Source organism: Neovison vison, chromosome 6 (assembly GCF_020171115.1).
Source record: "Neovison vison isolate M4711 chromosome 6, ASM_NN_V1, whole genome shotgun sequence".
In the NCBI taxonomy this organism is placed as follows: domain Eukaryota; kingdom Metazoa; phylum Chordata; class Mammalia; order Carnivora; family Mustelidae; genus Neogale; species Neogale vison.
Genome location: NC_058096.1, coordinates 222,334,871 through 222,390,056, shown reverse-complemented (window position 1 = coordinate 222,390,056; position 55,186 = coordinate 222,334,871). Strand labels below are relative to the sequence as shown.

Genomic DNA, 55,186 nt, shown 5'->3' with positions numbered 1-55,186 from the left:
GTCTGGGTTCCCCACCAGGACGTGGCCCAGCACGTGGGCAGGGACAAGACTGAGCGAGACCCTCCATGTCCGGGCAGAGCAGTCCTTCCACTGCCGTGCGGCTCCAAGACGGGAGGGAAGTGGGGCCCAGCCCTGGCTGGCTGCCCATCTCCAGGCCTCGGAAGGAGGCACCTGCATCTTTGGAGGAAAAGAAGGTCCTTTCAAGGAAGGAGGGGTTGATTTTGCCCTCACCTGTGACCGGCAACCGTCCATCTCCTGCGTTCCCTCCGTGCGGAAGCACAAGGCGCTGTGCGGGCAGGGCCCGGGGACGGGCAGGGAGAGGGGGTCCCAGGCCCCCCTAGCCCTCAAGGCCACCACACTCAGGGCTTGCACAGCCCATGAAGGGATCACAACGTCCCCATTTGGCAGATTAGCTCAGAGTGAACTGGCTGCTGACTAGGCCAGGAGGCCAATGAACTCAGGAGTGGGGCTCTGGGATTGCCCCCCCCCCCGAAAAATAACTCCCTCCGCATGTCAGACACCAGCCAGCGGGGCCCTGGGGCTTTCGTCCAGCCAGCCTGACGTGACCACGAAGCACCCCCCACCCCGTGCCGGGACGATGCCTACACGCCCACACCACCAAGCCCAGGGACCCGCTCTGGGCACCCATCTGGGGACGTCAGCAGCCGGATCGCTGCAGGGCTGGACAGTGGCGACGCCGGGATGTCCCCATCGTCCTGCGGCCCCTCTGGGGCGTGTGCTTTCTGGAGTTCTGTGTGTAACACTGATCTACCGGCCGCCAATCAGACCCAACCTCAGAGCCGTCCCCAGCCCGGGGAAGCAGGTTTAATGTGAAAAGTGGAGCCCAGGCTTGTAATGAGGCACCTCGCGGAGCGGCCGTGAGGCCACGGGGTGGCAACCGGGCACGGGCGGGCACCTTCAACTTCCGTAATAAGCCAGTACAAGTGGTCAGCCTGGGCCACCAACACAGAATCCCATGGACAGAACAACTTCAACAGCAGACACGTGTCATGGTTCTGGAGGCCCGGAGTCCAAGGTGTGGACGGGGCTGGTTTTCCGGAGGTCCCCACTGGCTGGCAGACGGCCCCTCCCATGCCTCTGTGCACCCCTGCCCTGGGAGTCAAGGTGTACCCTAACCTCTTTGTCTCCTAAGGACACCGGTCCGATCAGATGAGAGCCCACAGGAACTGCCTCGTTGTACTGTAATCTCTCTCTACAGACCCCTTCTCCAAGTAAGGCCACACTCCAGGGTCCTGGGGGGTGAGGGCTTCCACATAGGAATTGTGGGGGACACAACTGAGCCCGTACGCCCTGCAAAGGGGAGACTAGGATTTGGGTTCAAGAGCAAGCGGCACAGCCCAGGTGGGGGCGCAAGGTGGGGGCGCAAGTCCAGGTCCATCCGGCCACCGGGCTCAGCTCTGCCTCCTGCAGCAGCTCCACGTGGGGCAGACGAGCACACGGACTTTCCCCATCGGAGAGGTGGGTCCTGTCTCAGTCCTCTCCGGCCACTATCACAGAATGCTGCAGACGGGGGGCTTCGGACAGACTGTTGGGAGGTTGGGAGTCCGAGATCAAGGCTCGGGTGGCCTCGTCTGCTGAGGGTCCGCTTCCTAGTTGATGCCCATGGCCGTGCGGTGGCCGGTGAGGGAGCTCTCTGGGATCGCTTACCAGGTGTTAATGCCCTTCCTGGGGCCCCACCCTCCCGACACCGTCCCCCTGGGGGTCACAATTCAACACGGGGATCTGGGGGGACACAGACCTTCGGGCCACAGCAGTTACCAAGTGTGGGTATGACAGGATCAAAGCGACGAGAGCTTCAGGTTGCAAAAGGCCAGAGAGAAGAATAAATTCCATCGGGACCACACACTGGGTCAACGCAGCGCGGCCAATCAGGGAGTCCACACGCACGCATGGGATCCTGATTCGTAAGAAACAGGCGTTGTGGGATGCCTGGTGGCTCAGTTGGGGAAGCATCTGCCTTCAGCTCAGGTCATGGTCCTGGGGTCCTGAGTTCAAGCACCACAATGGGTATAGAGAGAACTTAAATAAAATAAATACACTTAAAAATACATATATATGGGGCGCCTGGGTGGCTCAGTGGATTAAGCCACTGCCTTCGGCTCAGGTCAAGATCTCAGGGTCCTGGGATCGAGTCGCACATCCGGCTCTCTGCTCAGCAGAGAGCCTGCTTCCTCCTCTCTCTCTCTCTGCCTGCCTCTCTGCCTCCTTGTGATCTTTCTCTGTCAAATAAATAAATTAAAAAAAAATACATATATATGCATTTTATTCGTCAGGGGACCAAAACATACCCCTCATATATATGTGGTCTTGTCCGTGGCCGGTGGCCCACAGCTCCTAAAGCCCTTGGAATTTCCTAGAAGTTTGACGGTGTTGTCTTGTTACGCTAATGAGCTGCTTTTTTGGAAAGCCCCTCTGTCACCTGAGGATGGGGTCGGCTGCCAGAACTTTCCTCAACCTGGAGGGGGCCAGGGTGGGAGTCGTGAGGCCACCAAAGCCCTGAGACTTAGTCAATCAGGACTATGCAACGAAGCCTCCAGGAAAAGCCGGGATGACGGGTTTTTGGCATTTCTATTTCGACAGCTTTCCCCCATGGGAGCCAGGATGCTCCCCCCTGCTGCCAAGCCACCTCCGCGGGGACAGAAGTGCCATTGTGTGGGACCTCGCCCTACGCAGCTCATCTCGTCACGCGGCTGCTGATTCACAGCCTTGAGCTGACTGGGAAACGTGCTTCTCTGAGTTCGGGATAAATTAATGGAACCTGGGGAAGAGGACACGGACCCGTGCGGGCTGAGAGCTGCTCGCCTCAAACGTGGGAATTGGGCCCAGGCCCCCTAAGTGACTGTGGGAGAGCCCTGATGGGAGGACAAAGGGAGGAGACCGAGGAGGGGCTTCAACGCCACCCCCACCTCCAGCCTCCATTCCGGGGACCCTCACCTGCCTCAGGTCTGCCAGGAGCACAAGGCCGCCACCCTCGGGGCTCAGGAGACCTGGTCCTGACCCATCGGCAAAGTCTCCCCCAACCCTGCTTCTGCTGCTCTCCTGGAGCAGCCCCTCCCGGCTGCCTGACCCACTTCCTGTCTGTCCTCTGTCACATACCCTCCCCGTCCCCTCCACTCCTCCCTCTGGCCCGGAATCCCACCCCCAAACCTGCAACATCCAGGGTCCCACCGTCCCCGACAGGGAGGGCCCCGTGCTCCGTCCTCCATGCCTGCCCCCCTCGTCATCACCGGCAAGGGTCTCCCCTCCGCGGTGTGAAACGGGAGGTGCACCTGCTAAGCTTCTGCTGTGTGAGCCCGTGACCTTCCCCGGAACCAGAGTCTCTGCAGAGGTCACCGGTAAGGAGGACATCACCCTGGAGAGGGCGGGTCTCTATCTGGTGCCCCCTGTCCTTATCAGACCCAGGAGCGAGGAGGGGCAGGAAGGACCCCCCTGGAGCTTCAGAGGGAGTGTGGCCCCGGGAGCCCTGGATCCGAGGGAGGGCTGAGCTCCCCTTGCTGCACGCCACCCCGGTCCGTGGGCCTTCCCGTGCTCAGACCCTGCGTCTGCCGACCCAGAACCCCTAGCTGACTCCCTTGCCCCTCCAGCCTGCCCTGCCTTCCCCACTTACACAGACCCCCTGAAAAGCCGACTGCCAGCTGCGCCCCCAGTGCGATCCAAGCCCTGCCCCCGCCCCAGCAGCCCAGCCGGGCCTCCTGCACCTGCCCCCGCCCCCACGGTCCAGGAGACAGAACTGAAGGCCCGAATTCACTCAAAACCTCCAGGTCTGTGGGATGGGCACTGGTGGAGAGAGGAAAGGCAGGCCGGAGGCTGGAGGGAATGCACACCAGATGTACCTGCTGATACGGGACGCGGACTAAAAACACACGGAGAATCCTTAAGGGTCAGCAACAGGAAAACGGACTCCATCAGCAGGCAGAGGATCCGAACAGACTCCTCCCCCAAGACGCAGGAAGGCGAAAGACACACAGAGAGATGCCCCCCCTCCCATGCCGTCAGGGACGGGGATGAAAGCAACAAAGAGCCACCAGCCCCCCATCCAGATGCCAGCGTCCCCAAGCGCCAGCGAGGAGGAGGAGACAAGCCTAAGCTGGTCAGCCACTCCGCAGTCACTCCCATGACTTCCCAGAGGACCCGACAGGCTCTTCCCCCGAGACCCTGCCCTCGTGCTCCTCACCAAAGGAGCGGAGCGCGTGTCCGCACAGAAGCCTCGCACAGGGCCGCAGACCGCAGCTTTGTGCCTCGCTGCCAAACCCTGGAACGGTCGAGACGCCCCTTGCTAGGTGCATGGATAAAGAACTGTGGGACGGGCGGGTCGGGGAATATTATTCGGCCCCGAAAAGGAACAAACTACCAAGCCATGAAAAGACACGCAGGAATCTGAAGCGCATGCGACTAAGAAAGGCCAATCCTACGATCCCAGCTCTGCGAAACTAGGGAGACCGCACGAAGATTGGTGGCCGTGGGGCTCATGGGAAGGAAGGGACACGTGGACAGGCGGAGGGCGGGGACGTGGAGGGCAAACCACTCGGATACAGCAGTGGTGGAGACACGTCACCCATCTGCCCGAACCCAAACGTCCACAGGGCTTCAGTTAATAACCTATCGGTATCGGCTCGGCACCCCTGGGAACGAGCTACCGGGAGTGCGGATGTTCACGACAGAGGGAAGGCAGGGGAGGGCGGGTGGGAAAGCAGTACTTTCTGATCGAATTTTCTAGAAATCTAAAACCACTCTAAAAAATAAAGTCTATTGAGGGGCCTGGCGGGCTCAGTCGGTTCAGCATCTGCCTTCTCCCAGGGTCCCGGGATCGGGATCGAGTCCCGCATCAGGCTCCCTGCCTAACCGAGAGCCTCCACGCCGGGGTCGCACGGCGCGCCCCGCGGGCTCCGCGCTATGCCTCGTCTCCCCCACAGCGTTCGGGCTCGGCCAGGCCCATAGGACACGGGGCCCCGAGCGCGTCCCCAGCCCCGGACCCTCGCCCCGCACCGGCCTCCGCGGGGCTCGGCTGAGCACGCCCCGGAAACGGCCCCGCTCCCGCTGCTCCCCTCCCGTCTGAAGCGCTTTCCGGTTCCGGCGGAGGCGCCTGCGGGTCGCCGGGACTTCGGCGGCCGCCACGTCTTCTCCGCGGTCCCCTGCGCCCGGGCCGGTACGCGGACGCGCAAGGGACGCACCCGCCCGGGCCGAGAGCCCCCGGCCTCCCGCGCCTCCTCCGCGGGGCTGCGCCGGGCTCGCCGCCAAAAAGACCCGTCCCGGTGCCATGAAAGCCCGCCCCAGCCTCCGACCGGGCTCTGCCGGGACCGCCCGCGCGCCCGAGCCCGTGGCCGCGGGACACCGGAGCCTCGAGCGGCCGCCGTCACTTCCGGCTCCGGGGTCCAAAGGAGAGAGGCTTCCGGGGATCGGGATAGGCAGAACCTCAGAGCTGGGCGGGGCGGGCCGGGCCGCGTCCTCCAATCACGGGCGGAAACACTCTACTCCCCGCCCACCAGGAACGCTGAGGGGCTCAGGACCGAATCCTGACATCTAGGTCTGGGTAAACAAACAGCCCGTGGGCGCGGCTAGACCACGCTGTGGGCGTAGCTTGTGGCCTGGCTCCTCCCCAGGCGTGGCTATGGGCGTGTCTCAGGAATAGGTGACTCGTCTTGAGAACTATTCCCGTGGCCTTTTGATTGTTTTTAAATGCAAGTGAGATTATTTCATACACACTATTTCTGCAATTAACTTTTCCTCTTTATTTTTTTTACTTTTTAAAAGAAAGATTTTATTTATTGATTAGAGAGAGAGAGATCACAAGTAGGCAGAGAGGCAGGCAGAGTGGGAGGGGGAAGCTGAGCAGAGAGCCCAATGCGGGGATCAATCCCAGGACCCTGGGATCATAACCTGAGCTGAAGGCAGAGGCTTAACCCGCTGAGCCACCCAGGCGCCCCTGCAATTAACTTTTCTTAATAAATAGTACAATACGCCAATCTGCCCAAACCACCACGGAGGTATCCTTTTAGAGTTAATGGATTTTGGGGTGGCAATCCATTGCCAATAAAAAGTCCCTCTCGGGCACCTGGGTGGCTCAGTGGTTAAGCCGCTGCCTTCAGCTCAGGTCATGATCTCAGGGTCCTGGGATCGAGGCCCGCATCGGGCTCTCTGCTCAGCAGGGAGCCTGCGAGCAGGGAGCCTGCTTCCTCCTCTCTCTGCCTGCCTCTCTGCCTGCTTGTGATCTCTCTCTGTCAAATAAATAAATAAATAATCTTTAAAAAAAAAAAAAAAAAAAGTCCCTCTCAATCCGAATACCCGCAGAACCATTCCTAACGACGCTGTTACTGAAAATGTTACTCAAAAATGAGTATACAGGGGCACCTGGGTGGCTCGGTGGGTTAAGCCTCTGCCTTCAGCTCAGGTCATGATCTCAGGGTCCTGGGATCCAGCCCCGCATCAGGCTCTCTGCTCAGCGGGGAGCCTGCTTCCCCCTCTCTCTCTGCTTGCCTCTCTACCTCCTTGTCAAATAAATAAATAAAATCTTTAAAAAAATTGAGTATACATATTCCTTTAGTAAATACACTTGACCCTTGAGCAACATGGGGGTTAGGGGCTCTGACGTCCTGCCCAGTTGAAAATGTGTCATTTTTGGCTTCCCCAAAATTTAACTAATTATGGCCCACTGTTGACCAGAAACCTTACTGATAACAGAAAAGGCCGATGAACACATATTTGGTATGCTATATGATTATAAACCGTATCCTTACAATAAAGTAAGATAGAGAAAAAACATTAATATCATAAGGAAAATACATTTTTACTTCCGCACAATGTTTATTTAAAAAATCTGCATATAAGCGGACCTACACAGTTCAAACCCAGGTTGTTCAAGGGTCAACTGTTCTCATTAAGCATTTTCTATGACCCAGACTGTTCTCTGCACTGGGGCACAGAGTAAATGGCCACAGAAATCCTTGCCTTCATCCTTCTTAGATTCCAGTGGGGAGCAACAACCACCAAAAAACCGTATTAAGAAATAGCATATGTAATAAATAATATATCCCAATGTGAACAGGCAGGGACTGTGAGGGCCCATCCCTTCGGCGGCCTCCCCCTGGTCTCACACAGCTGTGAGTCCCTTCACTCCCAGGGAAGCCCCTACCATAGCCTCCCTCCCCCTACACATTCCCCACTTCCCCCTCTGAGGACCAGCCCCAGCCTCTTCCTGGTTCTAGGCAGGATGCGTCTGGTGCCTGGGGGGCTGGCGCACAGTGCTGGAGGAGAGGCTGGGGGCAGGCCTGGGGATAGGTTTACATATTCAAGAAAGCGAAAAGACAATCCACAGACCAGAAGCAAATATTTGCAAATTATATTCCTGACAAGGGAATTATTTCTAATATACATAAAGAACTCCCACAATTAGTAATAGAAAGATAAGTCATCCAATCAGAAGAGGCAAAGGATGTGAATGACATTTCTCCCAGGATATACAGAGGGCCCATCAGCACATGAAAAGATGCTGTACATCATCAGCCACCAGGAAAACCACAAAGAGAGGACACCTGGGTGGCTCAGACAGTTGGTCCTCTGCCTTCAGCTCAGGTCATGATCTCAGGGTCCTAGGATCAAGCCCCACAATGGGCTCCCTGCTCAAATGGGAGTTGGCTTCTCCCTCTCCCTCTGTGATCTCTCTCTTCTCTCTCAAGTAAGTAAATAAAATCTTTAAAAAAGAAACCCACACGTAGATATATCACTTTGCCATCCATTAGGATGGTTAGAATAAAAAAGTAACAAGTATCCACAATGATATGGAAAATCAGAATCTTCACTGTTAGTGCGAATGAGAAACAGTACAGCTCTGGGAAACAGGGACCTGCGGCTCCTCATACAAAGAAACAGTTTCCAGATGACCCAGACATTCCACTCCTAGGTATTGTTGAAAAACACAAGTTATCTGTGTAAGTTTTAAAGCTTTTATTGGCCTTATTTAATGACTCCTGAATGAGGCAACCTGTCATCTTAGCAAATAGAAAGGGGCTCTGGAGAGCTGTACAAAATGGGAGGTTTTCATGGAAAAGGGAAGAGACACAAGAAGTTACTAGCAGAGTGGATCTGGTTTCAGGTAAGGTCGCCTTCCAGGGCCTATCAGAAAGTTCACTCAGCCAGGAGACTCCCAGCTGCCGGGTGGAGCTTGCGTTCCTGGGTGAGGCTGAACTGTGGTTCTGTCAGCTGTTACGCCCGTTTGATGACGTGGGCTTGGCACAAGCGACTCCATTCCGGTCCTGCTGCTTCGTCAACAGCATCTAACAAAGGAACTGAAAGCTCAGAAGGATACTTGTACACAAATGTTCGCAGTAGCATTGCTCACAACAGCCAAAAGGTAGCAGTCAGCATGTCCACTGGCAGGTGAGGGCATGAAAAAAATATGGTCCAACCATGCCCTGGAATATCATCCAGTATTTTTTTTTTAATACTTTATTTATTTCTTTGAGAGAGACAGCGAGAGAAGCCTGAGCAGGGAGGGGAGCACAAGCGGGGAGGGCAGAGGGAAAGGGAGCAGCAGATTTCCCACTGAGCAGGGAGGCTGACGCAGGACTCGAGCCCAGGACCTGAGCCGAAGGCAGATGCTTCACCGACTGAGCCACCCAGGCGCCCTGTCATGCAGTCTAAAAAAGAAAAAAAAAAAAAAAACACTGATCCATGCTACAGTGTGGATAAACCTTGAAAAGCTTATGAAAGAAGCCGATCACAGAAGATCACGTATTGTATGACTCTTCACACAAAATATCCCAAAGAGGGAAATCTCTGCACAGAAAATAGATGCGTAGTCGCTTAGGGCTGGGGTTGGGGGACAGGGAGAGAGGGTGGAAGTAGCTAAAGGGTACAGAGCTTCTTTTGGAAGTGATGAAAATATTCTAAAGTTGTGGCCATGGTTGTGGAATTCTGTGAATGCTAAAAGCCACTGAATGTTACACTTCATATTTCAGTAAAGCCGTTAAAAAAAAAAATACACTGAACTCTTGAAATAAAAATGCCATTTTTTGAAATGGCCTCCTGTGGCTACCACGTGGGACAGCACACACTGCTGAAAGAAAACACCACAAAAATCACAGCTTGCAGGGAACACAGAGACTTGCAAGAATGAATTCTGAGAAATCACTGGAAAAAATAAGCGTGCCCAAAAATGACAGAAGCAGCAAATCTTGACAAGTGAGTTCTGCAAAACCCGGCCAGGGAATCTTGCCAAAGAAGGCAGCTTCCAAAGAGACAGGGGCTTCAGTGAATAATTCAAACAGCCACCCCAGTGACCACTGAGTCAACCCTTCCAGGTGACCATGAAGTCGAGAGTGACGGTACTTCCAAGTCTTGGCCAACATCGGGTAAAACAGCTCTTCCCAGGCCCTGCAGGCCGCTCCAAGGACAGTCTGGCAGTTGACACTGAATTTACAATGTACACACTAATCGTGTCCTAGGGCTGAAAGAACACGGAGTCGTGTGTGCCACACTCTGAAAATCCATACAAACAACTGGGGGTTTGAGTGGCTTTGCAGGGGCCCGACTGGTGGATAAGGAGTCCTGGTTTTCACACGACACCATGTGGGGCTGCACTTTGCCCCACTGTTCTCAAGAGGAATATTCTCAAACGGCTACTCAAGTCACGTGAGCGTTCCAGAGAAATCGAGACTTGTAAGCATGCAGCTTCCCAATTAGAGTCGCCAAACTGGTCCGTTCCTTGCCTGGACCCCTCTGGCAGGATTCCGGAGCAAGGACGGGCAGTTATGAGCAAAAGCAAAATGCTGAAAAAACAGACTGAAACACCACCACCAAGACAACAGTTAAATAAGTCATGTCGTGCATAGGGCAGGGGTAAGGACCTAACCACACCTCCGTGCACGGCTGGGACTCGACCTCGTGTGAGTTTGCCCTCCAGGGACACTGGCAACATCTGGAGACAATTCTGGTTGTCACCAGTGGGACTGCTACTGGTATCTGGAGGGCGGGGGCCAGAGAGGCAATGAGTTTGAGAAACCCTGATGTATTATCAACACTAAATCGGATGGACATTAAGGAGGGCTCACTGGGTATTGTAGGAGACGGAAGAATCCTTGACCTCCACCTCTGAAACTAGTCATACACTATCTGTTAACTAACTGAATTTAAACTAAAAAACAAAAAACACTAAATCCGAAAAATCCCATTGAAGGAAATGAAAAAAAGCTGATGATGGATATAGGATTCCATTATAGTAGTTAAGAAAAATAAAAAAAAAAAATTACCCTGTATAGGGGCACATACACACACGCAGGGAAAAAAATGACCCTACACAAACATGGACTAAAAGGGTGGGTACATGCCGAATTAGAATGGCTCCCTCCCGGCGCGCCTGGCTGGCTCAGAGGGTTAAGCCTCCGCCTTCGGCTCAGGATCCAGGCCCGCGTCCAGCTCTGCTCAGCGCCGAGCCTGCTTCCCCTCTCTCTCTGCCTGCCTCTCTGCCTACTTGTGATCTCTCTTTCAAGTAAATAAATATTTAAAAATACATAAATATAAAAATATAAATATATATTTAATATAATTTAATAGAATATAAATATAAATAAAATATTAAAAAGAAAAAAAATAGGAATGGTTCCCGGCAGGGAGGCCGGGGAACACCAGTACTGTTCCTGGTTTGCTTTCTATGCAGGTTATCTGTACAAACACCTGTAGCAAACACAGTACCTGTTAAAACCACGTACCACCTCCGCACTTGTGTTTGAAAATTATTTCGTGGAACAGCGACTGCACTAACAGTCTGGCTGCCTCCTTGAGACCCAGGAAATGACCCGGATCTGCACAACCCTTTCTCCAGGAGACACAGTACTCCCACCAACAGGACGCGCGCACACAGCGTCTCCGGGGACCGCGCTGAGCCCCAGCCCGCACCCCCCCGCGCCAGCAGCACCCCTGTAAGCCAGGGGTCAGCCCCGCAGTGTCTTCCCACGCTGTCAAACGTCGCCGGGGGTGGCGTCGTCCTCGGGTGGGAGGCCCTGGCTCGTCCGACCTTCACTTGGCCGAAGCCCCGGTCACGAGCGCGCGTCCCCCCGCTACCGAAGTCAGGGCTCCAGGACTGGAACACGACGATGCCCGCGATCGCGCGCGGACGTACCGACAGCAACCGGCGCCTGACGCAGCACTCGTCAGCCTGCCGGACGCAGGGACCGCTGCGAACCCCCGAGGCCGGGCTGCAGCCCCCGTACCCGCCCTTCCCGCAGCCTGGCCGGGCCCCAGCGTCCCGGGGGCCGGGGAGCGCCCCGCCCCGTCCCAGGGCCCTCCAACCGGGCTGGGCTCGCCCTTTTACCCAGCCTCGGCTGTCGAGCAGGCACGGGGCCGGGCCCCGCCGTGGACCCCTGGGAAAGGCGGACGTCCCGGGCGAAGGGCAACAGCCACCCCTTCCCGCGGCCCGGCCGACGCTTCCGCTACCGGTTCCAAGGCTGCCGGGAGCGGAAAAGGAAGCAAGTGGGTATCGGGATTGGTGGAGCCTCAGTGATGGGCGGGGAGAGATGCATCCTCCAATCGGCGAGCAGAGAGATGGTAGTTCCCCCCGCCCTCTGGAACGCGACTGGGTCCAGTCCCTGGATCCGCCCCCTTCGGGCAGGTCTGAAGCCAGAATGACACTTGGGGCGTGGTTAAGACTGGGCCCGCCTCCCTCCCCCGGAACCCGGCCCAGGGGCGTGGTCGGGGCGTGGCCACTGAACCTTCCCGCAGTATCGTGAACGCTCGTTTCCCCGCACTTTCGGCTCCGGCGTGCGGCTGTGAGGATGCGTCGGCGCCGCTGCGCCTTTTCTCCGGGGGCGCCTCCGGTTTCCCCAGAGCTGGGTCCTGCTCTGTGCATTTCTCTGCGCGCCGATTTCTTCCCGGCGGGCGCGGCCTCGTCCCGCATGCGCCGCGGGTGTCGGGTCGTCGGGGCGGCCTCGAGGACAGCTCGCGGCTGCCCCAGCGGGTGCCGGGAGGCGTCCGTCCCGCCCCTGCGCCGGGGCAAGTGCAGAGCGGACACGACGATCCCTGCCCGCGCCCGTCTGAGGTCGCTGCTGGGGGACAGACACGGTGACCCCGTCCGAGGTCGCCGCGGGGGGAGGGGGAGAGATACAGTGACCGTGTCTGAGGTCGCCACTGAGGGGAGAGACACGGCAACCGCATCTGAGGTCGCTGCTGGGGGACAGACACGGTGACCCCCGTCTGAGGTCACCGCTGCGGGGACAGACACGGTAACCGCGTCCATGAAGAGCGCGGGTAATAAACACAAGAACATGCCCCAGTGCACATGGGAGGGAGGGCAGCGCCCACGCCTTCTGCTGCGCCTGGGCCCTGCGCCACTCTCCGGCTCCCACTGGGGTGGGAAACAAAGGCAGAACAACAATGACCAGATTCCTTGCTCTCTAAGCCCCTTGCCAAGCCCTTGAAACAGTGACACTCCTCCAGGGACACGACTGCCTCAACCTTGACACTCTGCTAAGAGCAGGCGGTAGTCCTAGCCTGACCCCAGGATCCCGCAAGTCTGCTTCCTCAGGGGCACAGGAGGGGCTGCCTTCAGCTCAGGTGATGATCCCAGGGCGACGGAACCCACACAGAGCTCCGTGCTGGGCGGGGAGCCCGCTTCTCCCTTTCCCTCTCCTCCCCCTGTTTGTGCTCTCTCTCGCTCTCGCTCTCTCTGTCAAATAAATGTTTTAATTTTTTTTCCTTTGGAAACTTCCTTTATCTTTAAATCCCCCGTATGTGTTGGCAATCACCCCCCAAGCGTATGGCCCATCCATACGCATCTGAAGGGTCTCATGACTAAGGTCTCACTAGACAGTAAATGACCCTTTCCCAACAACAGCCCCCTCAGGGACCTGGAAACCTGGCTTCCAAAATTCCTTAGAGACTGATGCTCTCCCTAACCCCCTCTCATGGGGCCCTCCTCATGACCCCTGTGCTGTGCTTTCTGCCCTCGGGTCGTGTCCTGTGCTTTAATAAAACCACCTTTTTACACCCAAAAGTCTCAAGAATTCTTTTGAGGCCCTTGGCTTCGAACCCTAATGTTGTTCCTACATCACCATCTCTCCCAGGGAAGCCCCCACCCTCCCCACACCCTCCCCACATTCCCAGCTCCCTCTTTTGGGGACCAGCCCCAGCCTTTTCCAGATTCCAGGCTGGATGCTTCTGCTGGGGGTTGGGGGCTGGGGCAGGCCTGGGGACTCTGTGGGCAGCTCCTGGCTGTGAGCCGCCATCTCAGGGACTGGAGAAGCTCCAATGGGCTACACTGGCAGCTGAGATGTGCGGGGGACAGCTGGTTACAACTGCGTTAAATTAACAGGCTCCATTTAAGGCGACTTGAAAATTCTTCCAGGGCTTCCTTTTAAGAACGGGCCTGTCTACTCACAATCGGTGAGTTCGCGGTAATACAGTGCGTGCAATCGCTTCTCAGCCAAGCGTAGACCTGAGAGCAGGAGTGGAAACTCAGGAACTCGAAACATCTCCAAGAAAACCCAGAAGGGAAATCCTCGTGATCTGGGGCCCGGCCGATACCTCTAAGGTAGTCCCCGAAATGTGACAAACACACACAAAGAAAAGATCAAGGGGGTCGTTAGCATTTTAAGTATTTGCGCTTTGAACAACGCTCCGAAGCAAACGAGGAGGCAAGCGGCAACAAGGAGAAAATACTGGCAAAACACAGACCGACAAAGTGATTGTATCTAGAACCCAGAAGAAAGTCTTTCTGCGGAGAAAAAGTGTGACCACAAGAGGGCGCCCCTCACCCTCAAAACTTCCCGCAGAAGCATTTCAGGATAAAGGGGCACAGGTTGCAATGTAAGCGCAGAGTTAAGAGGGGGCTGCCCCTAATTTGTGTGTGTATACACACGCACGTGCACACACACATGCACACACGCACAAGCATGTAGCTAGCCAGTGAACGGTCAGAGAAAAAGGGAGAAGCGATTCTAATTGTTTGCAACCGTTTTCTTCCATTTTTTGGCCTGTCCTTGGCTTCACTGCTGGTTTTCAAGAAAATAAAAGGTTTTCCTTCCAGGAATTTTAGAATGGTTTCTCTGCCGTTGAAAACCGCAGGTCCCGAAGAAAGCCATTTCTCCGAGTCACCTGGACCCACTCCTTTTTCTTTTTCATGCCCAATGCTAGCCTCACCTTTTTTTCTGTAGGGCTGGTAGGATGAGAGCAGGGAAAGTCATTCATTTCACTGCACAAGGTCGCTGCTCCGAAGCTGCAGCCCACAGCTCCAGCCTCTCCGGGGTATGGGCACGCCCATGGCGGCACCATGGATCCCCGTAGTGTGTCTCTTTTTGCCTGAAGGTTGTACGGGGAGAATGGCGATTCACCTGCAGTTGTACGGAAGCGTGTTCACTTTCTCTCTAGTGGTCACATTTTGCAAAAGTAGAGTTCAGCGTCCCAGCCAGGGTATTGACATTGATGCGACCCTTCCAGTGTGTGTGTGTGTGTGTGTGTGTGTGTGAGTGTGCGTGTGTGTGTGTGTGTAAGCTCCATACACTTACCGAACCAGGTAGCTTCATGCAGCCACAGCCAAGATCCAGAACACTCGGGACACCACAAGGGTCTCCCAGAACACCCTTTATATTCACTCCCCCTCCCTCCGGGCTCTCAGGCCACCCTCTCCCAGCAGGAAGCTTTCTAAAAAGACCCTCACTCTCCGAAGAATCCCTAATTTCCCCTGCTCCCCCATCTGCTGGGCTGGGGCTCAGAAATCTGTATGTTTACAGAGAGGGTCCCAGGGCTGGGGTGGCAGAGGAACAGGAGCCTGGACCCTCCAGTCCTGCCTGCCAGCCAGCAGGTGCTCAGAAGAATGCTGGGGTGTCGGAAAAGCAGAGAAACCCGCTTGAAATCCGGGCAACCCTTAGGCCATGGGACCATCCACAAAATGAAGAACGATGAATTAGAAGCCATTAAAAAAATGGGGGACACCTGGGTGGCTCAGTGGGTTAAGCCTCTGCTTTGGCTCAGGTCATGGTCTCAGGGTCCTGGGATCGAGCCCTGCATCGGGCTCTCTGCTCAGCGGGGAACCTGCTTCCCCCTCTCTCCGCCTGCCTCTCTGCCTGCTTGTGATCTCTGTCAAATAAATAAATAAAATCTTTAAAAAAGAAAAATGGCTGTTTCTTAAGACTATATTGTAAGGACGGGCGCCCGGGGGGCTCAGATGGCTAAGCCTCTGCCTTCAGCTCAGATCAAGATCCGGGGGTCCTGGGATTGAGCCCTGCATCAGGCTCTCGGCTCCGTGGATCTGCTTCTCCCCGTACCACTCCCCCTGCCTGTGTTCTCTCTCTCTCTCTCTCGCTGTCTCTCTCTGTCAAATAAATAAATAAAATCTTTTTTTTTAAAGGATTATATTGTCAGGAGAAGGAAAAAGGAAGAAAAAGGCAACTGAACCCTGAAGTGAGCCCCCACGTGTCTGTGAAGTGGTGAAGGAGAACGTCCCTGCCCAGGAGCAGGGGGAGGCCCCCGCGCGGCCCCGGGAGGGACCCCGAGCCCGCGACGCGCAGGGAGGGGACCAGACACAGGAGGCCACACGGGGTGTGAGTCCACACGTGTGACACGCCCAGACCAGGCTCCTCCGCGGGTGGGAGGGGCTTGTGGGGGCCGGGGCTCAGGGGGTTGGTGACTACTGATGGAGACAGGTTTCTTTTTGGGGTGAGGGAATGTTCTAGAGTGGATGGTGGTGTGGTGTGTTGCACAACCCTGCGAATGTACTAAAAAAAATACTGAATTTTAGGCTAACTAGGTCAATTGCACGGTGTGGGAATTACAGCTCAACGAGTTTCTTATGAAACCGATCATGAGCAAAACAGAGGAAGAGGAGGCTGGAAATCTGCCCCCTGGAGCAGCGGCGTCCCAGGAAAGTGCGCTGTGAGCTACACATGCAACGTAAAATCCCCTAGGGGTGCCTGGCTGGCTCTGGGTTCAGCACGTGGCTCTTGGTTTCGGCTCAGGTCAGGATCTCAGGGTCCCGGGATCGAGCCCATTGTGGGGCTCTGTGCTCAGTGCAAAGACCGCTTGTCTCTCTCCCCGCCTGCTCCTGCTCTCGCTCTCTCTCCATCTACCTCTAATGGGAATAAGGAAAATCTTTCAAAATTTTTTTCTAGACACACTTTTTTAAAAGAAAAAAGTAGGGGCGCCTGGGTGGCTCAGTGGGTTAAAGCCCCTGCCTTCAGCTCAGGTCACAATCCCAGAGTCCTGGGATCGAGCCCCGCATCAGGCTCTCTGCTCGGCAGGGAGCCTGCTTACCCCCCACCTCCCGCCTGCCTCTCTGCCTGCTTGTGATCTCTGTCTGTCAAATAAATAAATAAATAAAAATCTTTAAAAAAAAATTTTAAACAAAAAAAGAAAAGAGTAAAATTAACTTTAACAGTATATTTCACCCAATTGGTCTGAAATAGTTTCCTTTCAAACATAATCAGTATGAAAAAATACTCGTGAGTATTTTACCCTTTTTTTGGGTACAAAGTCTTTGAAATCCCCAGTGCATCACACACTCGATTCAGACACTTAATCGTCTCTACAAATCCTTGATCTGCGTTCAGATGTCATGAAACCCACCGGCAGACAGTTAGAATTGCATACCCGAACTGTTCCAAACGGAAACATTTTCCTATATGTTTGGGGTGACCGCCTGGTCCTGGTTGGCCCCGTACACCCTGCCGGGCATGCCGGGACCCTGAGCCACCCTAATTCAGGGTCCTTTTTAAAATCTAAACTTTTGGAGCGCCAGGGTGGCTCAGTGGGTTAAGCCTCTGCCTTCAGCTCAGGTCATGATCTCAGGGTCCTGGAATCGAGCCCTGCATCGGGCTCTCTGCTCAGCGGGGAGCCTGCTTCCTCCTCTCTCTCTCTGCCTGCCTCTCTGCCTGCTGGGGATCTCTCTCTGTCAAATAAAGAAATAAAATATTAAAAAAAAATAAAATATAAACTTTTAAAATTAATTTGTTTATTTATTTATTTTAGATTTTCTTTATTTGACAAACAGAGACAGTGAGAGAGGGAACACAAGCAAGGGGAGTGGGAGAGGGAGAAGCAGGCTTCCTGCTGGGCAGGGAGCCCCATGCAGGGCTCCATCCCAGGATCCTGAGATCATGACCTGAGGTGAAGGCAGACGCTTAAGGACTGAGCCACCCAGGCGCCCCTAAACTTTAATCAACTCAAAGAAAATGAGACGCCCATGTCCCCGGTTCCGTCAGCACATCGCTACAGCCCCCTGAACTGTAGAGCCCAAAACACGGCGGTGTTTACGGGTCACGGTGTTTATGGTCACGGGAACATCAGTGCCCATGGTCCACGGTCCACGTAACTAAACTCGATGGTAAGGGAGGGAGGCGGTCGGGGAGACAGGGTTCGGTGTGACGGAGCAAAGCCATCACCACGTGGAGCTCCTCGGGCCCTCGTGGCCAAGCCTCGGAGAGCGGGGCTCTCCACTGGTCTCTGCACCTGCCGCTCGGCGTCTCCAAGGAGCGTCCTAAAAATGTGGGTTCCTGGCCCTATGGCAGACCCCCTACATCAGGAGCTCTGGGGGCTGGAGCGCAGTGGTCTGTGCTTCAACAACCCCCCAGGCCATCGTGGTGCCCGCCAGCTGGAGAACCACGACTGTGGCATGAGCGGCTGAGGCCAGGGAGCCCCCCCGAGGACACAGAGGCCGGGACGGTCATTTTCCGTTTGAAATCTTTGGGTCTGTTTTGTGCTTAGAAGCAATGCATCCGTGCAGTTCTTTGGAGGGACTTTTTTTTTTTTTAAAGATTTTATTTATTTATTTGACAGACAGAGATCACAGGTAGGCAGAGAGGCAGGCAGAGAGAGAGGAAGGGAAGCAGGCTCCCCGCTGAGCAGAGAGCCCGATGTGGGGCTCGATCCCAGGACCCCGGGATCATGACCCGTGCCAAAGGCAGAGGCTTTAACCCACTGAGCCATCCAGGCGCCCCTGGAGGGACGTTTTAAAAAAAGTATCAGTAGACAGTGACACCGGAAAGATGGATAGGCAGAGGGAGCCCCGGGAAGGAGAGGTCCTCACCCACCGCAGGGACGCAGGGCCGGGACATCCCAAACCCACCGGCGTCCAGTGTCAGCGGACGGGCAGAAGCGAAGCTCCGGCTTGCAGCAGGGAGCCCGGGGCCCGGTGAGGACCAGCTGGCCACCAGGAGACGCTTCTGAGAAGGACGAGGGTCCTGCCACGGGGAATCCCCTCATTCAGAAGTTTCCCCAGTGAGAGCCGTGGAGCAAGTCACGCCTCATACACAGCTGGTGGGACGGCAACACGGTGCTGCCACTTTGGGGAAAAGCCTGGAAGCCCCAGAAGACAGTGGACAGACCCGCTGCCACACCACACCTCGCGGCTCCACGGCGAGGCATCGACCCCAGGGACACACAGGCATCCACCCCTTCCCACACACAGACCTGCGTGGACGTCCGCCACGGCTGTGTCCGCCGCCGCCCAAACTGCAAACAGGCAAACCTCCTCCCAGGGGAAGCCGGACACGAAAGACTCACACTTAGAAGCCTATGTGTGCGACGTTTCTAGAAAAAGAGATTATCCAGGGAGAGGAAGCTGGGGGGTGATTCATAACGGACCGGAGGGACACGTCCGAGGTGATGGGGATGTTCCAAGATTCGGCTGTGGTGATGGTTGTGCCACCGGACAAATTTACTAAAGATCCTGCGCCAGCGCAGGGCGCGTGGTGAAACAGGTGACCCCACGGTCGGGAAAGGACGCGGCGACGGCGCTGTAATTCAAGATGTCGCCAGCAGAGGGAGCCGGAGACCACAGGTTCGACCCCGAAGCGGCCTGGGCGCGGGTCGAGCGGGGGATCCGTCCTCCCCGCTGCCCACCTCCGGAGGCGATGCGCTGGACCCTCAGGATAGGCTTCTGCGGCCTCTCCCTGCCTTGGGGGCTCCCTTGGGGTCAAGGCCACTGCCTGCCTTGGGATGACATCGCTGGGATGAACACGGGCCGCTGCGAGTCCGCTGGGAAGCCAGCCGCAGCCCGGGGCCCCGGTCACTCCTGGTCCTGACCGGACCCGAACTGGCTGGATGGGCGACGGTCGGAAGCCGGGACGCTGGCGCCTCGTCCAGGGCACCTGTCTCTGCCCCGGGTCCCAGGGGAAGGCTCCCTTCGAGGCAAAGTGTGAATTGGAACACGGATAGGACAAAGAGCTACGTGCTCGCAGGTCAGAGGACACCCTGGTCACCACCCCCTGCCCAGCCCCGATGGGGAAGCGTGTCAGAAGTGTGCGGGTTCCGGGGAGCGGGGAGGCGAAAGCCGCGTTGGACCCCACAACTGAGACACAGACATTTGGGGAAAATAAGCAGGAGAAAGGCCCCTGAATGGGTGCGTGTGTCACCCACCCAGCAGCGACACGCACACGCGTGTGCGCACACACACACACACACACACAGGAGAAAGAAGAATCAAGTACAACAACAAAGCACCGGCTGGTGAGAAAAACAAAAACCCACTAGGTGGTGAGTACGGTCAGAGACGCCCCAGGAGACAGTGACCCTGGACAGGCTCTCACTGAGATTTTCAAATCCGCTTCTGGCTGGCAGAACGCATTCGCCGGGAAGGGGGACAGAGCAGCTGACGTGCAGACAGCAGCTGGTCAGCGCCCCCAGAAGTGACCCAGCAAAGCCACGCCCGGATTCCTGACCACCAGAAACCCTGGGAGACGGGATCAGGGCTTTTCCTTGAAGCCACTAACTTTGGGGACACTTTGTGATGCCACGGTGGCTACCTAATACATCTGGGCATCTCCAGAAGTGACAGCTGGGTCCGGGGATCCAAAAGGCCGCTTGCGGGACGGATGCACCTTCCTCCGAGCTTGGGTCCTCCGGGGTGGCGATCCCCCACCTCGTGCTGCGACGTGGGCCGTTCGATGGCAGGAACCTACTTAGATCTGGGCATTATGGCGTCAGGGTTACGAGGGTACATCCCACAGCCAGATGACCCGGGTTCAAATCCTAGCTTAGCCTCCTAGTCGCTCTGTGACCCCGGGAGGTGAGTTAAGCTGTCCAGATTCATGGCAGATGGGGGGGGGTGCATCTATTCCATTTTTCTTCTGAGCCTGTCGAGAGTAGAATGGTGCCCTTCAAAAAGGTCTGCTTGGGTCCTAATTTCCCAGTACGTGGGAATGTGACCTTACTTGGAAATAGGATGATTTCAGGTGAAATTGCTAGGGTTGAGGTGGTACTGGATGGAGCAAGGCGGCCCAAAGTCCGGGGACTGGTGTCCTACTTGCAGAAGGGACTTTGGACACCAGACACACACCGGGGGAAGACCCAGGACTGGAGGGACGTGTCTAGAGGCCGAGGGACACCAGGGATTGGTGCCCCCACCCCCAACCGGAGGAATCCTCCCGGGAGCCTGCGGAGGGAGCAGAGCCGGCGCTTGGGCTTCTGGCCTCCGGATCACAACAGAATAGATTTCCGCGCCGTTTGAAGCCACTGGCATGCGGTCATTTGTCAAAGCAGCCCCGGAAATGAACACGAGCCTCTCTCCACCAGATGGCAGAAGGCAAACTTCGGTCAATTCTGGGTAATTCAATAAATTCACTTTTCCTGGGGCCAAGTCTAAGTTCAAGGGCATTCCAGCGGCCTCTGAGGGCGGGGTGGCTGAGGGCCACCCCACCATCCAGTACCCATCACCCGGCGCGACCACGGTCTTTCCTCTCGGTCATTCACCCACTGACTGGACACCAGGGTCCTTCTGCTTACAGGCTTTCTGCACCTGCTGCTTCTCCTCTGTCACTTGTCTACCGGGGGCCGGGGGGCCACTGGCATGTCCTGGGGATGGGGGAGAGAACAGGGGTGTCAGGGGATGGAAAATGGTCACCCCTTCCCTGCTGCCACCACCACCCTGTGGTCACTGCATGGCCCCTTCTGTACCCCGGGGCTTTCCCTTGAGCCTTCGCCTGGCCTGCACCCAACCCAAGTAACCCTAGGCCTCCGGGGGCCTGGTCTGAGGTCGCCAGGGCCTGCCAGGGAATTCCACAGCTTTGGAAATGCAAACCCTTCTCTTCCAGACCTGGGGCCTCCAAGGCCACAACTCAAAAGCCAAGAAGGAAATCTTTGCTGCCTCCCCTCCTTTCGGCTGTGCCCTCAGCCCTTCCAGAGGGCTCAGGAAAATGCTTCTGACTTGTGCGCGGACCTAGACCTCAGACCTGTCCCGTCTGCTGGAACTTTCTGCCGGCGTGGGAATGTTCTAGATCTGCACTCTCCCGTGGGGATGGTCATCCCCAGCCCAAGGACCTGAGTTTTTAATTCTGTTTCCTTTTCATTTGTTTTAATTTAAATAGCCACAGGTACCCAGCGGATACTGGGTGAGGCCGCCGTGGATAAGCTGGTGTACCCAGCAACCACGGGAGGAAGAGAGCCAAGTGCACAGAGGGAGGCAATTAGCAGACCGTCTCATAAATAAAATACGCTTCAATTAAGGGCCAGTGGAGGGATCGTGGGTGAAAACCTTTCTTTCTTTCTTTTTTTTTTTTTTTTTTTTTTGTGGCTCACACACAGCAGCCCTCACTTTGCCCTCCATAGACTGGCCGCAAAACCCCAGTTGTGTGTTTATATGAGAACCTCTGGGGACTGCATCCCGAGACCTGAACCGGCCGTGCGCCCCTCCCCAGACAAAGCACAGAAGAGGGGCAAACAGAGCATCCTCTTCCTCCCGTGGCTCTCACCCCAGCCTCCCTCCCCAGGTGAATTCTGAACACAGCAGGACTTACAACAAGATTAGGGCCAACTCAAACCGTGTTTGGAGAAAAATTAAGTAAGGGAGAGGCGGGGTAGTGGAATTTCATTTTTAAAAGGGATGTGAGGGGAGGCCTTCAGAAGTGGTGACCTCTGAGCAGGGGGGAGCAAGCCAGTGGCTGTCAGGGGGAGACTATTCCTGGTAGAGGAGGGAATGGTTAGTGCAAAGGCCCTGCGGTGGGCAGGTAGGCATTGCAAGCCGGGGCAGAGCACAAGTCTAGAATCCCAGGACACCCTCCTACAACCCCAGCCCCTTCTCTTTCTATCCTCCCCAGGCCTGGAATACCCACCACCCCTTCCAACCCTGGCCTTGAGCCTGGATGAGCTGTGCCAGTTTCAAGGCCTCTGCAGTCCCTGCATTTGGTTCTGGGATCCTGGGCTTGGGGGACAGCTGGGAGAATTCACCTGACAGAAATCCAGAGCCCCAGGCTTGTTGTCGATGAAAGGGAGATGCTAAGTTTTCCCCACTACAGGGGCTTGAAGCTTCCTTTGAGCTTCCTGTGGAAGCACTGGAATGAGGGCTAAGGTTTCTGCCCAGAGGCCCAGCCCCACCCCTAGCTCTAAGCGGCTCCCACAACGTTAAAAAACGGTCCAGCTTTTCACTAAACAATGCAACTACACGCCGCCCAGCCCCTTCCCAGGTTGCACCCTCGGACCCCAAGCCCCAAGCCCTTCTCCATATCCTCGCCCCAGTCTGGACCCCAAAGTGCCTTTGGCTGTGCACGCTGCTCTTCCCCACAGCGGTACCGCAAGGGTTAAGCGCGGGCGTCGGGCGCCCTGATTGACAGCCCGGCCGGCGGCTGGGGAGAGACGACCAATCAGCGAAAGAGCCCGCGGTCCACGTGGGTAAGCGGCCTCGCGATTGGCCGGTGCCTGCAGCGGCCGCCCGCGGAGTCCGAGCCCACGTGCAGCTGCTGCTCTTTCATTGATCGTCCTCGTGGCGCAGGTGGCGGCGGGGCGGGGCGGGGCCGGGGCGGGCGAGGGCGGGGTCGGGGCTGGCCGGGGCGGGGCCCGACGGGTCAAAGGGTCCCCGGGAGGAGGGGAGGTGTGGAGGGGCTTTCGTTCTGGGCCTGAACTCCGCTGACCCTTCGCGGTTTCCTCCTCGCTGTCCTGGGCCTCCATTCTAAGGGAGGTGAGTAGGCAGGCGGGTCTCCTGGAGGACCCCAGCGTCCCCCCAGGCGCGGGAGGAGGCTGGAAGGCCGTGGAGGGGAGAAGCGAAGCAAAGAAGGGGCTTAGCGCAGGAGTGACGGGGTGGAGAGAGGTCTCTTTCCTCCTGTCTGGAAATTCCTCCTAAGTCACCTGGCCAACTCTTACTCATCCTTCAAAACCCTTCCCAGTGATCTTCATCCATGCTTTAGGAAATTGTCTCAAAACCAAGGTTGAGTTTTGGCGTCCTAACCTGGGGTCCCCCAGCGGTGACAGTTCCTGGCAGGGGGTGTGAGTCTTGTCACGTCTCCTTCCACATCATAGAATGACCTCCCCGGAGCCCACTACTAGCTGGGGCAGCCAGAGGCACCAGAGTTTGACAAAGGAACAGAGGGTATATAGGGCACCCAGTGGGGTGCTAGAGGTCAGGGAGGGGGTGGGCATCCGGGACTGGGTCCTGGAGGGGGACTGGGGGAGATTGGGGGGGGGGGGGATTGGGGGGGTGGGACTGATTCTGTCCCTGGCTGCCCAGATTTCTGCTCTCAGGACCTGCATCTCTTCTTGTTATTTTAGAGTCCTTGGGCCCCCTGCCTGAAAATGACCTCTTGGGGCCATCCTAGCCCCCAGAAGCACCCTCCAGGGATGATGGGGCCCCCAGGAACTCTGGTGAGGAGGTCATTAACCCCTGTGGTGGGGGGTATGAGCCTGGAAGCTGGGCTCAAACCTCGCTCTCCTGCTGATGGAAGGACGCAGGCAGGTGGCCAGGCCTTTGGCTGCAGGGCTCCAACCCACCACACCTACTGACAGGTGCCAGGGCACTTTCTTTTTAAATTAAACCTGCCTCTCATCACCCAGGTGTTAAAACACATGACCACATTGTCCTTGCTAGTATTTTGCAAGCAGAAGCCCCTCTCCTGCCCAGATGACCCTTTTCAATAGTTGGGGCCGGGCCGGGCCAGCTTCTTTCTCTCTAGGGCTCTCCAGAGAGTCCGGATTTGAGACTTGAGGCCAAGAGGCAAAACGGAGGCTACTCCTTGGGGACTTAAGTCCCTTCAGGTTTCAGGAGGTCCCAGCGCACCCCCTGGGGGGGCTGGTTGGAGGTGTGGCCGGAGGGTGGGAGTTGGGAGGCGGAGGTGGGGGGGTTGCGGATCGCCTCCCTCGTCACCTTCCCAGGCTCCTTCTGAGCTGAGCTGTCGGGCTGTCCTGGATCAGCTCTTGCACGAGTTCCCCAGGTGAGGGCGACTCTCGGGGACTGGAGGTCCCCCTGTGGCCCACAGAGGGAGGGAGAGCCTCCCCTCTGGTCCCTCGGGGTGGGTGGGGGTTGGCCAGAAGCCCCTGGCCGGAAAGACAGAACTAGGAATGGGGGAGCCCAAAGCGAAAGGAAAGCCACCAGTACCCTCCTGGCCTTCATTTACATTTCCGAGTTGTCCTTGTTCAGCGTGAATTTACTTGCACTGATTATATGTTTAAAAACCCTGCACTTGCCTAATTGTGAAGGGGGTGCTGGCCGGGCCGGGCGGCGGCGGGGCTGGCTCCCAGGAGGCCTCCTGAGAGCTCCGCTGGGTTCTCTTCCCCCCAGGTTCCCCCCTCACCTGGCCGCGCAGGTGGAGAGCGTGAACTTGGCGGTGAGCAGCCCCCAGACAGCCTGGAGGGGCTGCTTCCTCAGGCCTTGGGAGGGGGGTTTGGGGACACCCTTTCCTCGACTCGGTTCTGCTTCCTCTGGGCGTGCGAGGTCACCCACGCAGTCTAGCTTCTTCGAGAGCCTTTTTCCTCTTGAGTGCTAACCTTGCTGCAAAAGTTAGAAATTCTGTATTTACGGGAAGCATTTCTTTGCCTGACGGCTCATCACAGAACCATAGGTAGCGGGGGTCCCTGCTCAGGAGGAGTGTAGGTGCCCATGTGGGGCTGTCTTCTAGAACTTTCTGCAGTGATGAGAATGTTCTAGATCAACTGTGCCCAATATGGCACCCGCTGGCCCATGTGGCTACTGAGAACTTGCAGGGGACTAAATTTTTAACTCGATTAAATTTAAATAGCCACACTTGACTAGGGGCCAGCCCCATAGACAGGGCACCGCTAGGGGGAAGAGAGAGACAAGTAAGTGGAGAAAGAGGATTCACAAAATGTAACCACTGTGAAGAAGACAGAAGATGGGGAGATGGACATGAGTCTAGGAAGGGCTTCCTGGAAGAGGTGATGTTGACAGGGAGATAGGGAAGGTGAGGAGGTTCTACCATCTCTGAGAGAGCTAGGAAGGGAGGGTATTCCAGGCCGAGGGCACAGCCTGTGCAAAGGCCCTGGGGCAGGACTGGGCCTGGGTGTGTTGGAGAAATGAGCAAGGAGGTCCCTGTGGCTGGAGCAGAGGAAGGAGGGGAGGGCAGGGAGAGGACAGGGCATGGGTGCAGGGCCCTGGTGGTTATGGGGAGCCTTTGAACTTCACATTGAGAATTGAATTGAAACAAGGGTCTCTCTGATTAGCTTTCACTCTGTGTGGTAGGGGATATTCCAGCTGATGAGCGTAGTGACCAGAGAGGGCGAGTGGCTTGCCCAGGGTCACACAGTTGGGGAGAAGCATGCCCGGCATGCGACTCCTTCCCCTTGTCCCCCTCCATCGCCCCCCCACCCCAGCTCCCGGTGCCATCCCTGCTGTTCCCTTGCAGCTCCAGAAGATCCGGCAGGGTCTCCAGGAGCATCACAAGCAGGTAAGTGGATCACCAGGACCCAAGGACGGGTACGGCTCCCCTTCCTTGAAAAGCAGGGAAAAATCGGGCGAGAGGTCACGACCAGGCCTGGTTGTGGGGACCCTTGTGGGGACACTGGGGAGGCCTTTTTACCCCTAAGGAAGTGGGAACCCTGGAGGGCTAAGGGCAGAGGGGGGCAGGACCTGACCTGGGATGCCCCAGGGATCCCTGGATCGCCTGTCCCCGTCCCCCCAACCCCAGGAGTGTCTGCCTTCCTGGCCCGCTCCCAGCTCCCCGTGTGGCTCAGCTGAAGCCAGGGCCCTTTCCAGCACTTTTTCGCGTCCGTTGCTTCCGCCGGGAGGGCCTGTCATGTGCCAGGCGCACCCGGATGACGGCCTTCCGGGCAACCGAGTGTTCTCGAGGGCATCTCCCACGTGAGCGGGGTTGGTGGGGAGGCAGGTCTGCACGGGCCTGGGTCGGGGGGGGCCGTCTCCCGGCACGGGGCGCCTTGCCCGAGCTGAAGCACGTCTTGCCGTCCTGCCTGTCCTCCCGCCACCTGGCCCCTTTCTCCCGGGCGCTGGCAGGACTCTCTGTCTGTGCCAGATGTGACTGGCGGAAGGCCAGGGCCGTGTGTGCAGCTCAGCAGGGCCCAGGGTGGGCAGCGCGGGGAGCCGGGAGAGACGGATCCAGAGTGAGGGGGGCCAGGAAGCAACCAGAACACGGTTATCCATTCAGAAGTCCTCTAGCCGTTCCCTCCCTGCCAAGGGCCGTTGTAGGCGCCAGGGAAACCGCGGAGAAGGACACAGGCGAACCTCTGCCCTTGGGGTGACAGGAGCTTGGTAAACAGAAGTGTCAGATGGTGAGGGCCGGACAAGGTGCGGGCGTGGGTTCTGGCAGCCTCGGGGGACACGGGGGAAGGGGTGTGAGTGCAAGCCCTGCCGAGAAGGTGACATCTGAGCAAACTCTGGAAGGATCAGAGGGCGGCAGCTCGCTGGGATGGGAGGCGCAGAATGGACAGAGGGCACAGCCCGTGCAACAGTCCTGGGGCACGACAGCACCTGCTGTGCTGGAGGGACAGAGAGGAGGCCCCTGTGGTGGGAGCAGTGAGGAGGGGACAGGGCAGGTGCCCTGGCATCATGGGGGCGCTGGAGCGGACTTGGGCTTTTCCACCAGGGAGCTAGGAGTCCTGAGGGCTAGGGCTGGGGGCGGGGGACCTGACTTGTGTTCATGGGCGCCCTCTGGAGGAGAGAGTCTGGGCAGGGCAGGAGAACAGGACCATCTAGGTGAGGAGCTGGTGGTGAGAACAGAGGAGATTGGGGGCTCAGGGGTGTGCGGAGGGGTGGGTCTTGCCCCAGATAGCCGCTGTTCAACCCGCCGAGACTCCCCTCTGTCCTCTCGCCTCTGTCTCAGCTCCTCGTTTTCCCAGCCTCCCTGCCGTGCATTTAAAATCCCAGCAGCCTTCCGTGGCCCTGCCTGCTCTGCGCGCTCCCCGGGGAGGGCCAGCCAGCCGGCAGGCAGGAGGGAGCAGCGCTTTTCATGCTGAGTGCGTTCAAGTGCTAGTAAATTGCGCATTAACGAGCCAGGGCGGGTCGGGGAAGGCTCCCCTGGGTCTGTGCTGCTGGGAGGCCCAGCTGGGGAACCCATCACCGGCTGCCCCAGGAGGCTGCCCCCCCCCCCCAGCCGTGGGCTCAGGAGGGGGGTCCCGCTGCCCGGCCCCTCTTCCCTCGCCATTCTGCCTGCCTGCCCAGGCTGCGGGAAACACGGCCTGGCCCCAGGTCCTCCTGACTTGGGGAAACTGGCTTTGCTACCGTGGGCCTCTGTTTTCTCCTCTGCAAAATGGGAACGCCAGGAGTTCCCGGAAGCTGGGACCCACCGCAGCAGGCCCTCAGGCCGCATTGCTTCCTTCCTTCTTTCTTGTGCATTGTGAATCGGGATGTTCTCCCCAGGCCTGGGGAGATTGCCTTGGGTGGGACCACTCTGGGGAGCTTCCTGGGGTCCACCACCGAGGGGCGTGCTTCCTTGAGGCCCAAGGGCGATGCTTGGGGCGCGTAGATCTCCGGTGGCCATGGGACACGTGTGTTATCTAGACTGAAGTTGACCTTCAAACCAGCACGTTTGGCGTGCTCCCCAGCCACGCGAAGCCAGCAGCTACCGCGTTAGACAGGCCTAGAACGTTCCGCGCTCACTAAGTAGAGTTGCGCATGCGCGTCCCCACACGGCTGCTCATCAGACCCAGACGGAGCTCGGTCTCTCTGCTCTGGATTTCTGGGGACACTGGCCAGGAGGCTCCCACGTCGCCGACCCCACCCTCCGCCCGGCCGCCGGGCACGCGCTGGGCACCTGTGCTCTTGGCGCCTGTGCCGTCCATGTGGGCGGCCCCTGGGCCGACGTGGCCGTTGAGCACTTGAGTGGGGCTGGAGACGCGGCATTTTTTTTTTTTTTAAAAGATTTTATTTATTTATTTGACAGAGAGAGATCACAAGTAGGCAGAGAGGCAGGCAGAGAGAGAGAGAGAGGGAAGCAGGCTCCCTGCTGAGCAGAGAGCCCGATGCGGGGCTCGATCCCAGGACCCTGAGATCATGACCTGAGCCGAAGGCAGCGGCTTAACCCACTGAGCCACCCAGGCGCCTTATTTTTTTTTAAGAGTTTATTTATTTATTTGACAGAGAGAGATCACAAGTAAGCAGAGAGGCAGGCAGAGAGAGAGGAAGGGAAGCAGGCTCCCTGCTGAGCAGAGAGCCCGATGCGGGACTCGATCCCAGGATCCTGAGATCATGACCTGAGCCGAAGGCAGCGGCTTAACCCACTGAGCCACCCAGGCGCCCTGTGTGGCCTGATTTTTAAGTATAAAATAAAGAGCTGTGACCCTCCCACGGGGTCCCCTATTGGCCTGCTACTGGCCCTCCTCCCCGAGAGGTGATCGCTGGTTTCTGAGTGTGCTCCCGACACCTAAGCAAGTGCAGTCGTCTGCACACAGAGCAACACAGGTACCGACGACTTTGCTTCTCGAAGCCATTTTAAGCAGAGGGGTGTTGAAGCTTTTGCTTGCTTTCTTTCTTTTTAACAATTTTGTTTATTTATCTGAGAGACAGAACATGAGTGGGGGGAGGGCCAGAGGGAGCAGCAGGCCCCCCGCTGAGCAGGGAGCCAGACACCACGAGGCTCATCCCAGGACCCCAGGATCGTGACCTGAGCCGAAGGCAGAGGCTCCACCGACCGAGCCACTCTGGCGCTCCAAGGCTTTGGTCTTCAAACCCCCTAAGAAAAGCAACTGGAGGGAACCCACATGGGACCCCGCCTTCTACCCCTTGAGGGTGATGGCCGGCCTTCAGGGTTCGGCTGCGGAGTTCTGAGTATGAAGAGCTAACGGGCTGTAGGCTCCGCATCCTCGTGAATCCACCCCCAGAACCTTCGAGGCAGGCCGTGTGGTGTGTCCCCAGTTCACACACTGGGAGGCCGGCTTGCTGGTCGAGGAGCGCTCAGGCCTCGTAACAAAGGCTTAGCTGGGATGTGTCCCCCCCCTCCCCTTCCCCATCCAGACGGAGAGCTTCCTGCGGACAGTGGAGACCTGGAGCCAGGCCCTGGGCTTCCAGCCTGCGGAGGTGGGTGCCTGGGCCCTGGAGGAGGAAGGGGACCGGCTCCGAGGCCCAGCCTCCCGTCCCCTGGCAACCCTGCACTTTGTGGGACAGGCCAGCCCCGAGGCTTCCCTGCATCCAGAGGCCGAGACCCCACAGCCCTCCGGGCTCCAGGGGCCACCCTTCGAAGACATCCTGGCCGTGAGGTCCTCAGACTGGCTGAGGCAGCCCTCCAGAGCAGGCGCCGGGTCCCCCATGCCGGACACGCAGTCCCCCTGGGACCCCGAACCCCGGTTTTGGCAGGACGTTCTGACCGAGCAGCTCTGGCAGATCTTTACAGGGACCCACAAGACGGACCAGCACCGCAGAAGTGAGTCTCCTTGGGGGTGGGGGATGGGGGTGGCCTGGGGACAGCCTGGGGACAGCACCACTGAATCATGTTGTCCTACTCTTCCCCCTGCCCCACCCCGTCCCAGCGACAGAGCAGTTGCCAGGCCTGGTGAGTAACTGGTACCCCGAGGCGGGGATCCTCAGGTTGGGGTGTCCGGGTTCCTGCAAGGTTGTCCACGGCTTCTGTCCTCCGTCCCAGGTGCCCAGAGAGGACTCAGGCCAGTGCCCAAGATGGGACTTGGGGCTGTTGACAAGTCTTAAGAGTCTTATCTATACTGCCTGGGCCTCCCCAAGGTTTTCCAGGTCTAAGACAACTGAACTGGGGCGCCTGGGTGGCTCCGTGGGTTAAGCTTCTGCCTTTGGCTCAGGTCATGATCTCAGGGTCCTGGGATCAAGCCCTGCATCAGGCTCTCTGCTCTGTGGGGAGCCCGCTCCCCCCACTCTCCCTCTGCCTGCCTCTCTGCCTGCTTGTGATCTCTGTCAAATAAATAAATAAAATCTTTAAAAAAAAAAAAAAAAGACTGAACTGAACTTGATCTGAACCGATCGCCCCAATTCCCTTGGGCAGGAGAGCCAGGACGCAGGACCACAGGACTCAGGACTGGAACCACCACGGAGCCGAGATGCTTTGGGTAACCCCAGAGCCGTGAGGGGGCACGGGGTGGGGGGGCGGAGCCTGCCCCCAGAAGCCTGCACCTGCCACTCATCTGCCTTGTCTCCACCCAGTGCCCAGCCCACCCGAGCCCTCGCCCAGCTCCCCCGAGGGCTTGGGAGAAGAGAGCGCAGAGCCAAGCCTGCCAGGCCTGGACACTGAGGGGACGCTGTCCCTCCGCGTGGCCCAGGTGAGGCCCCTTCCCCAGCTGCAGCCTCCATGAAGGCTGAGAGGGCTGGGGCGGTGGGAGCTGACACGGCTCCGCATGATCCCGGTCCCACCGCAGGCGCCTGCTGGGAGAGCCTACCGGTTCCTGAAGCCCATGTGAGTCTCTGTGTTGTCCCTGCTGTCCTGTACCTCCGTCCCTGGCAGAGGGGACAGGGAGAGTGTGTCTTCTCTCTACCCCACCGCCCTGCTACTGTCCTCGGTACCCAGAGCTGAGGGGGCTACTTACAGTCAGGCCGGCGTCACCGTCTCTCCCCACATGACTAGCTCTGGGTTCCAGGGATTTGAGGAGAGAACTCCTACAGAAAGAGGGTGTTGAGGGAGATCCAGACCATCCCAAGCATGTGGCTGGAGGCTGGCGGAGCCCCGGGGGATGAGAAGGCTTTCCTGGAGGGAACGGGCATAATGGTTAGGGTCTTGACAGATGAGTAGGAGTTTGCTAGGACAGAGCAAAGCGTTCTAGGTGGAAGGCGGTGATGTTTGGTTCTAGGAGAGGGAGAATCTTCGAAGGGGCTTCCCCGGGGGGACGTCAGTGTAGTTGGGAAGCCGAGCCTGAGTGAAAACCCCACTTCTGAAGAATGAAGCTGCTCAGGCTTGGTGGAGGGGCCCCTGCGGGCAAAGAGACTCACAGGCAGGCTGGTGACCCTGAGGCCTCCCCTCCCAAGATGCTGGGACCCTGAGGATTTCGAGGACACGTGGAAGAGACCAGATGCCCTGCCCTGGCAATCCCAGAAGGCGGCCATCCCGCGCAGAGCGGAGAAGATGCGGACGCTAAAGCACGGGGAGCCGGTGCTCGCCACGGCCGTCAGCAGCTGCACGCGACACGCGTTCACCTGCGGCCGCGGCGGCGTCAAAGTGTGGAGCCTGGTGGGCGGGGGGCTGGAGGACCGGCACCCCGAGAGCCACCTGCGTGTACAGGTAGGGGAGGGGCTGGCTCTGGGGCAGAGCTCGTGGGAGCCGGGAGAGCCCCGGCCACCGCAGAGGACGGTCACCTGCCCCCGTCCCGCCCCAGACCCCCCAGGCCTACCTGCGCACCTGCCTGCTGTCCCCGACCAGCACGACCCTGCTGACGGGTGGCCACGACCTGGCCGGCGTGAGCGTGTGGGACCTGACCGCGCCCTCCCTGCGTGTGAGCAGCGAGCTGCCCTGCGCAGGCCTCACCTGCCAGGCCCTGGCCTCCGGCCCCGAGGCCACCCTGGCCTTCGCGGGCTTCACCGACGGCACAGTCAGGATCTGGGACTTGCGGGACCAGAGCATTGTCAGGTGAGGCCCAGGGGTGTGTGGGTTCATCCCAAAAAGCCCCTTCCGACCCCCGGCCCCGAGCAGGGATGCAGCGGTCCGAAGGCTAAAAGCCCCTGACTGCTTCGGTTTGCGTTTGAGAGAGTGGGAGGCCTGAGTTCAGACTGTGGCCGCCGCTTCCCCGTCGGTCACCGGGGTGTGAGTGGCTGAGTGGTGCTCCTGGGGCCCAGGCCCAGAGCCTCGGCCCTGCCCCCTTGCCAGTACCCCTTCTGGCCAGGGACCTGCCGGGGCCCCCAAACGGAACCAAGAGCATTGCTGTCAAAGACCAGAACATCTGGACGGGAGGGCTGGACACCTGCCTGCGGTGCTGGGACCTGAGGACCCCTGGGGAGCCCCTGGAATACCAATTCGAGTCTCAGGTGTGTGGGCTGGGCTGGGCCTTGGGCTAGAGAGGAGGTGGATGTTGGGAGGAGGGAGGTAGTGGGACCCCACGTCTGATCGGTGCTGGCAGGAATGGGGCAGGAGGAATGTCCTCCCCCCGGGCCCCGATAACGTTAGATGTGTCTATGCTCTGTACTGGGTGCCCATAGCCCCATTTAGTCTCTGCGATACCCCTTAAGGCAGAGAGGACCAACCCACTTTACAGATGAGCAAACTGAGGCCCAGAGGTGTGAAGTTGCTTGTCAGGGCCAGGAAGCCAGGAAGCTGGCCTGAGGTCAGCCCCCAGGGTGGGTCCCTGTGCCCCTACCACCTCCCAGGCCCGGCCGGGACCTGACCCGCCTCTTCCCTGCTGCCCCCCCCCCCAGATAATGAGCCTGTCCCCCAGTCCCCAGGAAGACTGGGTGCTGGTGGGCACAGCCAGTGGCCAACAGTGGCTACAGCCCACCCGAGGGGGCCAGAAGCACATGGTGGGCTGTAAGGACGGCACCATACTGGGTCTCAAGTTTTCCCCATTCGGTGAGTGGCTGGGAGGGGGCGGGGGAGTCCCCTGTGGCCCCCAGCCTCCCCTGGGGTCCTGCCCCACCCTCCCTGAGCCCCCCTTGCCCTTCATCAGCAGAAACCACTCAGTGATGCTCTCCACGGGGGCGTGAGAGAGGTGGGGTCTCCCTCTGGGCCCCAGGTCCCCAGAGGCCCTGCCCACAGCTGCCAGATTTCCCACAACCCTGTCCCCTCCTCCCCCTCCCAGGCCAGTGGTGGGTGAGCGTTGGGACGGATGACCTAGTCAGCATCTATGGCATGCCCAGGGGGACCGTGGTGTTCCAGGTACCACCGCGGGCCAGACGCGGGGCAGGGGGGTAGTGCTCAGCTCCGGGTGCTGGGTGCAGGGCTCCTGAGACGGACCGGGCTTGAGCTGCAGGGCAGAGGGTAGGGGCAGGGGTGGGTGAGCTCCCCTCAGCTCATCCTGGCCCTCCACCTTCCCAGGTGCCCGAAACCTCCTCCATCCTGTGCTGTGATGTGTCCCCCAACAACCGCCTGGTCGTCACGGGGTCAGAGGACCACGCCTCGGTGTACCAGATCACCTACTGAGGAGCCTGGCCCTGTCGTCCTGACTCAGGACCCCCTTTTTCTTTTTTTTTTTTTGTCCTTTTCCGCCAACAAGGTGGAGGGGTGGGGGGTGGTCTCTTCCCCACTGCACGGGTAGTAAAGCAATTGGAAGAAGCAGAGTGGGTCTGGGTGCGTCCTTTCCTGCCGCCCGCCCATCCTGTAGCGGTTTGCAGCCCAGCCCGGAGCCCACAGGCACAGAGACTCTCCTCAAGCTGCGGACCCCTGTTGGGAGTGGGGGTGCACGTGCACCGATTTCCCTGTCCCACTTCCCAGAGAGGGGGTTTCTGATCCAGGGATGGGGTCCCCCCTTCCCAGGATACCTCGGTGCATCTCACCTGGGGGTGAACCCATCCCTCAGGGGGGACATGTGGCAACGTCCGTGGACACTGGTGGTCATGACTTTAGGGGGTGCTGCTTGGCCCCCCAGTGCACGGGATGCCCCCGCCCCGAGAGTGACGGGTCCCATGTCGGCAGTGCCCTGCGGGGGAGGGTCGCCAACAGCTTCTCATCCAGCCTCTCCGCCTTGGCGGCTCTCACACCTTTGCTTACCTGCCCCTCCAGGGGGGCGTCCCAGGAGGTGCCCACCGCTCTGCTTTCCTTACCCAGAGAACTACCCTCTCCCCAAAGAGTGTCTCCAAAACTCCACCCGGGTGCGACTTGTTTCCCCTGGGGTCCCCACCATCTCCCATCTCCGTCTGGGAGGTTCCCAGCAGCATCCTGGCTTCACACCCAGCCCCTCCACGGCGGCCCAGGCTCATGGGAGCTTCCAGAATACAGACCCCAGTATATGGCTCTGTCCTGCGCCCCGACCCCGCCCCCTACCCCACCCCCACTGGCCACCCCCCCACCCCTCCCTGTCCCTGCTGGCTCCTGGCCTCCCGCTGATGCTGACCTGACCGTGCCCCCAGGCTGGCCACTCCCGTAGGCTGCTTCAGCCTGGGCTGGAGGCCTCGTTCCAGGAGGAGGAGTACTCGGTCCCCCTGGTTTCCACCCGGTCGCAGTCCTCATCTCCAAGCCCTTGCACATGCCGCTCCCTGTTCCTACACAGACCTGCATGACCCCCACAAATGGCCGTTCTCCGGGTCAGCTCTCACCATCCCCTCCTCTGGGACCGTGGGCTTCACTCAGCCCCTCAGGGTGGGCCTGGAATCACCCGGGGGTCTCCAAGGCAAGCACCCCAAGAGCCACGTGGTCCCCTATGTTCCGCAGCCCCTTGTACGTGTGCAGCGTCTTGGGAGGACTCTGTCCAGAGAGCGGCCGGTAAGAGACCCAGGCAGCTCTCTCTCGGGCCAGAGCCCCGAGCGCCCGTGTGACTTCCTCTCCCTGTGACACTGGACCCCCAAACTGTATGTCATGATGGCAGAAAGCCCACCATCCTGGAGCCCCGGGTGTCTACTGGGAGCCGAGCCCCACCAGCCCGGGGACAAGAGTGAGCGATCAGGGTCCGTGGTGTTCAGCCACAGAGGTCCGCGGGTGTCCCTTAAGCCGTGCTGCCCTGCACCACGCCGGCTGCTCACGGTGCACCCCGCGCTGTTTGAGGCAGGAGCGGCTCCTTCATCATCCAGGAAAGGAACGGGAGGCGGAGAGGAGGAAAGCCACTGGCCCGCAGCCACTCACCCCTCCCCAGGAACGGTGCGCGAGAAAAGTCACAGTCGCTGGCTCTCCAGCCCAAGATAGAAAGGCAGTTGTGATAAATACATTTATTTCCCCAAAGTCCACCTGCCCATCCAGCCCCACGTCCAGCAAGGGAAGGTGGGAGGGAGTCGGCCAGAAGGCAGATGGGACTTAGCACTCACAGGTATGAATGGAGACGGGGTGTCGGGGTCTCTGTCCAGGATGCCCCTTCCCCAGAAGCCGGGCCAGGGGTGCCGGGAGATGGCAGGGGTCTCAGTAGACCACCTCATACACTGTGGCCTTCTTGTCCCCTGAGCCTGTCACAATGTACTTGTTATTTCCGGAGATGTCACAGCTCAGCACGGAGGAAGATTCCTTGGACTGTGGGCAGGGACGGGGAGAGGGCGAGAAGGGGGAGGTGAGACGGGGCCCTGCACAATGTTCAGAGGGAAGAGGCAGGGTGACGGGGTAAGGGGAGGATGAGCCGGGCCAAGACGGGACACGGGAGCCCATGGTGGGGCGCCAGGACTCTCCCAGTTGGGGGAAAGGAAGGTGACACATGTTTCCAGAAGAAGGTCCACTAGCATTGAGCCTCTGGAAAGGTGACCGTGCTCCTGGGAAGGGCAGGACCTCCCTGTTCTTGACCCCGAGAGGAGTGGAACTGCGGCCCTGCCCTTTGGAGGAAGCTCAGAGAGCGTGCGCAGCGGGCTTGCGGCCACACGGCACTGCAGAGGGCCAATAAGGCTCACGGGCTCACGGCACAATGACCAGCAGCGCCAAACCTTCCCTGTAAAGGGCCCAGCACGAAGTTCTCAGGCTGGTCCAGATCCATCTCTAGCCAGCAAGTCCAGAGGCCAAATCTGTGTCACATGATTCCCCTTTTGTTTTCCTGCCCTTAAAAAAGGTAGAAGTCCCCCCGTACCTACTAGGATAGCTGGGACCAAAAAAGACTCACTAACAAGTGTCGGTGAGGATGTGGACAGGTTTGAGCCCACAAGTGCTCGTTTCCATCGACAGGTAGACAGATAAACACCGCTAGGTCCGTCCCCTGGCGGGAATACCGTCCAGCCTCGGGAAGGGAAGGACCCTGACTCCTGCCATCACGCGGAGGGACCCCGGGGACACGGGCTCAGCGAGAGCAGCCAGACCCAGAAGGACCCGTCCCGCAGGACCCCACTCCCAGGAGGGCCCCAGAGGAGTCCCGTCCACACAGACCAGAGAGGACAGGGTGGGAGCCGGGGCTGGGGCGGGGTGGGGAGTCCGAGCTTAGTCGGGACAGAGTCTCCATGTGGGGAGATGGAAGGTTCTGGAAACGGGCAGTGGGGGTGGCTGCAGGACAGTGCCTACGCACTTAGTACCACTCAACAGTACACTTGAAATGGCCAAGATGACAAATTTTACATCTTAAAAAATTAAGTACACAAATAATTAAAAACAGAAAAAGAACCCGGGCCGCAGGCAGATACCGCCCGCGGGCCAGTGTGCAGACCCTGCTTTAGTGCCTGCTGGCCGGGGTTGGCGGGGGAGGAGGGATGGGAGGACCCGGGGAAGTCCTCCGGTGTGCCCCCCCAGTGAGGCCACCCTGGGGCCCCAGGCCCGTGGCGACCTGCCCGGCGCTGCCCGCCCGCCCGCCCGCCCGGCGCTGCGCTACCTGGAAAATGCTGGCCCCGTACGGCGTCCTCCAGGCGTTCAGCAGGTTGTCCTTCCCGGTGCTCACAAACCAGCGCCCTGGGGAGGGGAGGCGGGGGTGTTGAAGACAACGCGGGCTGGCCGAGCCCGCTGGGCTCGTTTCTGGCACGGGAACACTGGGCCCCCCGGGGCTCCACCTGGCCTTTGGGAAGGGGGAGCCCCCAGGAGAGGTCAGCCGGATAAAATCTGGGATGTCCGGTTACGCTTAAATCTCCGAAAAAAAAATCATAAATCGCTTTCAGTACAGATGCGCCGTATCTTACGATTTATTATTTATTTTTAGCGTATGTGCGTGTCCAGGGCAATCCTCGGGACATTCTTACACTAAAAATCGTTTGGCTTTTTTTTTTTCCCAAGTGTAAGTATATCTCACGCACCGTTTAGGATCTATTTGTGCGAACAAACAAGTGCAATACTTGGGAAAAACTTACACTAACAAATGATCTGCTAAGACTCAAATCCCACCGGCATCCTGCGTTTGGCCGTGTGGGCTGTCTGTGGTGTGCTGGTGTTGGCAAGCCCGCCCCAGCGCCCTGGAGCCCTGCCCAAGCCTGAAGACCCACCGCAGGAGGCAAATTTGAGGGCGAGCACGCAGCTCTCGTGGAGGTGCAGCTGGTACTTCTCGGGCTTGCGGACGTGCAAAACCTCCACGTTGCTGCTCTCCATGCCCACGGCCAGCCAGTCCTGGTTGGGGCAGTGGCCCAGGGAGAAGATCTGGGGGGTGCAGAGGGAAGAGGGGAGATCAGAACCCCCTTCAGATGGTGGAGGACGCCCAGGAGGGGAGGGGAGAGGTCCGGCGCTCTCCTGCCGCAGCCCCGCACGGAGAGGCAGCTGGCCCAGGGCCTGGAACGCAGCAGGCAACTGCATGTCGAATCATTAATATTAATCAGAATTACACGGAACCCTGGGGCCTCACATCCATTATCCGCTCCGAACGCACAACAGCTCTGGGAGGGAGGGAAGCGGGGAGAGCATGAAGCCGGGCGAGGACAGTCATGTCCCCCCCGCCCCCCGCGCCCCCGTGAGCAGATGGTGGAAGCAAGCTGAGACCCCAGCAAGCTCAAGGTCATGGATCCGTGAAGGATCCGGGCCTTCGGACTCCCAGCTTGGAGCTCTCCCCACCTGCCAACGCATCCTCTGACTTTGATCTGAAAGGGCTCAGTGGCCTCACCCTGCTGTGCCCAAGGCCGAGTGAGGCACAGGGAGGTTATAAGGCCCTGTTCCCCCCAGAAACTTCTCAAAGTCTTACTGAGAGGACACTTGTGGGAAGAATCATAAACTGAGAGCAGAGAGAAGACTGGGAGCGCTTATAAGTTCTTTCCTGGCCACATAGACGTGTTCCTGTATAAAGACAGGGGGCGGGGCACCTGGGTGGCTCCGTGGGTTAAGCCTCTGCCTTCAGCTCAGGTCATCTCAGGGTCTTGGGATCAAGTCCCACCTGCTTCCCCCCCACCCCCACCCCACCGCCTCTCTGCTTACTAGTGATCTCTGTCAAAAAAAAAAAAAAAAAAGACAGGGGACCCCACGGGATGGGAGACACTCAGCATGGGATCCCCAAAGAACCACCCATCTAAGTCTCGGGGATAAGGGACAGATATGTACCCCAACTTCCTTATCAAAGCACTTTCAAGCTGAAGAGAAGAGAAGGTAGAACCAAAGGAGTTTGGGAGTTAGCTACCCCCAGTCTTCAAGGAAGGGGGCAAAATGGAGATGGGTTTTGAAGGATGAGTAGGAGCTCACCCATTTGGCAAAAGGAACAGGAACGCATGTCAGCTAGAGGGAACCAGCTGTCAGAGGAGAGGTCGAGGTGTGGCAGGGCATGCTGTGCCTGAGACCAGAGCGTGGAGGCCTTAAATGTCAAGCCAACAAGCTCACGCCCTGCCCCCAAGGCAGGGGGAGAGAGGCTCTGGGTGACTGCTCAGTCCTGAGGAGCCCTCTGGTTCTGTCTGGCTCCTTCACCACATCGTTCAGCCTGGACTCCCACGATGCCCTCAACAGAGACCTCTCTGCCCAACTCCCATGTCAACCTCTATCTGTCCCCCCAATCAGTGGCTTCCCTATGGCGAGCCCCAGGAGCGGTCAGACACTCTTGGTAGGGCCAAGAGATTGAAGGCCAGGAGGAGAAAGGAAGGAATGGGGGAGTGGCTTGGCACAAGCATCTGGGAAAGCGATCTGAGGGTCTTAGTAGGCCCACAGCTTAAAAATCAGTGCCTTTGTGCTTCCCTCTGTCTCTGGAGAATTTAAGGGGAAGGCCTGTGGATCTGTCCGAAGGACAGACAGCAAGCCTTTGGCCCCACTCGGCCTGTGGAAGTGAGTGCCTTGGGTGGGGAGGAGGGGTCTCCAGATTCCTGAAACTTCTATGGCCTCCCAGCCAACCCACTGCAGCACCTGGGAGCTGAAGTCGTGCTGCTGCAGCTGGCGGCCCTCCCGCAGGTCCCAGCAGCGCACCGTGTTGTCCAGACCCCCGGTCCAGAGCCGAGTGCCATAGTCGGAAATATCGATGCAGCTGGCGCCGTCGGTGTGGCCCTGGAACTGCCTGCAGGGAGAAGGGCCAGGGTCTTTGGAGGAGCGGGGCCCTCCCAGGCCACTCGTCTGCCCCCCACAGTGTACAAGCCAAGGCGGGTGTGTGTGGGGGGAGGAGGGGTCACGACGCCCACCTGACCATGGTCTGGTTCTGCAGGTCCCAGACCACGATGTTGCCGTCGCTGCAGCAGGAAAAGCAGACCTTGGCGTCGGGGCTGACCGCCAGGGCGTAGCAGGCGGGAGCGGAGGAAGTCAGCTCTGCCTTGATGCGCGGGGTGGGTGCCGCCAGGTCCCAGATGGACAAGGTGCTGGCCTCGCCGCCCACGATCAGACTCCGGCCGTCGGGCAGCAGCTTGCAGGAGCGAATGTAGTTGTCCCGGTTCTGGGACGGAAGACAGCCGAGGGTGTAGGCCTGGCCCTCCCGCCCGGCCTCCTGGCGGCCAGCGCCAGGTAGGTTCTCCGAGGCTGCGAGTCCCGCCCGGGTCTGGCCCGCGAGCCCCGCCTCCGCCGGATGAGCCACGCCCCCGTCCCAGCAGACTCCCGGGCTCCGCCCCCATCGGACAAGCCCCGCCCCTCCGGCAGCCAAGCCCCGCCCCCAGGCGGCGGGCCCGGCCCTCACCAGGCAGTCGAGCTGCGCCACCGGGGTCTTGGCGCCCGGCTGCCCCACGTCCCACACTTTGACGCAGCCCTTGCCGCCCGTGTACACGTGCTGCGTGGAGCCGCTGATGGTGACGGCGCAGACCACCTCGCCGTGCGCCAGCGTGTGCAGCTGCCGCGCGTGCCGCGGGATGCCCGCGCCCACCAGCGCGTCCGAGGGGAAGGGCACCGGCTGCATCTGCCCGTCGGCGGACACGTGGAAGGAGTAGGCCCTGCGCCCCAGGAGCAGGAGGACGGCCGTGACGCGGGGGAGCGGCCGCCCGCCGCGCCCTCGCCCCCGCCTCCCTCCCCCTGCCCGGTGCCCCGGTGCCTTTGGGGAAGGAGCCCCGTGATCACCGCTGAACCGACAGCGCGGTACAAGGTGTAGGGGGGGGGGCTAGCCCTCGCCCGGCGTCCCACCCAGTGCAGAGTAAGCGCTGCGTAGAGGGGACCCAGGAAGATGCCGGGAGAGCTCCAGAGAATGGGACCCAGGGGTAGCCACCAGCTACAGCGGCCAATCAGATGTCAGTACATTTACAACTTCAGTTCCTCCATGGCAAGAGCCACAGGTGGCCGGCAGCGATGGCGATCACTGTAGATCACTGGACAGCTGTACGTCCAGAGCATTCCCACCGCGGCAGAAAGTTCTGGGTACCCAGGGCTGGGTCCATCCCTGGGTCCACGCACTGCAGGGTGGGCAGCCGTACCCTCAGCCCCCACCCACTAGGGGTCAGTCGTGGGTGTGGCAACCACAAATATCACCAGAAGTGCCAAATGTCCTGGGCTGGGGTGGGGGGTGGGGGTGGGGGCGGGGAGCACAAAATCCCTCCCCTCCAGCTGAGAAAGAGTGGTCTCCATTTTGTTTGTTACACGCCTCTCTCTCTCCAGGGAGCTGCTCAAATGCTCAAAGAGACCTTCCGGAGAGGCCAACGGGGAACCCCAGCCCCCACCCCACAATGGGGGCCCCCGAACCAATACTCACGGCTTTCCACCAGGGATAGTGGGCAGGGAGGAGGAGACTGAGGACCCTCGGAGATGCGGGTGACACTCAAATGCCATCTGCCAAAATGCCAGAGGGGGCGTCACGGGTCAGGGGACTCCAGCCCACCTGTGCCTTTCCCCAAGCTCACCTGCCATACTTCTCCGTTTATCAGAGGATCCCCAATCTGTTCATGGGCCCCTCCTCAAGAGGCCAGAGATGCCCTGTCCTCCACCCACACTGCAGCTAGGAGAGCGGAGGCTTTCACTTGCGGGAACCCCAAAGTCTGCCCAGGGAATCCTAGAACCGCAGAGTCATAAGGACCCAGAATGGGACCCTCAGCCCTGTGGCTGGGGCTCTCTGCTCCTTAGAAGGCGGCATACTCACTGTTGCCTCTGCCGGTTATAGGTGCTTCTCTGTATTAAGCTTGTGGGCTACTGAGACCCTCAGATCACCTCCCCACATGCACATTGACTTGCTAAGCCAGACTCCCATCCCTTTCCCTATTCCCTTGTCTCTCCTTACGTAAGTGGTTTCTAGTCCTGGCCCCCAGCCCCTGCACACTGCTGCTACCTCCTGGTGCCCCCACGCCAAGGACTCACCATGGGGGACCGTCCATACACTACAGAGCCGCTGACCTGGGGGGACAGGTGGAGGCTGACGTAGGAGCTGGGCACAGAGAGGTCCCCGTTAAGGGCGCTGTGGGAGCTCAGGCTGAAGGACGTGGTGAAGGGACTAGACAGCGTGAGGGGGCTCCGCAGGGCTGAGTGAGAAGAGACAAAGGTCTTCAGACACCTCGGGCCCAGATCCCGCCTTCCACAGCCTTGGCTGGTCATTCGGGGCTGCGGTGCTCTGGTCCGGCATCCACCACAGCCTCTCATGTTTCCAGATGTTTGGGAATACCCTCTGGCTGACATGCTGTCCCCTTTCCTTCCTCAGCGGCTAAACTCCTACTCACCCTTCAAAACCTAGATCCAGGGGTGCCTGGGTGGCTCAGTTGTTAGGTGTCTGCCTTTGGCTTAGGTCACGATCTCAGGGTCCTGGGATCGAGCCCCGCGTCGGGCTCCCTGCTCAGCAGGGGGCCTGCTTCTCCCTCTCTCACTCCCCCTGCTTGTGTGCCCTCTCTAACTGTCTCTCTCTCTGTCAAATAAATAAATAGAATCTTTAAAAAAATTTTTAAAAAGCCAACAACCTAGACCCAATGTCCAACCATATCTCAAGAACATCACTGAGCCTCCTCACCTCACCCCTCCCCTCTAACCTTGCCCATGCTGGTTCCCTCCCTCTACCCTAGCCACGATCACACAGGACGGCCAGTTTTGGGGTCTGGGTCTCCTTCCCCACCATCTGGGAGCATCTCGAGGGCAGGCTCCAGGGCGGGTTTCTTTTTGGGACCCCAGGACCAGCACAGGGCCTAGCCATAAGACAGAAAAGGGGAACACTGTCGTCCCAACATTAACGATGGGGAACCTGAAGCTCAGAAAGGTTAAGCCACTTGCCCACGGTCACACAGCTGCTGAGTAGCCAAAGCTGGCCTCAACCCCAAGGCTGCCTGACTCCGAAGCCCGTCTTGCCAGGCCTCACTAGGCTAAAGCTCTTGAGTAAATCACTTCCCCTCTAGGCCTCAGTTTCCCCCCCCCGTTAACCCAAGACCGTAAGGAGAAAGAGGTCCAGAGGGAGTCAGCGTTGGGCTCAGAGGCATGGAAAGGGCCAAGGCCAGGCCCGAGCTGGATTCAAACCTCCTGCTTCCCCCACTCCCTACCATCTTCTAGAACAACCCCTCCACCCCCGTTAGAAGAGACCCGTTCTGACAGGCCCCAGCAGACACTCACCAACACTGTCCGTGCAAGGCGCTGGCTTGGCAGCGAGCTGGCGGAGGTGCCCGGCTGAGCTGGGCCCGGGGGTGGATGCATCCTGGGGCGGGGAGGAGTCGCAGGACTTGGGGGCAGGAGTGCTGGCGGGAAGGTCGTTCTGGGGAGAAAGGTCAGGACCGATCACCCCCTGGCACCCGGCACCCGGCAGCCCACGAGGGGGTGGGAAACTAGGTGAGAGGAGAGAACGGGGGTATCCGCGCTAGGCCAGGGCGCCAAGCAGCGCCCCTCTGCGGTTTCAGGGGCGCGGGCCCCTCCGCTGGTCCCCTGAACACGGGGACACGCGAGGGTCTGCACACGGGAGCACCAGGGGCACGTGTGAGCGGAAGGGGCGGGCATCTGCCCACGGGGCTGCGCACAGGCCGGGGAGGGGAGCCGGCACCTGCGGCCAGGCTGTGCTCCTGTATAATAAGATACCCGGTTAGGAGTGCGGGTGTAGACTGGCCTTGAGCAGGGGCACGCCTGCAGGGAGAGGGGGACAGGAAGTCAGGAGGTTGTCCCGTCCTCTGGGGACAAGGAATGGGAAACTCCCAGGGGCAGATGAGCTCCCGGATGAAGGACCAGCACCCAGTACAGGTGCCCGGCCCCTCACCTGCTCCCAAGGGTCCAAGGGTTGGGGTGTGCCTCCTCCCACCCCACCCCTCCCCACCCCCTGCAGCTGTGGCTCTGGAGGGGAAGCCGGCCTTCAGGGACCAGCCCCCCCTGCCCTCTTTCTGCTGCACCTCCTTGGCCTTTCAAGAACTTCCCATCCTTGTCCCCTCTTTCCACTAGACAATCCCACATTTTGTACCCGCCACAGGCGCACGCCCATGATGGGGTGTGGGTGGCGACCACGTGGGACAGGGAGGCCTTGGGGGGGGGGCGCTTCTCTGGGAGAAGAGAGCTGCCCCTCCCCCTCTGGTCTCCTGGAGTGGAGGAGGTCACCGAAGATGCCTCGGGAGCCCCAGCCTCTGCGGTTGCCATAGCAACCTGCTGGGAGGGGAGGCCTAGAAACCGACACACTGTCTGGGTAAGTGCAGGGCAGGGGTCTGGGGAAGATTTGGGGGAGGGAGGAGGTGGGACAAACGGACTATGAATGTGGCTGGGGGAGCTCTTTGGGAGGGGGCGTCCTACAGCTGGCACGGACAAGATTGTTCCCATAGTGATCCTCTTGCCTCTGGGGACAGGGACGACAGCTCAGGTGGGGCTGGTGTGTCTCCAGCGCCTGGCAAAGACTTTAACACTTGGGGGGCTGGGGTGGCCCTCGTGAGAGCCTCCCTCCTCCAGCTCCCTGTGTTCATCTCCAGGGGGCTTCCTAGTTCTGGCGAGAGATGCCTGGCTTCTCTACCAGACGGTGAGTGTCTCTTCCTACCCACAGAGCCAGTCCACTTGGGAAATACACTCAGAGGAGACGCAGTGTTTCAGAAGGTGGCAAAGAACCTGAGCCAGGCTGCTTTCTGTCCGCTCCGTATCCTGCGTGGTGGCATCTGTTTCCAGGTCCCCAGGATGAACAAAGTGAGTTTCAAGGCCTCCCCTGCTCCTTACCAGGACAAGCTCCTTGGCTCTGGGGAGTGGGGAGCCGAGGCTGGAGGCCAAGGACGCCGGACTGTCCACGAGGTCCCGACGGGCAGGGACGCAGATGGGTGCCTTTCCACATGGAGTGGTAGCTGGGCTGGGGGGCTCCGAGGGTTGGTCCTGGGTTCGACGAGGTGACGTTAAGTGGAGATGAAGTGGGTGAAGGAGGAGAGCCCCTCTCTATACCCCTCCCAAACCCCATCCCACACTCCAGACTGGGCACCTACGGTCCACCTTGAGAGGATTATGATTCCCCTGGCTCCGTGCCTTACTTTACTCATCTGTAAAATGGGACTGATAGTTCCCAGCCCATAAGCACACAGAGTCACGGCTACGTCAGGACTTGCTTTCGTCACCCGCCTCGAACAGATGGGGAAAAGTGAGACCACAGGAGGGGGCACACTCCCCCAGCCGCACAGTGAGCCAGGGCTTAAAGTTACTTCTGCTGCCCATCCCCAGGGTCCTCTGGGCCTTAGTTTCCCCACCTGCACTATGGAGAGGAGGTTGGCCTGAGGTGTCCCCCATCTCCTACTCCCCTTCTCCCATGCCACCCTCATCCCTCATCCATGGCGGGAGGGGGGCAGGACCCCTCCTTCCCCCAGGCCCCCCAGCACTCAGGAAAACCGACCGCTCGCTGTGCCCCAACCTCCGAGTCCCGGAAGTCAGAGGTCGGCCCGACTCACCTCGTCCACCACCAGGTTGTAGTCACTCTTGTCTTCGTCGCTCTCCTGGAGGGGTATGGGGCGGAGGGGAGCTTACTCTGGCCGTGCCCCTGCCTCCCCTGCCTCCCAGCCTCTGACTCATTCTCGGGGGCGGGGGTGTACACAGGGCCAGCTCCCCCGTCTGACCAGGAGTCCGGGGCTTCGGAGGCCCATGGGCTTGGTTCAGGAAGAAGGCTGCCATTTGCTCAGGTGCAGCGGGGAGGTGGGAAGGAGGGGACGGGGGGGGGGTGTCCCTCGTGGAGAAAAACGAGGGGATGGAGCTGCGTACCCAAGACTTGCTGCAGGGCCCTGAGCGCCCCCCAGCCCTCCCTGGGTCTCAGTTTCCTGCTCGTGCAGGGAGGGGAAAGCCAGAGACCAGGACTCATCCAGTCCTGTCAGGATGGTCTGTCTTGTCTACCCATCCTCCAGAGACCTCACCCCTCCTTTCGCCCGGCCTTCAGCCTTGCCCTCTCCAGGAAGCCCTCCAAGCTTGCCCTGGAGGGATTTTCTTAACACCTGTCCCCACATCTATTGCACCTCCTTCTGCGGCTGCTCCCCACCGCCCTTGGGAGAAACAGTGCTGTCTGGGGCCGCCCTCTGGTCTAGCTCAGAAGCCGGGGAAGACCAAAGCCCGCCTGAAGGCCGCATCTTCCCAGCAGGCCTGTTCCTTTAACGGCCCCCAGCCATCCCCAGCCATCCCCCAGCCATCCCCAGCCATCCCCCAGCCATCCCCCAGCCATCCCCCAGCCATCCCCAGTTCTCTTCTCTAAGACAGAATGCGTTGCTGACACATGGAACAAGCTGTTCTGATGGTGGAAGACCAAAGGCAGCTCTGGCCGAGACGGCCTGACAGGCGGCGGGGACCAGGGTGAGGCTGTCCCTACCGATGGGATAAGTGTCTCCTCGCCAGCCGCAGTCCTGGCCCCCACATTTCAGCCGGGCCCCTGGGTGCTAGAGGCAGAAACTACAGGTGCCGTGCTCCTCCAGTGAGGGAGGGGGTCCGGGCCCGGGACAGCCCCCTGCAGCCGAGAGCACTCTGGGCCTCACAGAGAGGCAGGGGGAGGGGGAACCGTGGACCAGCTGAGCCAAAGCCAGGAGGGGGTTAAACGGACGCCCGGTCCCGATGCCCGGTCCCGAGGCTCCGGAGACACAGCACCCAGAGCTGGGCCCGGCCCCACAGGGCTTCCCCGGGCAATGGGGCGCTATGGAAGGCTGCAGAGTGAGCTGGGCTCTGGGAGGCTCTGAGGAGCCAGACTTGGGGCCCACCCCAGTCTTCTGCTTGCCCCCCCACTTACGTAAGGTCCCGAGAGATCCTTGTCCTCAGGTCGCTGCTTCCCACTGCCCCCCGGGCCGCCGGGTCGTTCCTCTTCCACCACACTCCCAGGGGGTGACGGGGATGCGCTCTGCAGAGACAGAGCTGGGTGGGACAAAGGCTCAGGCTCCTGGGGCCCCAGACTCCATCCTGGCTGAGCCAAGACTGGGGGTCCCCAACAACATTGCCCCCAGCAAGCTTGTGGGCAATCGATGGTTAATCGCGTGGTACAGACGGGGAAACTCAGCCTAAGGGAAGACAGGGCTGTACAGTGAATTAGGGGCCGAGACAGGACTCAAAGCCAGCCCACACACGCCAACAATACGATCTCTGATAATAAAGAAATAAATCTTGGGACGCCTGGGTGGCGCAGTTGGTTGAACGACTGCCTCCGGCTCAGGGCGTGATCCTGGAGTCCCGGGATCGAGTCCCACATCGGGCTCCCAGCTCCATGGGGAGTCTGCTTCGCTCTCTGACCTTCTCCTCGCTCATTCTCTCTCACTGTCTCTCTCTCTCAAATAAATAAAAATAAAATCTTAAAAAAAAAAAAATAAAGAAATAAATCTCAAATAAATAAAATGTTAAAAAGAAAGAAGGAAAGAAAGAAAGGCGCCTGGGTGGCTCAGGCATTGAGGGTCCGCCTGGGGCTCAGGTCATGATTCCAGGGTCCTGGGATCGAGCCCCGCATCGGGCTCCCTGATCGGCGGGAAGCCTGCTTCTCCCTCTCCCGCTCCCCCTGCTTGTGTTCCCTCTCTCACTCTCTCTTTCTCTGTCAAATGAATAAATAAAATCTTTTTAAAAAGAAAGAACGTTGAGACGTGGCAACGTGGAAAGCTGGCCACACGTATCACTGAAACAAAGCAAGCACGGCGTGTGGCCGCGGCCTTGGCCTTTCTCTGAGACCCCGCGCGAGCGCCCACACCGGTCTGCATCGTGTCTTCGGCTGTGAAATGCGGATGGGAGCAGAGCCTGCTTCAGGGCTGCTGGGAAGAGCCAGCGAGCCGCCGACCTAAGCCAGCGCCCGGCCCGCCGCGAGTGCCCCCCGGGCTCTCTGGAGGACCAGCCCGTGTGTGCGGACACAGAAACCCAGATCGCACACCAGGGTCTCTTGCCTCGGCCTTGTGGGGCCGCCACTGGCACGCTGGGGGGCTGGGCAGCATCTCGCCCCCCGCCATCCTCTCGATGCCCGCTGCTCCCCGAGTCGCAAGAGCCACAGATGTCCCCATAAAGGGCCTGGTGTCCCCGGGGGCATGTCTCATTTGACATCCGCTCTTTCCTGTGGGGCACACCTGACAGCGGGGAGAAGCAGCCCTTCAAATTGAGGACAGGAGTCGTTTTAGGAAAAGGGGACTTGGATGGGGGGTAGGGGGGAGCCACGGTCCCTTTCCTGGGTTGGGCAGCATCCCCCACAGTTACATGTCCAGCCAGAAGCTCGAGATGGGGCCTTATCTGAAAACAGGGTCTTTGCAGAAGTGATTGGTTCCTGGGATGTCCACCGCACGCTATCGCCGTGAGAGAGGGAGGCCTGGTCTGCGGCACAGTCTGTCCAAGGAGCAGGCCCCCGGGGCACAGACTGCTACCTCCTGTCTCGGACTTGAACATGTGCGAACATGCGTTTTACATGTAACAGAGAGAGGGGCAGACGCCCATCTCCGGGCGCAGCCCAGACGGAGCGTCCCCACCGCGGTTCTCCAGATCTGGGCCTCCAGCTCCGCATCTGCGAAATGGGACCGTCGGAGGGCGGACTCACGGCGGTGGCGGGCACCACGGAGGGCGGTGCGGGCCGGGCGCGGGCGCAGGCCGGGACGAGCTCTGCGCGCAAATGCGTTCGGATCTTGGAGCTTCGGCACCACGAAAAGAGCGTGACCCGCGCGGGCAAGAACCGGTGCGCGCCGACCGCGGCGGCTGAGACGGCCTGGACACGCGCTGTGTTAACAGACTCGGAACAGACTCCGAGTCCACAGCCTCTGCCTTTTTTAAACCGGGCTCCTGGAAAACTGCAGGCGCAAACTCGGTTGTCACGCAACTGCGTAGACCCGCCCGGCGCTCGCGCACCAGAACAGCGCCGGCCGCAGGACGCGGGAAGCCGAGTCGGTTGCGGGGCCTGCACCGCGTGCGGTTTCCTGCACCGGATGCTGCGTTTTATAGGAAACCGCACCGCGGGGGGCGCTGGGCCAAGGGACTTTTCTTCGCAACCTCCTGTGCATTTATAATTGTTCCAAAATTAAACAGTTTTTTAAAAAATGACACACGGGGCTCACTGGCTCTACCGGGCAGCAGTCCGGCAGATACTCCCGGAGGGAGGACCGACACATTACCGGAGGGACGGCTGCGGGGATGCCACCGCCCGCCCGCATTCGATTATTCATTGCAAGAAAAGACTGGAGCTGGAAAACTCGATCCGTAACACTCTGGCCTGAGGGGCCGCTCGCACAACCGCGAGGCTCCGGCGGCCCAGCTGAGACCCGGCGCGGGTCTGCTGCCAGCCCCCCATCAGCTCAGAACCACCGGCTTCAGCCACGTGCCGTACAAAGCGAAGATCCCCCAAGTTCCCCGCCGCCCTCAACTTACCCTGCTCGGGGCTCTCTCCACTGGCAGGTTGCAGGGGAGGCAGAGAGAGAGAAGATTAGACGAGGGTTTCATAGCCCGTGGTGCCACAGGGCGCACCCCTCCAGAGCTTCTAGAGCCTTCTCCCCCCGCTCAGAACCTCCCTTCTCTTTCCAACACCCTGGCAAAGCAGTGGGTTGTTCCTCGCCCCCAACCCTCCAGATAGATGCCCAGAGACGGGTGGTAACTGTCCCGAGAACACACAGCCGCTTGGGGTCGCAGGCCCTAGCATTCACTCCCTCACGCTTCGGTGCGTCCGGTGCTCTGGATGGGGTGGCCTGCCAGTCCCCCTCCCCACCCTTGTCCCCCAGCCCCTGCCACTCTGTGCTGCCCGCTTACCTCTGGGTCCCTCGGCCTCCCCACCTGCCCGGTCCTCCTTGGCGGCCGCAGCCAGCTGAGCCTGGGCGGCCAGTGCTCCGGACAGGGCCAGCAGCCCCGTGGCGCTGCTGCCCACCAGGCCAGCAGGGCGAGGGGTGAGGGGCACAGGGGGAGCATGGTGGGACAGCGGCTGGAGCTGCTGCTGCTGGAGAGAGGAGGGGTGGGCCGGGGCCAGGCCGCAGCCCAGCAGTGCCCCTGGCCTCGGGGGCAGCCCAGAGCCCGCAGAGTCTGCGCCCCAGAGTCTCCGGGGAGGCCAGAGCCCGGGCCGGCTGCCCACCCGGCACCCCCAGCTTGAGCACCTACTGGGTGCCAGGGCCCTGGGGGTGGGGTGTCCCCAGGGCAGGGGAAGGGCAGGGGGCACTCACCCCGATGAGGCTGTTCAGCTCCCCCACAGTCACCTGCTTGGCCCGCTCCACGGCCTGTAGCACCTGCTGCTGATGCTGGGGGGGGTACCAGGAAGGGGGTGCTCGGACTCCCCGTCTGCTGACCGCCCCCGGCCTCCCAGGCAGAGCCCTCTGACCCCCAGCTCGCCTGCTTGCCCCCATCCTTGTCCCCAGCACTCGGTGTCTCTCTCCCCTCTCTCTCCTTTTCCATTTTAAGTCGTGAGTCAAACACAGAGACAAAGAAAGCATGTACAGGGCAGCGAAAACCAGTCAGTCTAAGTCAGGGCCGAAGGATCAGGACGTCCCTGGGCACTGTGGACGCGGGGTCGTTCTCTGGGGGGGGTGTCCCGGGTGCTGTGGGGGGCCGAGCAGCATCCCCAGCCCCCACCCACTCCATACCCTCGTCTCGGACACTGCCCAGCGCGCCCGGGGGCAGCCGCGCCCCCGGCAAAGAACCGTGGTCTAAATCAGCACCAGCTAAAGGACCCGGGTCGAAGAGAAGAAACGGGCCGCCCCGAGAGCCCCGGGTGCCTCTGCCCATCCTGTCGTCCTTCCTGCCTCTCCCCACCTGGAGCAGTGACAAACGGTGCCCGACCTGCGTTGCTGGGTAAGGGAGCCACCGGCCACATGTGGCCACTGAGCACTGGAAATGTGGCCAGTGCAAGTGAAGAACGAAACGTTTCATTTAATTTAATACAAATGTCCGCAGAAACTTACTATATTGAAATCGAAATACAGACGAATGTATAACGAGGGCCCACACGTGGCTGGCAGCTGCCGTGGGAACACACGACCTACGACTGTTCACGCACACTCCCGAGGCCGAGGATTTGGGTTGTCCCTACCGAGGACCTGCCAGAGGCTACCAGGAAGCTGCGGTGTGTGGCACACCCGTGTGTAAGTGTGTCTAGGCCGAGAGTTGGTCAACTTTCTCTGAAGGGTCCCAGACTAGGTACTTCAGCATTGCAAGCCTGTCCCCGATTTTTCTATCTGCCATTTGATGGGGAACGCTGCCCCAGAGATCACGCACAGGAGTGGGCATGATGGTGTACCAATAAAACTTTATTTACAAAACAGACAGAGGGTGGGATTTGGCCCTCGGACTACGGTTTGCTGACTTCTGGCCTAGAATGGAGTCGCCAGAGCACACGTGTGTGTCTTTATTCACTTCCTGGTCTTTTCATCCTCCTTTGTCCCCATGTTGCCGTTCTCACACAGCCGCCCTGTCCCTACCCTTGGCCTCAGACATCGTCTCTACAGTCTCAGTCTAGCCGGGATATCCCTCCATCCCAAGCTTCCAGAAAAATCTCAGATTCAGTGGGGTCCAAAGTGCGATAAGCATCTGTTCCCCATCACAACGAAGCCCCCCCCCCCCAGTTATCCCTCTTGCAGTAGAACCTGGCCTCACACCTCTCACGGAGAGAATGCTCCAGACAGAAGCAGGGACAGCTGGTGCAAAGGTCCTGAGGCTGGCAGGTACTTGAATTCTTACAAGGACTAACATTTTTTTTAAGATTCAGGGAGGTGTTCATACTGCTTTATTACGTCACCTGCCACGGCTCTATCTTTTTTAAATTATTATTGTGGTTATGGATATTTAAGAGTCGTCACTGTCACTGTCACCGTCTCTAAGGCCACAGCTCAGCGGCATGAAGCAGACTCGCACTGTCTTGTGACCACCCCAACCCTCCATCTCCAGAACTTTCCACCTCCCCAAATGGAGACTCTGTCCCCCCAAAACACTGACTCCCCGTCTCCTCCCTCAGTTCCGGCTCCCACCATCTCCTCTCTGTCTCTATGGACCATGGGTCTCCTCCAGGGACTTCCTGGGGGAGGAAGTGGTCAGTACTTGTCCTTTGGTGACGAGCTGCTTTCACTGAGCACCCAGAAGGGCTAACTTTTTACCGGGTGCTTACTTAGCTATCACCCTGCTGTGTTCATTTGTGTAAACATCTCCACAAAGGCATAGACAAGGCAAGCAGCCAAGGGCACACAGCCAGGAATGGGACCCAGGAGGCCTGGCGGCAGGGCTGGACTCCTCACCCTCAGCCACCAGCCCCCTCGGTCCCTGAAGCCCCCTGCTCCAGCCCAGTGCTCCCCTCCCCCGGGCCACCCAGTGGAACCACTGCCCACCACTCTGAGCCGGCCGCCCTCCTCCAAGCCTCCAGCTCCCCTCTGCCCCAGCAGGGCCCACTCACCTCCTGGGTCAGGAAGGGGATAATCTGAGCACAGATACCACTGAGGCGTTTCACGATCTCGGCCTGGCAGGAAACAGTGGGGAGCAAGCTTGGAGGGGGGACCCTCAGTCCAGACCCTCCACTCCAGACATAAGAAGTCTTGGTAAAGCCAGGAGGTAGGGGGCCGTCACCAGCAGGTGCAAACGGGGGACGCAGCAGCCGAAGAGGCAGAGGCTCGGGGCAGACCAAGGGGTTGCCGAGGAAGCAAGCGGTCTACTGAGCAGATGTCCAGGGCAGCCGTGAGCCGGAAGGCGGAGACAGATCCACCAGCCGCCAGACTCAATCAACAGATTCCCGGGAAGCAGCCACACAGCCGCCCCACTCAGAGGGGCCTGGGGGTCATCATGAACAAAGGAGTGGCCCTCCCAGGCCGTCTCTCCTGGGCACAGGCTCTCTCTGGGCCTCCTCTGCAACCTGGGGCCACAACCAGGCAGAGACCCCCCAGCGCACCACCCTAGGGGAGGGGCTTTGTGGTGGTGGGTTCATAAGAAGGAATCCGTCTTTCGCTCTTTGTCCCCAGTTCCCGGCGAAGAGCCCCTAAAACTCTTGGGATTTCTGTGATGGGTAAGGGACCTGGTGGGGGGAGGGCGTCATTTGCTGTTCTCAGTAACCCCCTTTCAGCCATACCTGCTTTTACTAGAGGGATGGAGTTCATCACCAGTGGCCGAGGATTTCAGGCCTATGCAGTGAGACCACCATAAAAACCCCTAACAGAGTTGGTGGAGAGCTTTGGGCCGGTCCAAGTATAGAGGTGCTAGGAGGGGGACGCCCCCAGGGAGGCCACGGACGCTGTGCGACCCAGGCCTGGCCTCTGCCCTCTTCCGTCTGGCTGAGCTCCGTCTGGTCTAATAAGCGGGTAACCTAGTAAGTCAACTGCTTTCCTGAGTTCTGGGGACTGTTTGGGCAAATGACTGAGCCCAAGGTGGGGATTATGGGAACCCTCAATTTACACAGAGTTGGGTGGTCAGAAGTTTGGGCCAGAGACCCAGACTTTTGCTTGGTATCTGAAACAGGCCAGGCCAGTGGGACTGAGCCCTGAAGCTGGGGTCTGTGCTGACCAGGCACACAGGGTCCCAATCAGGCTGGACATCTGCTGGTGTGGGAGCTGGAGAACCGGTCGGTGTGCAGAAACGCACGTGTTTGGTGTCGGAATAGGGAGTGGAGTGGAGACAATGCGGTTTTACTTGTAGCTTTCACCGGGGACTGGGTCTGGGCCAGGGGTACCGAACAGAGAGAAGTGGGGTGGGGAAGGGGACAGGTATGGCATACTGAGCTGTGTGGGGGGGCAGCTTTGCTTGTGCTTGGGTTGGAGGGGTGCTGGACTGGGTTTGAGTTCCCACAGGGAGGGCGGAGATTGGGCCCTAGCACCTGACCACCAGTCGGGGCCCTGTAAGGAGGTCTACTTCATGGACCCACGCGACCACACCCTACTCCTGCCAGATCACCCCTCTCCGGCCCACACCAGGGCCAACAGAGCCCACATGTACCCAGAAAGGCACCCCCCAGGCAGCCCACACTCTCAGCCCACCCACTCCCCTTCCCACCCACCCGGAAGCCACCTTGTTTTAGGCTCTACCCACCATTCTGATATCCTAAGGGACAGAATCTAAGAGTCCATCAACCTCCCAATCTTTCAGGGCTCCTGTCTCAGAGAAACTTGAGGTCAATGTCAGGTTCTTGGGGTTAATCTTTTTTTTTTTTTAAGGAGGCTCTGTGCTGGGTGTGGAACGCAATGTGGGCCTTGAACTCAAGACCCTAAGATTAAGGTCTGAGCTGAGAATCAAAGAGTCGGATGCTTAACCGGCTGAACCATCCGGGCGCCCCATCTCAGGGTTGATCTTGAACAGCTGGAGTCCACTTCAGGACCTCCTGGTCTAACTTAGAACCTTGAATCCCACACAGAAACTGACAAGAATCTCAGAACCTCAGAGCATCTGGGCCCATGTGACATCCTTCAAAGCACCAACAGAAGCTTGAGTTCCACCTCAGACCATCAGGATCTATCTCCAAACATCAGACTCCCTGAGCTGAAAGGGACCTCCAAGACCCTCGCCCTTCCTACTGGACACTCTGACCCCCTAACACCGTTACCTGTTTGTGCATTTCAATGTTGAGTCCGTAGGACATCTCATAGTACTGCAAAGGAAAAGCCAATTGGGAATGTCTACAGGGCCAGTCCAACGCTGGGTCTTCCAGGAGTCCCCAGGCTCAGGGAATCACAGAAGGGCACAGAACCTCCCAGCCCCATGGGAGCCCAGAGGGGAAGACCAGGGGAGGAAGCAGGGAGGGGGACAGGAGGAGGTGCCCAGAGACCCTGGGCCCTCAAAGATGCCCACGGAGAGAGAGGACATCCTCGTCTCATTGTTTGTACGGGTTGGGAAGGCCAGCATAAAGGCAGCCTGGAATCCCAACCAGCCCCATTCACAGACCCGGAAAATGAGGCCGGGAGTGGGATTCACACCCCTCCCGCTTTTACTCACGGCTGAGCCCCCCCTCCCCACTGCCCAGTCCTGGCAATGATGAACCCCTCACCATGACATAATGTCGCTGCATTTCTGTCTTCTCACTGGCCAGCTTCTCGCATTCCAGCTTGAGGCTGGGAAGGAGATGGGGCATGGGGTCCCACTTGGCCCTGCCTCTATGGCCACCCTGCCCCCACCACACCCCACCCTGTGAAGGACACAGGGACACCCCCTCTGGGCCACTTTCCAAAGTGATGGGTTTGGCTCTTTCCCCTCTCCCCACTTCCCTATCGTCACCCCACCTCCTGGTCCCAGTCCCTTCCCGCCCCTTCTCAGGCTCAAAGTGTCCCAGTACTGAGTGTCCCCATGCACCTCACCTGCCTTCCACCTGGAAGCCGTCCCTCCCTCCTGGGGGGGGGGTCCCTCCTCCCCGCTCCCTGGAGGCCCCGCCCCCTCCTGGCTGCGCCCCCGGGGGCCCCCAGAGGCCGGCCCCTCTCCCCGGGGCTCCCAGGTGAGCTCCCGGGCCCCCCGGGGCGGGGCGCCCCCGCCCCCCCTCACCTGTGGTACTGAGCCTGAAGAAACTGAAATTCCTCTTTGATGCGGTCGCAGATCTCCAAGATCGAGAACTTGAAGGGCTGGCCGGACTGAAGCGGGGTCTGGGGGGTACGTTGGGGTCTGAGCTCCCGGGCGCCCGCGCCCCCGCCCGGCGCAGCCCGGGCCCCCCACTCACCGGGTGCCTCCCCTGGGGGTACATCCTGCCGATCCGGAGGCCCCCCCGCGCCGCCGTGGCCCGATGATCCCGAGGGGGGGTACTGGGGGGGTGGCGAGGAGGTGGCGGGGCTGCGTGGGGAGAGCCGGGGGGCCGCCCGGAGAAAGGAGGGGGCGCGGCGGCGCGGGGCCGGGACCCCGGAGCGCCCGCGCCCCCCCGAGCGCGCGCGGGGGGCGGGGACGCGAGGGGCGCGGGCCGGGCGGGGGGCGCACGGGGCCGGCGCGGAAGGTCGCGCGAGCCGCGGCCGGGTGTCGGCGGA

The 55,186-nt window shown here is 59.5% G+C and overlaps 2 protein-coding genes and 1 long non-coding RNA gene across 5 annotated transcripts; 1 reads left to right on the top strand and 2 right to left on the bottom strand.

Annotated features, from left to right (window-relative positions):
• Nucleotides 1-7,947: 7,947 nt before the first annotated feature.
• Nucleotides 7,948-11,418, bottom strand: LOC122909896. Its single transcript, XR_006385189.1, has 2 exons — nucleotides 11,135-11,418; nucleotides 7,948-8,291 (listed from the first exon to the last, which is right to left on the bottom strand). It is a non-coding gene; the product is annotated as an uncharacterized LOC122909896 (long non-coding RNA).
• An 11,417-nt stretch (nucleotides 11,419-22,835) lies between these two features.
• TLE6 (TLE family member 6, subcortical maternal complex member) lies at nucleotides 22,836-33,581 on the top strand. The gene is made up of 15 exons (XM_044255463.1): nucleotides 22,836-22,891; nucleotides 23,479-23,571; nucleotides 25,566-25,607; nucleotides 29,126-29,188; nucleotides 29,276-29,531; nucleotides 29,638-29,660; nucleotides 30,120-30,183; nucleotides 30,278-30,393; nucleotides 30,490-30,527; nucleotides 31,094-31,346; nucleotides 31,441-31,691; nucleotides 31,945-32,086; nucleotides 32,474-32,624; nucleotides 32,854-32,930; nucleotides 33,090-33,581. Exons 2-15 carry the CDS (start codon nucleotides 23,503-23,505, stop codon nucleotides 33,192-33,194), a joined length of 1,650 nt encoding a protein of 549 aa, XP_044111398.1. The 5' UTR covers nucleotides 22,836-22,891; nucleotides 23,479-23,502; the 3' UTR covers nucleotides 33,195-33,581.
• Nucleotides 33,582-34,893: 1,312 nt separating this feature from the next.
• On the bottom strand, nucleotides 34,894-54,986 carry TLE2 (TLE family member 2, transcriptional corepressor). Of its 3 annotated transcripts, none has more exons than XM_044254589.1 (20): nucleotides 54,889-54,986; nucleotides 54,717-54,814; nucleotides 54,229-54,292; nucleotides 53,788-53,832; nucleotides 51,658-51,720; nucleotides 49,442-49,516; nucleotides 49,038-49,221; nucleotides 48,663-48,682; nucleotides 46,075-46,182; nucleotides 44,762-44,806; nucleotides 44,049-44,198; nucleotides 42,486-42,624; nucleotides 41,256-41,416; nucleotides 40,657-40,733; nucleotides 39,658-39,907; nucleotides 39,173-39,420; nucleotides 38,904-39,051; nucleotides 37,079-37,229; nucleotides 36,478-36,554; nucleotides 34,894-35,207 (listed from the first exon to the last, which is right to left on the bottom strand). In XM_044254589.1, exons 1-20 carry the CDS (start codon nucleotides 54,910-54,912, stop codon nucleotides 35,100-35,102), a joined length of 2,235 nt encoding a protein of 744 aa, XP_044110524.1. In that variant the 5' UTR covers nucleotides 54,913-54,986; the 3' UTR covers nucleotides 34,894-35,099. The 3 variants fall into 3 exon arrangements, with proteins under 3 accessions (XP_044110524.1, XP_044110526.1, XP_044110525.1); XM_044254591.1 differs by having other exon boundaries at nucleotides 41,292-41,416; XM_044254590.1 differs by having other exon boundaries at nucleotides 49,038-49,218.
• Between the last annotated feature and the right edge of the window lie 200 nt (nucleotides 54,987-55,186).

Excerpts from the sequence above, each read along its gene's own strand:
- TLE6 (XM_044255463.1), top strand. The coding sequence starts at position 23,503 with ATGACCTCTTGGGGCCATCCTAGCCCCCAGAAGCACCCTCCAGGGATG. Across the intron at positions 25,608-29,125 it reads TCCAGGAGCATCACAAGCAG|ACGGAGAGCTTCCTGCGGAC; the intron begins GTAAGTGGATCA and ends TTCCCCATCCAG. Across the intron at positions 29,189-29,275 it reads TGGGCTTCCAGCCTGCGGAG|GCCAGCCCCGAGGCTTCCCT; the intron begins GTGGGTGCCTGG and ends TTTGTGGGACAG.
- TLE2 (XM_044254589.1), bottom strand. The coding sequence starts at position 54,912 with ATGTACCCCCAGGGGAGGCACCCG. Across the intron at positions 53,833-54,228 it reads TGCAGCGACATTATGTCATG|TACTATGAGATGTCCTACGG; the intron begins GTGAGGGGTTCA and ends TTTCCTTTGCAG. Across the intron at positions 44,807-46,074 it reads AGGATCTCTCGGGACCTTAC|GAGAGCGACGAAGACAAGAG; the intron begins GTAAGTGGGGGG and ends ATACCCCTCCAG.